General features: G+C 42.0%; 1 long non-coding RNA gene across 1 annotated transcript; it reads left to right on the top strand.

Annotated features, from left to right (window-relative positions):
• The first annotated feature begins 12684 nt into the window (after positions 1 to 12684).
• Positions 12685 to 29314, top strand: LOC148150137 (uncharacterized). Its single transcript, XR_015756835.1, has 3 exons — positions 12685 to 12729; positions 13028 to 13084; positions 28989 to 29314. It is a non-coding gene; the product is annotated as an uncharacterized LOC148150137 (long non-coding RNA).
• The last annotated feature ends 37884 nt before the right edge of the window (positions 29315 to 67198 follow it).

Genomic DNA, 67198 nt, shown 5'->3' with positions numbered 1-67198 from the left:
CTAGGGGGGACAGGACAGTGTCGAGGTAGGTAGAGATGAGTTCAGTGGGGCAGGAGCATGCTGAGACAATGGGTCGGCCAGGATAGTCAGACTTGTGGATCTTGGGCAGGAGGTAGGACTAGGCAGTGCGGGGTTCCCGGACTATGAGGTTGGAAGCTGTGGGTGGGAGATCTCCTGAGGTGATGAGGTTCTGTATGGTCTGGGAGATGATGGTTTGGTGATGGGGGGTGGGGTCATGGTCGAGGGGGCAGTTGGAAGAGATGTCCTCGAATTGGCGTTTGGCTTCAGCGGTGTAGAGGTCAGTGCGCCAGACTACCACTGCGCCCCCTTTATCCGCTGGCTTGATGGTGAGGTTGGGATTGGAGCAGAGGGATTGGAGGGCTGCGCGTTGTGAGGGTAAGAGGTTGGAGTGGGGGAGGGAGGTAGACAGGTTGAGGCGGTTAATGTCCCGGCGGCAGTTGGAAATGAAGAGGTCGAGGGCAGATAATAGGTCAGCGCGGGGTGTCCAGGTGGATACAGTGTGTTGGAGGTGGGCGAAGGGGTCCTTGGAAAGTGGGTGGGAGTCCTGATTGTGAAAGTAAGCTCAGAGGCGGAGGCGACGGAAGAATTGTTCGACGTCACAGCGTGTATTAAATTCATTGATGCGTGGACGGAGGGGGTTGAAGGTGAGTCCTTTGCTGAGGACTGATCGATCGTCCTCAGTGAGGGGGAGGTCTGGGGGGATGGTGAAAACTCGGCAGGGCTGGGAGCTGGGATCTGCTGTGGGTGTAGAGCTGGGAGTGGGGGCTGAACCTGTAACTGGAGTGGGTGTGATGGTGGGGGGAATGGGGGTGGAGTCATGAGCAGGGGTAGTGTTCTCCTCGGGGTTCTGGGGGGTGGGGATAGTGACAGTGGGGTCTGTGAGGGGCATGTCAGCAGAATGCAGTGAGTGGCGCTGGTGGGGGCGGAAGTGGTGGTGACCATGGCAGTAGGGGCGGCAGAAGTCACTGAGCATGTGGCATCAGCGATGATGTGAGGGGCGGAAGTGATGTCACGTGTGATGCATGAGGAATTGTGAGGGGTGGAAGTGGTTGTGGGAGTGGCCATGATGGGGGCGGAAGTGACATCATCAATCAGCGTGGGGGTGGCAGCTGTATCAGCCACATGGCTAAGGGGGAATAGGTTCCGAGGCCAGGGAAATCTTCTGGAATGTTTGAGGAGCGCTGGTTATGGAGGTGGGTGGATATCCTACCCATCCCTGTAACTCTGGATATACCATGACTAATCCACCTAACCTTCACTTCCATGGATACGATGGTCAATTTAGCATGGTTAATCCACCTAACCTGCAAATCTTTGGAATGTGGGAGGAAACCAGAGCTCCCGATGGAAACCCATGCAGGCTCACAGACAATGTATATTCAATGCTAACTACTGTGCCACCATGCCACCCAGATTTCTGATGAAGAGTTGTTTGCAAGAACCGTTAGCATTTAGAGCAAGGAAACGCAAATATTATGTCCCATCTCCTGATGTAGTTTACTGTCAAATTTTGCTTGATAACACTTCTGTGAAATGTCTTGATATGATGCATTTTGTTAATGATGCCCTATAAACTCAAATTGTTGTTGAAAAGGGTATGAGGTGACCGATTAATGCAAAGAAATCCTTGAGAGAGGAAGGCCCTGGTTATGCAAGTGTTAAACAACTATAGACAATAGCGAGACACAGCGTGATTATAATGCCATAAACAGACCAGAATAGTCTGTTTTCATTATGAGTCATTGGCTTTGCATCATCTGCAGCTCTTAAACACAACCAGTTCAGGGCAGATATGGAGAGGACTGGTTTGCAGAAAGGAAGTGGTAAACATATGGACATCTTCAGAATAACACATTGTACGGTCTCAATGAGCATTAACATGAACTGAACAAGCAGCCTGCATGCATTATAACTGCTTAGGTGTCAGTGCTTGCAAAATCTGCAACAATTCTGATAAGTTTACAAACCCTTCCTGATGACATATCAGCCCAGGGAGAGTTTCAGTGCATCACCCCCATGTAAACTTTTGTAGAAGTGCTCTGCTCAGGACCCAGGCAAAGTGAGGTACCTCCCCTCCCCTCACTTTTTAAACTACTAAAAATAGCTTTTTCCCAGCAGCTACAGTCATTCTGCATGAAACTACAGCAGTTTGGTACATTTTAAAATGACCAAAGGTAAAGTACCACGAAGTTTGCAACAAGCAGGGACACCCCCCCCCCCCCTCCCCCGCAGCAACAGATAAGTCTACCTCAGGGGACTTATCTGCAGAGGCGAGCCTGATCTCGGAGCTCGTTAAGCTCCAAGTGAAGATCGACACTTTGATTGAAGAGACCTGGTCCAGCTAGGAGTCGATTTTGGTCATGCTGCAGAAGCATGACCAAGAGATTGAGAAACTCGGGCAGAGTGTTGCAGGGGCAGAGCAATGGACCGCTGCCTCCGAGATTGCTGCTGAAACATCCATGGGTCAGGTCCGGGCTCTGGAACGTCGAGTCCGGGCCCTAGAAGAGCATGCCGACGACCTTGAAAATCGAGGTCGTTGGAAAAATATTCGGTTGCTGGGCCTTCCTGAATGGGAGGAGAAAGGCCAGCTTGTTGACTTTTTGGAGCAATGGCTCCCACAACTGCTGAAACTGGAGTCTGAGTTAGGCCGGGTAAACTCAGGTTGCCACAATCTTGAATCCTCCCAAAGTGATGCATTTTGGGAGGTCGAACTCGAATGCTGAATACAGGATTAGAGACAGGATTCTTGGCAGTGTGGAGGAACAGAGGGATCTTGGTTTCAAGTGCATATATCCCTCAAAGTTGCCACCCGAGTGGATCGGGTTGTTAAGAAAGCATATGGTGTTTTGGCTTTCATTAACAGGAGGATTGAGTTTAAGAGCCGCGAGGTTTTGCTGCAGCTTTACATAATCCTGGTGGGATCACACTTGGAATATTGTGTTCAGCTCTGGTCACCCTATTATAGGAAAGATATGGAGGCTTTGGAGAGGGTGCAAAGAAGGTTTACCAGGATGCTGCCTGGACTGGAAGGCTTGTCTTAAAACGAGATGTTGACTAAGCTCGGACTTTTCTCTCTGAAGAGAAGGAGGAAGAAAGGTGACCTGATCGAGGTACACAAAGCAATGGGAGGTATGGATAGAGTTAATAGCTAGAGACTTTTTCCCAGGGCAGGACTGACTGGCACGAGGGGTCATAGTTTTAAGATATTAGGAGGAAAGTATAGAGGAGACGCAGAGAGTTGTGAATGCATGGAACGCATTGCTAGCGGTGGTGGTGGAAGCAGAGTGATTAGGGACATTTAAGCGACTGCTGGACATGCACATGGACAGCAGTGAATTGAGGGGAGCATAGGTTAGGTTATTTTATTATAGATTAGGATTAATCCTCGGCCCAACATTGTGGGCTGAAGGGCCTGTTCTGTGCTATACTTTTCTATGTTCTATGTTCTATGCAACGAAAAGCACAGCATGAGACCACTTGGGCTATTGTGTCTATGCTGACACTTTAAAGAGCTAGCCAACGCATTCCATTTTGCTTTGCTCTTTCTGTGTAAAATGACAAAATTTTACTTCTCAAGTGTTTTATCTAATTCTCTTTTCAACATTAATGTTAAGTAAGACTATCTACAAATATAAGGACAGCATACCATTTTAAAATGAGAACTGATATAGGCCATTTGGCCCATTGAATCTGTTCTGCTCTTCAATGAGATAACAGCCGGCTCTAAAAATCCTCAAATCCAACTTGCTGCCTAATCCCTATAACTTTCCATTAGCTTACAATTAAGATCTGCGTACCCTAGCCTCGAATACACAAGCCTTAGCAGTTCCTTGCAGTAAAGAATTGCACAGATTCACTATTATTTGAGAACAAAAAATCTCTCCTCATTTTTTAGATGGATGGCCCTTTGCTCTGACATAATCTGGAGAAATGTGGCCATTGGAGTGCTTCCTATTCTCCCACCTAGTTGTTCATGTTGCACACTTGGACTCCTTTGCCCCACTGTTACTTATTGTTCTTTAATCCTTATTCTATTCTCCTCCATTCCCACTCATCTTTCCCAACTGTGGATGCTGAAAGGCCAAAGATCTTTTATCAATCAAAGTCTCTGCTCGCCTTACATTCCTACCCTCTCTTGCTAGCTGGCTGCAGGTTCAATTTGTTTAAATTTTGTTTTTATTTGATTTATTATTGTCACATGTACCTCGGTAAAGTGAAAAGCTTTGTTTCGTATGCAGTATAGGCAGACCATACCATATAAAGTGCATAAGGGAATAGAACAGAGTGAGGAATACAATGTTATGGCGATAGAGAAGATGCATGGAGAGCAAGGTCAACATTAAATTTGAAAGTTGAGAGGCTCATTCAGAAGTCTAATAACAGTGGGGAAGAAGCTGTTCCTGAATCTGTTGGTACGTGTGTTTAAGCTTTTGCAACTTCAGCCTTACAGAAGAGGGTGGAGCAGATTATAACTGGGGTGGGAGGGGTCTTCGATTATATTGGATGTCTTTCCAAGGCAGTGAGCAGTACAAATGGAGTCAATGGATGGAACGTTGGCTTGTGTGATGGACTGGGCTATGTTCACAACTCCCTGCAGATTGTTACGGTCCTGGACAGAGCAGTTGCCATATCAAGCTGTGATACTTCCAGATAGAATGCTTTCTATGGTGCATGTATAAAAATTGGTAAAAATCTTTAAGGACATAGCAAATTTCCTTAGCCTCCTGAGGAAGTAGAGGCATTGTTGTGGCATCTTGACCATCATATCAACATGGGTGGACTAGGACAGATTGTTGGTGATCACCGCTGCTAGGAATTTGCTGCTCTCGACAATCTCCACCTCAGCTCCATTGCTGTAGACAGGGGTATGCCTTCCACCTTGCTTCCTGAAGTCAATGAGAAGCTCCTTCTTTTTGCTGACATTGAGGGAACACTCTATCTCTTTCCTGTATTCTGTCTTGTAATTGTTTGAGATCCAGCCTGCAGCGGTGGTGTCGACAACCAACCTGCAGATGAATTTAGGGCAAAATTTGGACACATAGTCTTGAGTGTACAGAGAGTATAGGAAGGGGCTGAGTACATGGCCTTTTGTGGCACCCATGTTGAAGATTATTGTGCTGTGCCTATCTTCACTGTTTGCGGTCTGTGTGTCAGGAAGTCAAGGATCCAGTCACAGAGGCAGAGCAGAATCTCGGAGGTTTGGAAATTAGTTTGGTTGGAATTAAAATTATGAAGGTGGAAATGTAGCCAATAACGAGGAGCCTGATGTAGGTTTGCTTGTGATCCAGATGTTCCATGGATGAGTCTGGGGTCAGGGAGATGACGTTTGCCATGAACCTGTTGTGACGGTAGGTGAATTGCAAGGGATCAAGACATACTGGGAGATTAGAGTTGACATGAGCCATGACTAACCTCTCGAAGCACTTTATAATTATGGAGCTAATGGGCGGTAGTCACATTTATAAAATTGAAATGAGGAAGTAAGCCTACCTGTCTTTCAATCTGTTTGTGATTGTTTTCTCTCTACTATTGAAGTGGAAATTGAATCAAATAAAAGTAGAAATTTCTCTTTTTGGTTTTACCAACTTGAAGAATAGCTTTGAAGAATTCATAGGAAGTACAAGGAAATAATTCCCAGAAGTACATTAGACTGAACAAGACTGATGCATTGTAGGAAAATAGACAAGTATCATTTGCTCAGACACACCATTGAATATCAGCTGATAGAATCTGGGCACAGAGCCACCATCTTTGGAGAAACAAAGGGAGAGAAAGAAAGAATTAGATTACTTACAGTGTGGAAACAGGCCCTTCGGCCCAACAAATCCACACCGACCCGCCGAAGCGCAACCCACCCAGACCCATTCCCCTACATTTACCCCTTCACCTAACACTACGGGCAATTTAGCATGGCCAATTCACCTAACCTGCACATTTTTGGACTGTGGGAGGAAACCCACGCAGACACAGGGAGAACGTGCAAACTCCACACAGAGAGTCGCATAGAGGAAGTACATTCATATAGCATCTTTCGCCTTATCAACATATTCCATAGTGCTTTATAGCCACTTGAGTACGTTAAAATTGCAGGCACTTGTTGTCACTTAGGGAACAAAGTGACCAATTTGCCCACAGCCAAAGATTGCAATAGTGATTGCATTTCAGTGTGGTTCATTAGTGGAAAAACTTAGCTGGACCTGGAGATTGTGAAAGGCACTATATTGCATCCAGTTCCTTCCTTTCTCTAGTTTAGGGATGTTGTTCTTTATTTTATATCTGTCAGTACAGGATAGGGATGCTGGTTCATGGAAATGAAGAATCAAGCTGACTAATGGTGTGATGAGGGCAATGGGAATCACTATAGCACACTCAGCAAGTACGGTTTCAATTAATCTGGAACTCTAGAGTCAAATCATCTTCCACCTAATTCCCCACAAGCCCATAATCTTCAGCCTTAGTCATCTTCCCTTGTGCTTTATTATGGAATACAGCATTCACTTTCACCTCCTCTCTTGAGGTTGTTTTTGCTTGAGTGCTTGTTAAGGAACAATAAACAGCACCGGTGAAAAACATTAGTCAGGTTTCACTTCATGGTTCATTAACGCCTAAACAAAAAGACATGGACAGTGCAGTTAGAAGTCGATCAAGATATAAAGCTGAGGATGATTTTCTTTTGCCATTGAGATGTTCAATGTATTTAGAGCATGGATAATAGAAAAATCCTCATTTTTTTGAGCAATTTGGAAGAGACAACATTCAAGGAGGATCAGGGAAGGTCAGAGGTCATAGGAGAAAAGGCCATTGGGATTCCCCCCTGTCCTAATTAGCTTGACTTCCAAAGCTGAATAAACCATCTCAGACTCTGCAAGGAATACGGTATGAGAAGACCACACACATCAGCAAGAAAGCCATTCAGGAATTGTATCACCTCCTGGAGCCAGGCTTGGTGCCAAGTTGCAACATTAACAATTCTACTGCTGGTAAAAAACAGAGATCAGTAAGGCCTCTATCAGCTTTCTCAAACTGTCCATCTTGCTTGACTCAAGCATGTGGACTTGATCTTTATCATATCTTCAATTTTATAATTCAGCACATTGAAAGTATTGGGGAAAGAATTCCATACAAGTCTAGCTGCTGTGCTAATTTATTTTATCACTGCTTATACTAGTGACATTACATGGTTGTCAACTGTAACCTACAAATAACGCTATCATTGTCTCTCTGAAATGATGCAGCTATTTTTACACAATCTGTTCATGACAGGGCAGGTAGGTTGTGAACCTAAACATCCAGAATTAAGGGTGGGGACACTACCACTGCACCACAAGAGTCCTCGAGAAATGCTGTATTAGTTCTGAAAGAGTGAATGCTGAAGCTGCACCCAGTCTGATGATGTTAAATAATTTTTGGGTGAAGAGAAAACACAAGGTCCTGATTCCTAACAATGTTTAATGATTGCACTCAAATTGTCAAATCTGTTCCACAATTATTTCCTTCACATGACCTGCTCTTCACATAAACTGAAGCATTTCTTGGCTTTGATGGGAGTATTTATTCAATTCTTTCTTGCTGATCACATTACACCCAGGGTTAAAATTAATTACTCTTGCGCTGATTCATCAGAAGGCATAAAATATGTTACTTTCTCGTGTGCCAAATGCATCTGTAGGGACATAAGTGATGCCAATAATGGTCACCACAGATATATTCTTTCCAGCAGTGTTCCAGATCACTGTCTGTATGAGAAGTAATGTTGTGCAGTTGAAGATTTTGAGCTTCAAACAGCTCAAGAGCTTTTCTAACCATAAAAAAAATCCCATGTGATTGATTTAAACTTTTGAGCAGATGACATAAGCCCATCTGGTCAGAGGAGACCGGCCCATTTTTGATGTTCAGGCTCTGTTGAGAATTGGCAGCCGAGGTTACAGCTGGTATCCAGGTATGTCTGGGGCTAGTGGATTGTGCAGGATTGTGGCAAAGGCCTGGAGTTTTCTTTGGTAACCAATTTAATTTGCTGCTCTGTAAATATCCAAAGATTCAACCTTCATAAGGTAGGACAGGCTAGCCATGGATTTAGAAAGTGCCTTTGGGCACAATGGCATAATGGGTAGCATTGCTGCTTCTGAGGTATAGCTCTAGGTTTGAGCCCTATTCCAGGAATTGATGGTCAATGTTCATAACAGAGTCAAACAAGGTGGGTATCGACCTGGAAATCCTGCCAATGGCAGATGCTAAGTGCAGAAGAAATTTATGTTCAGCCACGTGGAAATTTATGTTGAAGGATCCAATTTTACTGCCTATCGATACAGATTAAAACATGTATGCATGTTATAGTAGCAAACTAGACACCCTGAATATGCTACCCTGTTATTAGTGAACCTCCCAAGTTGATTTGATTGATTTGATTTATTATTGACATATGTACCAAGGCACAGTAAAAAGTATTGTTTTGCATGCTATCCAAGTAAATCATACCTTACATAAGTACATCAGGATGTGAAGGTATCAGTGTTGGACTGGGGTGGACAAAATCAGAGGGCTTCACCTGACAAAGAAGCAATAATCCGAAAGCCTGTGATTTCAAATAGACCTGTTGGACTCTAACCTGGTGTCATGTGACTTCTGACTAAGTACAGTCAAGGTAATAAAAGAAAATGTAGAATTTGGAGTTACAGTTACAGACAAGGTGTAGAGAAAGATCTACTTTAATATATGAGAGGTCCATTTAAAAGGTAAAATCGTCTTCTTTCTTTGCATCAGTTATCTTCTTAGAGAATCGAGCTGATAGATTTAAGGTGGAGAGCTGCATGTATTGGAGTGTCTTTTGTTCTGGTCTATCTTCAGAGAATTTTGGAAAAAATATCTTGGTAGTATTACACCAAGACACAAATCTGAAGTGAGCAGGTACATTAAAATTTCTGGCAATAAATAGAAACTAAGTAGCATAAAAAGTACAAACTTTGCTTTGAGAGATTGCACAAGTTAATGCCAAAAAAGCACTTTTTTAAATTTATGACACAGTGGGTATAACTAAAATATTTAATAACAGTAAATATACTGTTAGCACTGAATACTGTTCATTTAATTTTTAAATTAACCAGTCTTGTAGCTTATCACATTGTGCAATAACTTTGGCTTTCATTAACAGGAGGATCGAGTTTAAGAGCCGCCGAGGTTTTGCTGGAGCTCTACAAGTCCCTGGTGAGACCACACTTGGAATATTGTGCATAGTTCTGGTCGCCCTACTATAGGAAAGATACAGAGGCTTTGGAGAGGATGCAAAGAAGGTTTACCAGGATGCTGCCTGGACTGGAGGGCTTGCCTTATGAAGAAAGATTGAATAAGCTCGGACTTTTCTCTCAAAAGAGAAAGAGGAAGAGAGGAGACCTGATCGAGGTGTACAAAATAATGAGAGGAATAGATAGAGGCAATAGCTAGAGATTTTTCCCCAGGGCAGGATGGACTGGTACGAGAAGTCATAGTTTGAAGGTATTAGGAGGAAGGTATAAAGGAGACGTCAGAGGTAGATTCTTTACGCAGAGAGTTGTGAATGCATGGAGTGCGTTGCCAGCTGTGGTGGTGGAAGCAGAGTCTTTGGGGACATTTAAGTGACTGCTGGACATGCACATGGATAGCAGTGAGTTGAGGGGTGCATAGGTTAAGTTACTATATTTTACATTAGGATTAAATCTTGGCACAACATCGTGGGCCAAAGGGCCTGTTCTGTGCTGTACTTTTCTATGTTCTAATAATGCCTAAACTTTAGTCTATCAAAGTTATTTGGTAAAGCGTACCATATCAAGTAACCAGAGCGCAACTCTGTCAGATCACTGGGTCACAACATCTATCTAGATATTGAAAAGCTAAAGATGCGCTCTGCTTTTAAAGTTCATTTATAGACTGGGTAGGCCTACATTTATTGCTCATCCCTATTTGCCCTAGAGAACTTGATAGGAAGCTGCCTTCTTGAACACTGTAGGCCCTGTAGTGTAAATTTTAATCACAGTGCTATAAGGGAGAGATGTTCCTGGATTTTGTCTGAGCAACAATAAAGAATGATGATATATTTCCATATCAGGTTGGTGTGTGGCTTAGAGGAGAACTTACAGATAATGGTGTTTCCACCTATTTCCTGTCAGTTGTATAGGTTACAGTAGAGGTGCTGGCAAAGGAACTGTACTGAGTTATTATAGTACATCTTGTAGATGGTACATATTGCTTCCACTGTGTATTATTGGTAAAATGAGAGAATATTGAAAGTGTTAGATGGGGTATGAATCAAATGGATTGTTTTGACCTGGTATCCAGCTTCATCATTGTTGTTGGAGTTACACTTAATTAGAAAAAATGCATTACATCACATTCCTAATTTGTGCCTTGTCGGTAGTAGGCAGGCTTTGAGGAGTCAGTTCATGAGCTACTTGCTACAGAGTTTCCAGCCTCTAACCTGCTGTTGTTGCCCTAGTTTTTAAATGGCATTTCAGGATCTCAAGAATGGTAACCCTCAGGATGTTGATAGTGGGGTTCCAATGACATTGGTGACATTGAGCATTAAGGGGCAATAGTTGGATTGTCCTTTGTGGTTCATAAAGAATATGATGGGATATTAAATACAAGAGGAAATTTTGAGTGTTGGATTTACTTGAGGCAATGGAGAATCTGCATTAGTTGGAGTGATGTATTGTGTCATTTGAGGAAAACCTGCTGTATTCACTGCTGAACAGGCATTTAAACAGCCATTGGCAGGCCATTTTCAGGAATAAGGAACTCACTGTAAAGGTTATACATTTCTGCTTCAGTCATACACATTTACCTTCATTTGCAAACTTCACGCTTCCATTATCCTTGACTACAGTCCCGATCTGCATTTAGATGAGCTTTTTTAGATTCCCTACAGTGTGGAAACAGGCCCTTCAGCCCAACAAATCCACAACTGACCCTTCGAAGGGCAATCCACTCAGACCCATTCCCTTACATTTACCCCAGCACCTAACACTACAGACAATTTAGCATGGCCAATTCACCTAACCTGCACATGATTGGATTGTGGGAGGAAACCAGAGCACCCGGACGAAACCCACACAGGCACAAGAAGAATGTGCAAACTCCACACAGACAGTTGTCCGAGGCGGGAATTGAACCCAGGTCCCTGGCGCTGTGAGGCAGCAATGCTAACCACTGAGCCACCGTGACGCCTGCACTTGAATGAAACAAAGAGTCCCAAAGTTTTTTAAAGGGGTATTATCAAATAAAATTTGGCACAAAACCACAATAGGAGATAATGTGGCCAAATTTGACCAAAGCGGTAGATTTTGAGAGGAGTTCTTCAAAGAAGAGTGAGAGAGATGGAGATATTGGAAACCCCACCCTTGTGGTTCACCGATGACTTGTGTTGGCATGTCGAGTGGAGCATCTTGCATGGCCCTCACTCCATTTATAAAAATCAGCAAGGTTTTGTGAGTAGGCAAGGCTTTGCCAGAAATCGGTTTGCTTTCCATGAATGGAGTGAATAATAAAACCCCCATTAAGCTGCCTATCTCTGTGCTATTGGATAATTAGGTTTTCTACTAATTTTTGAATGACTGAATCATTAACGTGGATGAATTCCAAATTGATTATTCAATGGTGAGTTCGTCACATTGCAACAAATCTTGTGGGGAGACCCCAAAATAAAACTGTTTGTTCTAACCAGAGTGTGTTCAAAGGCAATCAGTGTACGAAAAGCCATTTTCTGTCTAGCTGAGAAGTACTGCTTTCCTCCCTGCCACCTGGAAAGATACTTTACAAAAGTGCCATAGTAATGTAGCTTTCAAAATTCAGTCCCCATTGCCAATTGCAGAATTGCTGTGTGATTAACTTGTTAAAATTGTTGGTGAGTGAAAAGGCTGTACATTGATCTCTATTACTGACTATAGTTCTCATTATTAATGCTGTCTCAACATTACTCATGAAAGAGTCAGAGGGGTAGATTTACCAGGTTTGTTTGTGACACCATGGGAGAAATGTAATAGCTTCAATTAATAAATATGATGGGAAGGTGCTGAGTGCGAATCTGCCATTTTGCTGCCTCCACCTTGAGTAATTTCATGATGAGAAGGCCTGTGGACAATCTTCTCACCCATTGACAACTGAGACATTTAGGGCCTTATTGCACTGCTGCTGACATTAACCGAGCAGTGGGCAAACGACACAAAGTTGGGGGGGGGGGGGGGGGGGGGGGTGGTGTGTGCTGAGTATCTGATTGAGCAATTATGCATTGGGAAGTGGGGATGGTGAAGGGGGGGTTGGATGCTGGGGCTGCACTGCCATTCACTAGAGCTCTGATTGGCTAGCAGCTCTTGACAGGCAGGATTTTGCTACGTCCTTGAACATGGGGGAAGACCCAGTTAAGTAACCATAATATGGTGAGCCTGCTTTATAAGAGGTGAATCGGGACTCTTGCCAGCACTCCCTCCATCAGGTGGGACACCTATCACTGCTATTAAATAGTGATCCACAAGTCTACTCACCTGCTTGTGGCCCTCAGGTTAAATCACCACCAGTTGCTTCTCTCGAATAAGAGAGCAGCCCCTATGATCTGGTAAGACTATAGTAACACACATAAAAAAAACTAATTTGAGTCCTGATTCAAACAGTATATTGTCTTTTGGCAACATTGAGATTGTGAATGGAACTGACAACTGACTGGATTCAGATTCTGTTTCCATGGTAAGCCCTGATCAGCATACAAGCTTGAGCTGCATGCAGCAACATCTCTACTTCATGTGTGAGCCCAATTTTAACTCTGACCAAGAGGAAAGGCTTGAATGGGTTAAGGTCTCGCCTTATACAGTATGTTTTGATGAGTTGCAAATTGAACTGAGACTTGTCAATGTGCCTTTTTTAAAAGGACATATATATTACTGTTCATCGTGCTCCCCCATCCCATAAACTAAACATAATTAATTTGATGTAAGAGGTGCATTTATAATAGCTAATGGTTAGTGTTTCTTTTTGCCCAGTACAGGTGTTTTCCCAAGATAAGCAAGGACAGAGTCAATGATGGGTTCTCTGAAAATCAAATGTAAGCCACTCTCCAAACTTACTGTTGCTGCAGAGGGGAATTTCATATCCTGATTCTACTGGGACATGGTAAAATGATGCAGTGCTCTCTGGTTTGTGGGCCATCATTTGACAAGAGCAGACATTGTGATGTAAGGGCAAAGAGCAGATAATTATTTTCTTCGGGTCTTATCCTGACTCCTTCTTTACTTTCTTCTGCTGTGCTTTCATTTAATCTTTTACACAAAGCTTCTCAAACTGAACAATGAATCCCAGAAATACACAAAGTCTCCAATACCATTGACCTATATTGAAGTACAGGATCAATATCATCACTCCCACTCACCTGGCAACAACAGATGCTTACTGGAAAAAACCATGAATATCATAGTAGTTCTGATGAATGGTCATCGACCTGAAACATTGGCCTGTGTCTGTCTCCATAGATGTTGTCTAACCTACTGAATATTTGCAGTATAGCATTGAAGAACTATGCTGACATTGTTCTTGCTCTCAACAGAGTCAGCCTGTCAAGAATGTCAAAAACTAGAGAGCAGGTAAATTATAATCTTGCTTAGAAGAAACTGGTTATTAGCCAAGAATGATCTTCCCATTTCATACAGGGTCCTTCAACTAAGAACAACAAGGATTAAAAACCTATGATCCTCTAGCTGTATCTATGGGAAAGCTTTCTCTCTCATAATGACCTGAATGGTCATCCACCGATGCTTGCCAGCACCACGTATAATTGCATATTGAGCATCTATGTGTGTACAAGTAAAACGCACAATCCAGGTTGATACTTCAGTGCTGAAAGAACCATGTACTGTCAAAGGCACTGAAAATCTTGCTACACTAAGTGACTGAAGGATCTTTTCTATGAAAATGGATACATATTTGAATCTGAGGAGGCAATGGGGAGAGGGAAAGCAATGGGATTGGTTTTAGCAAAGAATTAGCATTGTTACAAGAGGCTGAATGGCCTCTTCATGTAATGCAACCTTGTAAGGTTCTGTGATTTTCAGACTTCAACAAGCCTAGGATATTTATTGTATTGAGACCCTGTCTTTCGATAGAAAATATTAAAGCGAGATGCTGGTTCAAAGGTTGCTGAAGATCCCACAGCACCTGTCCTAAAGAATATGAAGCAATACTAGAGCTGAAGTCAATAATATGTCAGAAAATCCTCCAAATTCTTATTGCAAATGGGATGTGGCAAATAAATAGCTTAAAATGAGATCATGTCCCTTAAAATATATTTCAATTGCTAAAGAAAATCAATTAATTTTGCTGCTATACCTTGCTGTAACTTATCTGGAATCTGTGTGTATTTGAATGTAATAGGATGAACCAAGACACGTATGTTCATTTAGATTAGCACACTTATTACAAAGTGTCATGATATCTTAATCTGGAATGATGTTATATTAGCAGTTTATCAAATTATAATAGCCTCCCTTTTGAGCTTGTCTCTGTGCTCCGTCATCCTTCATTATGCCTGACACCTTTCAAGTTCCCCAGAACCATGCCTTTAGTTTCTCAGTGATGTTAATGATGTAATCTGCGGGTGTCAACCACGAGATAATATCAGTGGACACAGCCGTAAAAGCATAGAAAATTAAAAATGTAGATTGTTCAAATTAGATGTGTAATCGATGTTAATGTATGATTAATCACATCATACTGTGCATGATGAACGCAAGTATTCAGGACTAATTAATTTTGACATTAAATTGTCTCTGGAGTAATTTAACACAAAAAAAATTCTTCGCTCCCTGCATCAAATTCTAGCTACTGCTAACCTGTTAAAGCTCAAAATGAAACATCAGGACACGTGAAACAGAGTGGGCATTAAGCAGGACAGGAATAAAACAATCATACTTTGATAGAGCAAAAAAAAATCTCAACTTGGAAACAAAGGTCAATTTTGCAGGAAATTGCCAAAAAGAACAAAAATGGCTTGCATCTGTAAAACACTTTACCTTAATTTACTTCCCAAACTTACATGAAATGTCAATGAATTACATTTGGGTAAATTGACTTAATTTAACAATGGCTCAGTTGGAAGCACTCTTGTCTCTGTCACGAGCTTCTAGTTTCAAACCAGATTTCAGAACTTGAGTATTAAAATGAAGGTTGACACTCCCAAGCAGTACTGAGGGAGTGCGGCACCACTGAAGGTGCTGTCTTTCAAATGAGATGTTAAAAGTGAGGTCCCATCTGCCTGCTCTTTGTAGATGCAAAAGATCACATGGCACTGTTTTCCCTGGTGATCTTGCCAATGTGTATTGGTTAATTAACATAACTATAACAAATTATGTGTTCATTGTCCCGTTATTGTTTGTGGGCGTATATTGTGTGCAAAATTGGCAGCTGCATTCCCTGCATTTTAACAGTGGTTACACTCATTAGCTTTAAAGTGCTTTGAGACGTCCAGTGGTTGTGAAAATGGAAGTCTTCCTTTTCCTATGACAATTGCTTTGTAGGTAGTTCCAACAAACAGTTTTCACAAAGTAAGATCCATAGGATAACAATAATTAGCTAATCTGGTTTTACTCAAGGGATGGAGGGAGGAGTGTTGGTCAGGTGTCCAGAAGATTACCTTACTCTCATTTAAATCAAGTTAATAATATTCACCTAAGTGGTTACCTGGATTTAAACAAAATTCAATTGAAAGCCATTAGCTTTGAGGATTTGTCAGTTTCTGAGTGATATATTGAGGTGTTAGTTTTGATTATGATGGATGTATAATATTCAGGGTTTGGATGAGCAGACATTCTAGTTTTGCTTGGAAATCCTGGTATTTCATTAAATATCCTGGTGTCCTGACAATTTCCTAGAAATATTTCAAATGTGCTGATTTTCATCTTTTTGCCTTTCTGGCAAAAATAAACTGGGACTGGGGGAAGAAAATCTGTATGAAATTTCATCCTTTTTCCATTAAATGCAGTGGAACTGAATGCTTCCCCCGACCATCTCCTTGATGTCTCCAAGAGACTGGTCGTGACATTTTCAGTGCCAACTGTACCATTACTGATAATGGTTTCTAAATTACCGATGGAATAGTTTTGCTGACATTGAGTGAACATTTTCGAGACTTTGAGGCCATAAAAGTGAGCAAACAATGAGATGGCGAAGAATTTGGAGGGTAATTTTCCGATGATGATGTACCCATGTGTCCTTTGTCCTTTTTGTGTAGTTGAGGGTGTACGTTTGAAAGGTGATGTCAAAGGACCTTCCTGAATTGCTGCAATGCATCTTGTAGATGGTACACACCGCTGCTACTCTGCATTTCTGATGCAGGGAGAGAATGTACATGTTTGATGGTGAACCAGTCATGTTGACTGTTCTTTCCTGTCAGCATTGACCTTCTTGTGTTTTATCACAGCGACACCCATGCAGGCAACCGAGGAGTATTCCATCATACTCCTCATTTGTGCCTTGTAGATGGTGGACAAGTTTTGGAGAATTCCTAGCCTTTGGAATGATCTTGCAGCCACAATATTTTATATCTCTTCCAGGTCAGTTTCTGGTTATTGGCAATCTCTAGTATGTTGATGTCGGGAGATTCAGTGATGGCAATGTTATTGAATGTCAAGGGGAGATGGTTAGATTCTGTCATGTACGGGATGGTTTTTGTTTGATACTTATGCAGCACGAACATTTTGTGGAAAGCAAGGAAATGGTGGAGACATTGACCAAGTATTTTGCATCTACTTTCAGGCTAGTAAATTTGCATTCATCTTTAGTAAAGAGAGCAATGCTACCCAGGTTGATTTGGTATACATGGACTTCAACAAGGTGTTTGATATTATTCAACATTAGAGGCTTGTGAGGAAAGAGACAGCCCATGGAACAAAAGAGAAAGACCAATATGGACACAAAATTAGCTGAGTGTTAAGAAACAGCGAGTAATGGTCAATAGATATTTTCTGGGCTGAAGGAAGGTTTGTAGAGGAGTTCCCATGGGTTCAGTATTGGGACCCTTGCTTTTCCTTATACATACTTATGATCTGGATCTTGGTGTACAGTGGACAGCTTGCAAATGACACAAAACTTGGCAGAATTGTCAACTATGATGAAGACAGCGTGGAAATCGAAAAAGATGTCGACAAGTCGAGTGGGCGGCTTTGTGGCAGTTGATGTTCGATGCAGGTAAACGTGATGAGATGCATTTTGGTCAGAAGAATATAGGAAGACAATATAAAATAGGAGGCACAAGCCTAAAGGAGGTGTAGGAGCAGAGGGTTCTAGGTGTAATTTTGTATAGATCATTGAAGGTAGTAAGACAGGTGGAGAAAGCAATTAATGAAGCATAGAGTACCTTAAACTTCATTAATGGGGCATATAGTATAAAAGCAAGGAGGGGACATTGAACTTGTATAAGGCACTTGTTAGATCTCAGCTAGAGTATTGTGTACCATTCTAGGCACCAGATTAAAGGAAAGATGTGAATGCATTCAAGAGAGTGCTAAAACACTCTCTTAGTAAGGATGGTTCCAGGGGTGAGCAGTTTCAGTTATGAGGATCGATGGAAGAAGTTAGGACTCTTCCCTTTGAAGAGAAGAAGACTAAGAAGAGATCTGATAGAGATTTTCAAAATCATGAAGGTGTTGGATAACATGCTCAGCTTTTATCTGTTCTTACTCATAAAAGGAACAAGAACTATAGACTGCAGATCTACAGTGTTTTGTAAAAGGAGCTAATGTGATTTGAGAAAATGTTTTTTCACACAGTGAGTAGTTAGATTATGGAATGCACTGTCTGTAAGTGTCATGAAGTCAAGTTCCACTGAGGCATTCAAGAGGGCATTTGATGATTATTTGGATAGAGGTAATGTGCAAAGATATGGGGACAAACCAAGATAGTGGCACTAGGCAATGATGCTCATTTGAAGAGCTGGTGCAGACACGAATGGCCTCCCACATGATAAAACATCTGTAATTCTGTGGTGCACGTCAACTTCTGAAAACAAAGTAAGCATACCATTCATTGGCCTATATTGTACAGTTATATACAGTGCTGCCAGCATGTTGTAAATAGTTTCTGCCATCTGGGACAACTTGGGTAGATTCACCATCAATAATCCTTCTTCCTGGTATTAGTAAAGCTATTGAAACAGTATAGGGAAGTAAGCCCACACAATACCCTGGGCCAAAGGAAGGCTCTGTATTGATTAAACAGTAAAGGTTTTTTATATCTATTTGGTATTTAGTTATATTTCATCCACAATATATTATTGTCTTGTGAGACTTTGGAATCAAGTTAAGAGTAACTACACATTAGTAATTTAGATCCATTATGTTATTATTATTAACACTAAACATGCACTGAAGCACGGTTGAGATTGGATTGACCCTCCTAGGAACAGAGCTTTACATTATAATTGGTGGAGCTTATTTTGAGATGACCTTTCAGGTCCTAACTGTCTTAAATAGCATTTCCTTCAAAGCTTTTATTTTGGTTATTAAACTCTTTACACGTTGTTTTTAATATGTAAAGCAGATTTATTACAACTCCGTCTCCCTTAGGTTTCTGACCTGATATATGATTTGGAGATGCTGCTGTTGGACTGGGGTGTACAAAGCTACAAATCACACAACACCAGGTTATAGTCCAACAAGTTTAATTGGAAGCACTAGCTTTCGGAGCGCTGCTCCTTCATCAGGTGTTGTGGAGTACACAATTGTAAGACACAGAATTTATAGTAAAAGTTTACAGTGTGATGTAACTGAAATTATACATTGAAAATATCTTGATTGTTTGTTAAGTCTCTCATCTGTTAGAATGACCATGATAGTTTCACTTCTTTCATATGTAAATCACAAAACCTTTTTTTAAAAGGTACATTCTCAGGTTAACTGTAACAATTGGTGTCAGCCATGCATTCAACTGTTCTATCCTCCTATTCTTACTCTCACTAGCACGTGGTACCGGGTGTAATCCAGATATTACTACCCTCAAGGACCTACTTTTTAACCTCCAGCCCAATTTCCTATATTTTCTCTCCAGAATCATTGGAATCTCTTCTAGGGTAAAAGTGACCTTTATAAAAAGGACACGTTGCACCTGAATTGAGAGAGGACCAAAATCCTGGTGGGGAGATTTGCAGGTGCTACCCAGGAGCTTTTAAACTAGCAAGGGAGGGAGGGGGTGGGTCCCAATTAGACAGTGAGAAAAGAGATAAGTCTGAGGCTGATACAGTTGAGAAGAGGAGGAAGTCTGATAGTCAAGGCAGGCAAGACCAAGGCAGACAACAAGGTAAGACTGATAAATGCAACTATATTTATTTCAATACAAAAGGTCTGTCTGGTAAGGCAGATGAACTCAGGGCATATTTGGGAACTCAGGGACTGGGATATCATAACTATTACAAAACATGGTTCAGGGATGGATGTGACTGGCAGCTTAAGTGTATAGGTGCCACAGGAAGTACGGAAAATGGGGCAAGAGGGGGAGTGGCGTTTTTGATAAGCGATAACTTTACAGCTGTACTTAGGGAGGATATTCCTGGGAGTACTCCCAGTGAGGTTATTTGGGTGGAACTGAGAAATTAGATAATCATCTTACTGGGATTGCACTACAGAATCCCCCCCGCCCAACCTGGCCAATAGTCAGCAGGAGATCGAGAAGCAAGTTTGTAAGGAGATCTCAGATATCTGTAAGAATGATAGGTAGGGGATGGTAGGGGTTTTTAATTTTCCAAAAATAGACTGGGAATGCCATAGTGTTAAGGGCTTAAATGGACAGGAAATTCTTAAGTGTGTACAAGAAAATTTTCTTATTCTGTATATAGATGTATCTACTAGAGAAGGAGCAAAACTTGACCTTCTCTTGGGAAATAAGGCAGGGCAGGTGACTGAGGTGTCAGTGAGCACTTTGGGACCAGTGATCATAACTCTAAAGTAGTGATGGAAAAGGATAGACCTGATCTAAAAGGCAAGAACTTTTAAAAATTGATTGGGAGAGCCTATTCACAGGAAAAGGGACTGCTGGAAAAGTGGGAGGCCTTCAAAAATGAGCTAATGAGAAATTAGAGGCAATATGTTCCTGTTTGGGTGAAGGGCAAGGTTGGTAAATATAGGGCATGCTGGATGACTAGAGAAATTGAGGTAAAAACAATGACTGCAGATGCTGGAAACCAGATTCTGGATTAGTGGTGCTGGAAGAGCACAGCAATTCAGGCAGCATCCGAAGACAGGCAAAATCGACGTTTCGGGCAAAAGCCCTTCATCAGGAATAAAGGCAGAGAGCCTGAAGCGTGGAGAGATAAGCTAGAGGAGGGTGGGGGTGGGGAGAGAGTGGCATAGAGTACAATAGGTCAGTGGGGAAGGAGATGAAGGTGATAGGTCAGGGAGGAGAGGGTGGAGTGGATAGGTGGAAAAGGAACTGGGCAGGTCGGACAAGTCCGGACAGGTCAGGGGATCGAGTTGCTGGAGGTTAGAAGCTAGGATGAGGTGGGGGAAGGGGAAATGAGGAAACTGTTGAAATCCACATTGATGCCCTGGGGTTGAAGTGTTCCGAGGCGGAAGATGAGGCGTTCTTCCTCCAGGCGTCTGGTGGTGAGGGAGCGGCGGTGGAGGAGGCCCAGCACCTCCATATCCTCGGCAGAGTGGGAGGGGGAGTTGAAATGTTGAGCCACTGGGCGATTTGGTTGATTGGTGTGGGTGTCTCGGAGATGTTCCCTAAAGCGCTCTGCTAGGAGGCGCCCAGTCTCCCCAATGTAGAGGAGACCGCATCGGGAGCAACGGATACAATAGATGATATTAGTGGATGTGCAGGTAAAACTTTGATGGATGTGGAAAGCTCCTTTGGGGCCTTGGATAGAGGTGAGGGAGGAGGTGTGGGCGCAGGTTTTACAGTTCCTGCGGTGGCAGGGGAAAGTGCCAGGATGGGAGGGTGGGTCGTAGGGGGGCGTGGACCTGACCAGGTAGTCACGGAGGGAACGGTCTTTGCGGAAGGCGGAGAGGGGTGGGGAGGGAAATATATGGAGAAATTGAGGCTCTGGTCAAGAAAAAGAAGGAGGCATATGTCAGATATAGATAGCTAGGATTGAGTGAATCCCTCGAGGAATATAAGAACAGTAGGAGCATATGCACGAGGGAAATCAGGAGGGCAAAAAGGGGACATGAGATAGCAAATAGGGTTAAGGAGAAGAGATTCTACAAATATATTAAGGGCAAAAGGATAACTAGGGAGAGATTAAGGCCCCTTAAAGATCAAGAAGGCCACCTGTGTGTGAGATGGGTGAGATACTAAACAAATATATTGCACCACTATTTACAGTGGAGAAGAATGGGGAAGCTAGAGAGCTTGATGAAATAGTAATATTTTGAAAAGTGTCCATATTACAGGGGAGGAGGTGCTGATTGTCTTAAAACATATAAATATGAAGAAGTGACAAGGAAGGTTAATGAAGGCAGAGCAGTGGATGTTGTCGGTGTGGAATTCAGCAAGTCTTTCAACATGGTTCTGCATGGTAGACTGGTCAGCAAGTTTTGACCAGATGGAATCCAGGGAGAGCTAGCCATTTGGATACAAAATTGGCTTGAAGGTAGGAGACGGAGGGTGGTGGTTGAGGGTTGCTTTTTGGACTGAAGGCTTGGAACCAGCAGTGCACAATAACGATCAGTGCTGTACAACTCTATACTCTTTCTGACTTTGATACACTTTTCCTTCTGATGTGTTAACGAGGTACAATTGTTGCTGATTTGATACATGGTGCATGACAGCTCCATTCCTACTGAGATCCATGATACATACAGTTTTGCCTTGTTCCAATCTTGGCAAGGTTTTTGTGTTAAACTGTCTGCTGTAGTTAGTCACTTGTTGCTAATGAAATTTCTGTTCTTCCTGACAAGTGATTTTTTTTAGGTCCGTGGATGTCTTTTGTGGAGTCAACTGCTTCAGAAGGATAAAGTGTTGAGTTTTCTTCACAATAATGGTTCTGATGGTGAGAAGCCACATTGGAGTGCATGGGGCTGCAGACTAGTGGATCTGAGAAGAAGTATTCTTTTTGAAGAGGTTTCTGACTGTTTTCCCTCCGTATTAAGCTTCTCTTTTCAACTGAGGATATCATGTTGAGGTAGTGATGTTTTAGACCCTGAATTGGTTGCAAGTTTCTCAATTATCTTTATGGAAATTATACGCTTTACTGTGTATAACCACATCTGGGATTTCTTAGCTTTAATCCACTGATGGAAATAATGGGCCACTATTCACTAAGACTGTTATTTAAACATAAACCAGTCAGTCCCTAGGCATTCCAATGGCTAGGTATGAAAGGCAGTAGGAATCCGTGGTCCCCTCCTTCTGTGACTATGTATGGCATGTAGGTATTCTGGTAATACCTAATGAAAACTTCGATCTGTTTAGAAACTCCTGTTTATAATAATGAGTCTGTTGTTGAAAACCAATAAGTTGTCAATGACTGTATGATGGTTTCTTAAATTACTGGGTTTCTTTTCTGGACACTCTTCTGCACATTGTTGATGACAAGGAGTTCAGAAACCTTTATCTCTTCCTCTCTGATGAGTTTAAGCTTTGTTATTGGCCACAACATTTTGACTGCTAGAGCATATGAATTGAGTTCACCAACAAATTCATTGGCCTGTGTAAGGTAGTCAACTGTCACTCTGTTAGCTGTGACAGGGGTTAACTGCTGATCCCTGTGCTTGCCTTGCAAGTATTTTCAGACTGATACTTTAAGAGTACTTTTGATTTTGAGCAATGTTCTGCTTATACCATGCAGTTCACTGTGAGATAGTTGCAGTCTCTTCCACCAAGGCATAGATAAGTTTTGTGTAAATATAAAGCCAGGAAGCTTATCATGGTTTTCAGCAGTCCTCAGTCAAGTCAAGGAAGGGACCCCAGCCCAGTAAGTCATGGCAGCCTCTGACACTAGTCTAGGTGTTTGGACATAGCCACTTAGTTGCTCAGAGTCAGGATACTGTTCACATTGGGATGAGGAGCCAACTGTAGGACAGCCTACCACCCGTCTTGACTCTTTTTGCCCTATTGTGGGATGTTTTCCTCCTGGAATGAGTGAAAAGCAAGTACTTAGTAAATAAAAGTGGTTGGCATAACAGTTACTTGTGGTCGCTATACTGAGTGATTAGGTGGACTGAGGGTATGTCCTGAGTGGTGTCAGGGGTTGTGGTTAGTGACAGATTGTGAGATTCTGAGAGTGGTAAACCATGGACTTTGGTGGTAAGTAGGTACAGCAGCAGAGATAGAATGGGAGTGAGGTATTGGAGAGAAGATTATGGCACTTACTCTGGCTGAATACGGAAGGTCATTGACCTATTTCTTTACAGTGCTGTCCAATCATCCATGGCTGAGACTGCTTTAACTGGGTGGGAACCTTGGATCAGATTGGCATGGCCTGGTGCAGTGGCCTCTTTTGCTAGTTCTGGGAGATGACCATGTCCCATCTGATCACTAGCCCATCCAGCAGGACCTTCTGGTCCCTGCCCACAATATAAAGTGCCAATTTCCCCTTGTTTGCCACTTCCAGGACAAATTTCAGGAACTGTGTAGGGCAGTGGTTGTTCAGATGGGCAATGGCCTTTTAAAGATGGTGCTGACGCCTGAGATCCAGTTAATTCCAGGATATCCCAGTACTGCTGAGTTAGTGTGGGAATGGTGCATGGTTAGATGCGGATAGAATTAGATAAGAGCATGCCACAGTGGTTTGGTAGGTAATTAATGAGATGAGTTAGGCAAGATATGCATAGAAAACCCATTAAGCCTTGCAACAAAAAAACCCTCCAAAAACATGGCTCTGCTGGGATTTAGCCAAATATTACACAAGATTCTGCCCGTTAAAACTGTGCCCTTTGGCTCTTGATATAAGTGGGAACATTTTATTCTTATCGAGTCTGGATAACTCTGTTTCCTATCCCTCAACTAATTTTATGCCGACATCACTACTTTCCCTTTTATTCCCTGACTACAGGCTTTGGTGTGCAGCACTATATTTCCCACGTTTTGGAAATCCATATATACCACATCAACGGCCTTCCCTTCCTCATCTCTCCCTTTTACCTCTTCAAAAACTCCAGCGAATTAGACAGATTTTCCCTTAATGAATCCATGCCAACTCTTCTGAATCAGTCCACATTTTTCCATGTGACTATTTACTCTATCTCAAATCAGTGATGTTTGAAGTTTCCCCATCACCACTATTAAACTGATTGGTCTGTAATTGCTGGGTCTATCTTTACAACCTTTTTTTGAACAAGGCATACTGTTTGCAGTTTTCCCACCGTCTGACACCACTCGAAATGCAGGAAGGGCTGAAAGTTAAATGTGAGTGCCTCTGGAATCCCCACTCTCATTTCCTTCAATATTCTTGATTTGGAGATGCTGGTGTTGGACTGGGGTGGACAAAGTTAAAAATCACACTACACCAGGTTATAGTCCAACAGGTTTATTTGGAAGCACCAGCTTTCAGAGCGTCGCTTCTACAACCTGATGAAAGAGCGACGCTCTGAAAGCTAGTGCGCTTCCAATTAAACCTGTTGGACTATAACCTGGTGTAGTGTGATTTTTAACTTCAATATTCTTGGAAGTATCTCTTCCAGTTCCAGTGCTTTATCAACTTTATGCACTAATGACTTATCCAATACTTCCTCTTTATCAATTTTAAATCTTTTTAGTGACCGGGTTTTCTTTTCTGTCACCATAGTTTGGGCAGCATCTACCTTGTAAGTAAAGACAAATGCCAAGTATTAATTTAACCTCAATAACGCATCTTACCACTAAGTGTAGCTCCTCTTTATGCTGTGTAATCAGCCTTACTCCTCCTTTTACCACCCTTTTCTATTGATGTGCTGAAAGAAGACTTTGGGATTTCCTTTTATGTTAGCCGCCATCTTTCTCTGAATCCTTATTCATTTCCCTTTGAGACTCTGTATTCAGCTTGATTGTCAATTGTGTTTACTACCTGTCATCAGCACACTTCATCTTTAATTTAATTTCTAACTCCCTAGTAATCCAGGGAGCTCATGTTTGACTTTCGCTTTAACAGAAGTATATGTTGATTGCCTGAGCCAATATCTCATTGAAGGTAGCCCATTGTTCAGCTGCTGTTTCTTCCACCAACTTCTAGTTTCAGTCTATTTGGCCCAGCTCTTATCTTTGCAAGAGCTTCCCTTCCACTGACACCCTCCCTCGACTGACTGAACTGGTCCTCACCCTGAAGAACTTCTCTTTCCAATCCTCCCACTTCCTCCAAACCAAAGGAGTAGCCATGGGCACCTGCATGGGCCCCAGCTATGCCTGCCTCTTCGTAGGATATGTGGAACAGTCCATCTTCCGCAGCTACACTGGCACCACCCCCCACCTTTTCCTCCGCTACATCGATGACTGTATCGGCGCTGCCTTATGCTCACACGAGGAGGTTGAACAGTTCATCCACTTTACCAATACCTTCCACCCCAACCTCAAATTTACCTGGACCGTCTCAGACTCCTCCCTCCCCTTCCTAGACCTTTCCATTTCTATCTCGGGCGACCGAATCAACACAGACATTTACTATAAACCGATCGACTCCCACAGCTACCTAGACTACACCTCCTCCCACCATGCCCCCTGTAAAAACGCCATCCCATATTCCCAATTCCTTCGTCTCCACCGCATCTGCTCCCAGGAGGACCAGTTCCAATACCGTACAACCCAGATGGCCTCCTTCTTCAAAGACCGCAATTTCCCCCAGACATGATCGACGATGCCCTCCACTACATCTTCTCCACTTCCCGCTCCTCCGTCCTTGAGCCCCGCCCCTCCAATTGCCACCAGGACAGAACCCCACTGGTTCTCACCTATTACCCCACCAACCTCCATATACATTGTATCATCCGTTGTCATTTCCGCCACCTCCAAATGGACCCCACCATCAGGGATATATTTCCCTCCCCTCCCCTATCAGCGTTCCAAAAAGACCACTCCCTCCGTGACTCCCTCGTCAGGTCCACATCCCTCACCAACCCAACCTCCACTCCCGGCACCTTCCCCTGCAACCGCAAGAAATACAAAACTTGCGCCAACACCTCCCCCTTTACTTCCCTCCAAGACCCTAAGGGATCCTTCCATATCCGCCACAAATTCACCTGCACCTCCACACACATCATTTATTGCATTCGCTGCACCCGATGTGGCCTCCTCTATACTGGGGAGACAGGCCGCCTACTTGCGGAACGTTTCAGAGAACACCTCTGGGACACCCGGACCAACCAACCTAACCACCCCGTGGCTCAACACTTCAATTCCCCCTCCCACTCCACCAAGGACATGCAGGTCCTTGGACTCCTCCATCACCAGACCATAGCAACACGACGGTTGGAGGAAGAGCGCCTCATCTTCCGCCTAGGAACCCTCCAAACACAAAGGATGAACTCAGATTTCTCCAGTTTCCTCATTTCCCCTCCCCCCACCTTGTCTCAGTCATATCCCTCAAACTTAGCACCGCCTTCCTAACCTGCAATCTTCTTCCTGACCTCTCCGCCCCCACCCCCTCTCCGGCCTATCATCCTTACCTTGACCTCCTTCCACCTATCGCATTTCCAACGCCCCTCCCCCAAGTCCCTCCTCCCTACCTTTTATCTTAGCCTGCTGGACACACCTTCCTCATTCCTGAAGAAGGGCTCATGCCCGAAACGTCGATTCTCCTGCTCCTTGGATGCTGCCTGACCTGCTGCGCTTTTCCAGCAACACATTTTCAGCCCAGCTCTTATCTTGCCGACTGAAATCCATTTGCTGTCAGTTGATTGTTCTTACTCTGGATTGACCATTGTCATTTCCTATAGTTATTCCAAACTTTATTCTACAATGATCTTTTCTTGTTGGACTGGACACACAATGCTGTAGGAAATTCTCCTGGACACAATCTAGAAGTGTTTGTTCCTAGCGGTCACTTACATTACCACTATTCCAGTCAATTTTTGGATAAATGAAATCCTTCATTATAACATTTCTTTGATGTACAGCTCTCTGTCATTTCCTTGCAGATTTAATCTTCTATGTCCTTCTCACTAGCCAGTGGTCTATTTATTACACAGAGCAATGTGACTGTATCCTTCTTGTTCCTTAGTTCTAACCAAATTGATTCTGTCCTTGAACCCTTGAAACATCCTTATTCTCTCATACTGTAATGCTCTCCACAACCAAAACTACTACCTCCCCTCCTTTTATTCTTTTCTGAAAATTCTGTAACCAGGAATATTTAACATCTAGATCTGCCCTTCCTTCAACTATGTCTCTGTTATCGCAACAACATCATAATCCAATGTGGCAATCTGTGCCTCTAATTCTCAGTCTTATTAGCTACACATTATACATGCACATACATTCCCCTGCACAAGAACCTTGATTTAGACTTAATTATTTTCTCCCATACTCCAATTCCACCTATTAACTTACTATTCACTATTTTGATGCTGTCTGCCAATCCCAGCATTTTTGCACCCTGGTATTACTTTCCAATTTTCGCTCCTGCTTCCCAAACTCCTGCCTGGTTAGTGTAAATCCTCCCCAACAGCAGTAGGAAAACTCTCAGCATAGTCCCAACTCTGTTCCAGCTTGTAGAGGTATCATCTGTCCCAGAGCAATACCAGTGTCCCAGAGGTCTAAAGCACTCCCTCTTGCAACAAATTTCCAGCCATGCATTCTTCTACCTTCTCTTCCTATTTCTGTACTCACTTACATGTGGCACCAGGAGCAGTTCAGAAATTACTAAGTGAGAGGTTCTACTTGCTAACTTTCTATGTGGATCCCTAAATTCTGATTCAGGAACACAATCCCCCTCCCTACCTATGATGGTACCAATGTAGACCACAACATCTGGCTCTTTGCCTTCTCTCAGATTTTGTTATTATAAAACATGATTTTGAAACAAACCTGCAGTGTGAAGAAATGTGTTCACTTGTTTTTGCCTGTACTTCTACTGAACTCTTGTAATCAATTTAAATCACAGGAACAGCTTTTACCATACAGCCCAGTTCAATTCCCTGTGATAGAATTGTAATTTTCAAATTTGCTTGGAAATGTTTTCTCCACAGTCATTATACTTAGCTGCTATTGTTTCTTCATTCAAGTTTTTCACTTGAAAGATTGTAAGATTTTTTTTTAAAAGTTGTAGATTTAAGCTGATTTTAACGTTCAGGCTTTACTTTTTTTTGCAATCTTATCAATTATATTAAAGGTCAGTCTTCACTAAATCACATTCGATGTTTCAAATATTGTAATTATTTCTATTAATGATAAAGGATAATGAAGATGAGTTACTCCTGAAGTTTATTCTTAAAAGTTTTGCTGCCTTTATGAAGATTCTTAAGTTTCCTCTTTTTGGTTTACTTTCCTGAAATTTTCAGATATTTTCCTTTCTTTTTCTTTCAATTTAACCACTCAATGTTTTTTAACTATTCATTCGCTTTAGCTGTAAAAATAATTTCACCCATTTAAATATCATTGAAATGCTGTAACTTCCAAAAAAACCATATGTTAGGTTTTCATACAAAATGGGATCCTCCATTTTGTACAGAAACCTGTTTTTCATAAACTCTTCTACTGCCACCAATGTAGGAAAGGCAGTGGCCAATGTTGTATAGGCAAGGACCCAAAACCAGCAGTGCATGGATGAGAATTTATTCTGCTTTATTGGTGGATACTGGGGGATGAGTGTTGACCAGAACCCCAGAAATAATCACCTTGGTCTTCTTCAAAGATAGAGAACAAGCAGGGCCTGGTTTAACATTTCATCGAAAACAAGGTATCTTTAGCAGTGTCAACCTGAACTCTGAAGTAAGTCACTTGAATGGGACTTGAAGCATTTGTCTTCTGATGAGTGCTACCAACCGAACGACATCTGACTAAATTGAAGTCAATTGTAGGCCACCAGAAATTTAATGATTTTCTCTATCTTTTAGAACCCTGTATCTGGACCATGAGGAGAAACATCACTTGATAGACTACCTGCGAAGACATAGCCCATCCAAGTCTGTCAGCCATCTTGATTCTGTCTGTCTCCAACTGATAATACCAACAACAATTGAAATTATTCAACAAACTGACAGAAGGAGCAACAAAAAAAATGAGAAGTGGGTGTCATTGTTTGCAAGTTTAGTTTTCGAAGCTTCCTGCTTTTGTGATTATTTCAACACATCTCTTCTCTAAAACCTGCTTTTCAATCACCTTGAAAAGCTACCTTAACAAGGAGGGTTTTTTTCTCTCCCCATGAAAGAAATGGAATCCTTTTTGTAATGGTGTTGATGGCTGTCTGATGTACGTAGTGGGCACAGCAAATTGAAATGACTTGTCTTTTTGCTGGCATCACAAGCCTTTCCTGTTTGGCAGTGCCACCTGTCTGAGAGGAGATTTTGTATGGACAAAGCTGATGCCAAATTGCGTGGGCCACACTGAGGGATTTTTTTAAAATTCTGAAAGCGTCATTAAACCAACTGATTTTTCACAGGAAAGCTGACAGACCACCACACAAAGAAAAACATACAGTAAGCAGTTTTCAAAAAAAGAGACAGAGAAAAGAAGCTGGGGAGAAATGGCCTGGACTTTTGTGCCATTTTTAATTTGAGTGGATGGGACCTGACTGGTCGCTCTGCATTTCAATCCCGAGGCAGACTGTAAAACGTGTGAGAAAGTATTGCACAAAAAATTCTCATATGCATATGAAAATAATTGTATAAAGGACCAAGGGATTAAGACAAGATAAATTCATACTAAGCTGTACACATTCCATTGACAAATTTGCTGTTTTTACATTGTTTCTTCAGAGATCCTGGTTACCGGGGGGATGACATTAAACTGAAAGAAAATGGCTTATTATGTGTGATAAATTCAAACAAAGATGACGCACTGTACCCACTGAGTATATCTAAGAAATTGTGAGGAAATGTCAAACATTTCAAAAGAAACCTGCTGTAAATTCTAGTTATGGAGACCATAACGGCTTGGTGCTGACTAAAAGATCCCTTTGTGTTCGGGCTCTGCTGACACACATACACAGAGCGTTTGATATTATGAGGGAAAGTTAAGGGGGGGGAGGTGGTGCGTGCGGGGAGGAGATTGTCACATAAAGGCCTGAAATAAAACCTGTGGATGTGACAAAATTCAGGCTCTGAGTGGACTGCGAGTTGGCAGCAAAAGACTTGGCCTTGGGCATGGCCTGTGGGCAAAATAAGCTTGATGCAACTTGCCGCATAAACATTGGCCAACTTGTCTTAATTTCAGAGTTCCATGCAGAAACTTTTTTTTGTCACGAAGGGGAGGCTATTGAACAAATGACTAACAAATGATTTCACAGTGTTTCTGCAGGCTTGAGTTGAGCAGAGAATTGGGGGAAGGGGGTTGGCGGCTGCATCTACAACAAGAAATTGCATGTCTAAACTTTTAGGCAGGAGAGGTAAAAGGACGTGCCTAGAGACCCCTGCCACTGTAGCAAATTATCTATTTCACAGTGAACACGATAGTCTATTGCTATTCAAATGTTGAACTGCAGGGCATGGTGTTGAAATCTGAAGTTGACACCAGACCAGAGGAAGTGCACCAGTTCATCTGAAAGTCAATCAGGCAAAGTGAATACCATTGAACAAAAATCAAGCTTTCAGCAAAAAAACCCAGTAGATTTTCTTTCAATGTGCATTTTTTTTGTATTTTTGAGCTATTTCTATTTTAAAGTGAGAATGCCATTTTGGCATAAAGTTTTGTAAACATGTTTACAAACGTGACAATATGTCAGATTTTGATGACCTTGTGATTTAGTGAACCCAATTACATACAACAATGTCACATCACATCAATTGACCCTGTGTGGTATCTCAGTTAGTGACTGCCCTGATCTGGTGATGGTAATGTAGAACATATTACCTGGCTGATCCAGGCTGAGTTTGTTTACCTTGGTTGGAGAAACAAAGTCTTCTCCTTCTCCCTTCTATGCCCCACTGCCCTGAAGCCAAACCACTTTTTCACTGCTTTAAATACAACATAAGTTTTCTCTATGCATCAAGGACTCTTTCTAATCTGGATGGTTCATGGCTCTAGGTCTCTGACTAAGATGCAACATGGCTTGGAAATATAGGAGAAAATATACCCTTGTAATTAAAGATTTTCATTTTTATTTGTCCACCACTTTTCACTGGGCATCCTAAAGTGCTTTATAACCAATGAGATATTTTCCACAGTGCAGATACTGTCATAATAAAGGAACACAGGAGTCAATTTGCATACAGCAAGCTCTCATGAACAGCAATATGATTATGGTCAGGTAATTGTGTTGTTATGAAGTCAATTGAGGAACAAACATTGGCCAAGATGCCATGGAATCCCACGCCACTGCTTCACAGTATATGATTATGGTAAACATGTACTCTTGGTATGGTAAGAGCCCATAGTTTTAGAGGTAGTATATGAGCACAGACAGAGGATTGGCTAATAGGAGACAGTGTGTTAGGATAAAGCCGGGCATTTTCAGGATGAAATCCTCTACATAGTGATGTGCCACAGGGACCATTGCTGGGGCCACGCTTCTGTATAAAACTTATTATTGACTTGGATGAGGAAAGTACTATTGCCAAGTTTGCAGATGGCATAAAAGTAAGTTTCCCTGGAGCGTGGGAGGCTGAGGAGTGAGTTTTTAGAGGTTTACAAAATCATGAGGGGCATGGGTAGAATAAATAGATAAAGTCTTTTCCCTGGGGTGGGGAGTCTAAAGCTAGAGGGCATAGGTTTAAGGTGAGAGGGGAAAGATTTAAAAGGGGCCTAAGGGGCAACTTTTTCACACAGATGGTGGTACATGTATGGAATGAGCTGCTAGAGGAAGTGGTGGAGGTTGGTACAATTACAACATTTAAAAGGCATCTAGATGAGTATATGAATAAGAAGGGTTTAGAGGGACATGGGCCAAATACTGGCAAATGAGACTAGATTAGGTTAGGATGTCTGGTTAGCATGGACAAGTTGGACCGAAGGGTCTGTTTCCATGCTGTACATCACTGAGACTCTCTGACTCTAAATGGGAAGGCAAGGTAAGGATAACACAAAGAGTTTGCAGAGGGATATCGACAGGTTAAATGAATGGGCAAAAACTTGGCAGATAGACTATAAAGTGGGCAAATGTGAGGTTGTGCACTTTGTCAAGCAGAATAGAGGAGCTGAATATTTTTTAAAAAGAAGATTGCAAAAAACTACAGAAGAGAGGGATTTGGGAGTACTCATCAACAAACCACTAAATATTCCAAGTTGAGCAGGTAATGGGAAGGCAAAGAGCATGGAGTCTAAAGTTAGAGGGGCTTTGCTAAAATTATACAAGTGTGAATGGGTTTGAGATCAATATCTAAATAAAGATGTACTGGAACTGGGGTCAGTCCAGAGAAGGTTCACCACACTGATACCAGATATAAAGGGATTGTCTTATGAGGAGAGGTTGAATTGGTTAAGCCTGTACTAACTGGAATTTAAAAGAATGAGAGGAAACCCTATTGAAACATAAAAGATTATTAGGGGACTTGACAGGATTAAATGCCGAAAGGTTGTTTCCCCTTGTAGAAGAGTAGGGCAAGAGGGCACAAGCTCAGAATAAGGGGTCACACAGTTAAAATAGTAACGATGAGGATTTTTTCTCTCAAAGGAAATGAATCTGTGGAATTATTTACTGCAGCGGGCTGCTGATGCTGATTCATTTAGTATATTCAGGGTTGAGATGGACAGATTTTTAATCAGTAACGGAATCAAGGATTATAAGGAAAAGGCAAGCAAGTGGATTAAGAATGATCGGATTGGCCGTGGTCTCATTGAATGGTGTAGCAGACTCAATGGGCTGAATGGCCTACTTCTGTTCCTCCATGATCTTAGATTAATACCTCACATGTTCATAGACTAAAAATGATTTTGACAAGAATAAAATGTTTCCAGAAAGAATTTCTAGATAAACTGAAAATTTGTACTTTGAAGAACTATTGAAAAATGGACTGAAACACGAAGTGATGCTCACAGGTCAATGAAGCTTACAGGTCCTGAGTACAAATACAGCAGTTGAGACAATCTATAGGACACCCAAACAAAGCAAAGTGGGAAGAAGATATAGCCTTCTGCATTTAAAAGGAAATTCCCAGCTTTTAGATTATTTTGCCAAGCATGTGGCAAAAAATAGGCCATTAATGATGGCAGTGGCAGTGGATTGGAGCAAAGGCTGATGTGAGACTATGAGGTGGAGTCCTGTAGGAGCCTGAGTGACATGGACTGTGACAAAATACATGGCAGAGTTGGATGGGATACCCCGACAAAACCCATCTCGACACTGAAATCAGCTCGTTGGTCTTTTTTGCTTTTCAAAAGTGGCATGTCGAATTTCTTGCTTGGAAGCAGTGAGTTGCAAGGTTGCTTGTTAAATACCTTGCTGACTGTCTAACTCACCTGATTAATTTTCAACTTATCAAATGCAATAAATGAGCTAGATATTGAGATAACTCAACATAGAAATCAGAGCAGATTCAGCTCATTGCTTGTATCTCAGGCCATGAGCCAGAGGCAACAGCCGCACACACACACCATTCCAAGATCATTGGCATCCAGTCTGTGCCAACTCGTCCTAACCATCAAGCCACCTCTGTGATTGGCCAGACATTTATAAACAGACTTGCATTGCAGGGAGCACCAATAACTAGCACTGAAAGGCTGCAGCAGGGACACTTAGCATGCACTGACAGGAACCTAGCTCAAACCAACATTGGACCAGGTTGCACCTCAAAGTTGGTCAATACCCTTGCAGAGCTTGCTCACTTCCACATTTGCAGCATTACTACCTCACATTGCCTTGTTTGTTAGCACTTTATTTGCTTCAGAAAGGGCTAAAGACTATCAGAACTGTTGTATTGAGATGCTCTTTTGCGCAGACATACAGACAGGTTGCTTGTCAGTAAGGAAGTATTTGGGGACCTTGGGTGGAAAGGTGACTATCTTGCGGTATGGTACACTGAGATACCAATCTAACACTTATAATGTACAATGTGTACCAGCTGCCTACATGTCTGGTCAGTCTTGCTAAGAGGCTGCTCGAGGGTTATTCGAGGTGTGGATTGATAACAGTTCTAGGCTCTGTGCATTGGTAGTTCAGCTGAGTGCAAGAGGGTGCTTATAAAGGCACTGTCAAAAAGGGTGGGTGAGCCAAGGCTCAAGGGACAGAAGCATTTGCAGAATTGGGGATGAGGGCAGTGATGAGAGGAAACTCAAGCTGAATGGGGTGGAGGTGGCATCCACAAGGGGAGACAGAGAGCAGTATGGATTATTGTTGTTGTATAAGCCAGGGTTCAGTCGGCAAAAAGACAATTGTAAATGATGTTCAATCTTGCAGTTGGGGGATCTGGTTTCTGGAGTTATGTGTCCAATATAGTTAAGCAAGCCATTAAGGTTTGCTTAGCAACTGGGAATGGAGGCCAACAGAGACAGAATACATCTGAATTAACAGCTAAAGAGCTAAAAGATCCTCAAAAAATATGGAACTCATTATAAAAGCAATTCAGAATCAGGCTCAAGTTCCATATTCATAATTAGAATTAATGTCAGAAACCTACAGATTCCATAGCCCACTTTGTGAGAATATACAGAAAGAAAGTGTTCGTACAATGATTTTCACATGGGCAGCTTGCCAGCAGTGTTTATCACATGACAAATTTCCAAAAAGATTTGCTGGACAAACTTAAGACTCATCAGCACCAAAGAGCTACAGAGAGACAAACATTAGTACCTCACTGTTGATGAAGCTTACAGTCCTACGTACAAAAAGGTTGACACAACCGCAAGAACATTCAAACATAGCAAGAAGTCAAAGGTGTGGCCTTCTGTATGCTCTTAGGAAACGCCTAGTTTTAAATTAATTTCACAAGGACAGGCCATTGATGGAGACAGTGAACTAGAAGCAAAGGTACAAAAAGCTATGCAATAACCCAAGCAGTTCATGCACAAGCTGTATCTTCAAGATAGAAAGAAGATCATCCAATACCCACTGGAAGTGTCAAGTGATTGACAAATCATAATCTGACAATGTACATAATGAGAGAAAGAATGTGGAGCAAATGTTTCACATTGGGGAGAAAGTGAGGTCTGCAGATGCTGGAGATCAGAGCTGGAAATGTGTTGCTGGAAAGGCGCAGCAGGTCAGGCAGCATCCAGGGAACAGGAGAATCGACGTGTCGGGCATAAGCCCTTCTTCAGGAATGTTTCACATTGTCAATCTTGCAGAAAACATCAACGGCATGGCACTGTTTAAATTATTTATAAAAATTCTAATCATGTATCTTGAGAAAACTGGTAGCTGTTTCTTATTGGCTAAAGACTGACATAAAGGTAAGTGCCAATGTGCCATACTAATAAATTCTGACATATATATACCTCCAGAAATGGAAAGCCATAACAAAACCCATGAATGTAAAACTTACAGCATACAACAGTTTGTCAAATCCAGGATTGTCAGATCAATGGCGTAGCAGTGCAAGCACAATTAATGTGCCTGGGCATCACAGATTGTCTTCATGATTCCCTTGCCTAAAATCTATCTAGCTCCACCTTAAAAAATATTCAATGAGTCCATCTCCACCATGTTCCGCGGCAAGGAGTTCCAAAATCACACAACCCTCTGAAAGAAAAGAGATGTCTCCTCTCATCTCTGTCCCAAAAGGATAATTGTTTATTTTAAAACAGTGTCCCCTAGCACTGGACTCACCCACAGGAGGAAACATCCTTTTCACATTCACATTGTCAAGGACCTTATAAATTTCAATCAAATCACTTTTCGAACTTCTAAACTCCAGTTAAAAACAAACTCAGCCTGTGCAATCTTTCCTCATAATGCAACTGACTTGTTCCAGGGGTGTCAATTTGGTAGATCTCCTCTGAAGCTTCTCATACATTTACATCCTTCCTTACGTAAGGAGACTGTCTAGCTGAGCAAATAATTCACCCAGCCAAAGATCTAATTTTCAAATGTAGACAGATCAAGCAAGATCTGCATATTTCAATGTTACATTGAAGCGAGCTACCTTTGAGTACGATCATTCCATTACCAGCATAGCTCCTGTTTGACAGACCAGTACCAATTGATGACTTTGTATTCCTTTAGCAATGTAAATATTTCCAGCTTGTAAAACCACAAGAGGAGACAAGTAAAAACGTACAAGTATGTTACCAGTAATGGAGAGTTTGAGCTTTAGGGAGAAGCTGAATAGACTAGAGCTGTTTTCCCTAGAGTGTTGGGGGCCAATGTGTGACCTTATAGAGATTATAAAATCATGAGGGGCATGGATAGGGTACATAGACCTAGGTCTTTTTCCCAGGGTGGGAGAGTCCAGAACTAGAGGCATAGGTTTAGGGTGGGAGGGGAAAGATTTAAAAGGAGCCTAAGGGGCAACTTTTACACACTGAGGGTGGTACATGTATGGTATGAGCTGCCAGAGGAATTGATGGACGCTGGTATAATTACACCATTTAAAAGGCATCTGGATGGGTATATGAATAGGAAGGATTTAGAGAAATATGGGCCAAGTGCTGGCAACTGGGACTAGATTAATTTAGGATATCTGGTTGGCATTGACAAGTTGGACCACAGAGTGTGTTTCTGTGCTATACATCTCTATGACTCTATGGTTCTAAGTGCCAAAATTACAAGTGGGGCAACAAATTCAGAATCCCACAGAAGTACTAAGCTAATGTGAAAACATCATGGTTTGGACTACGAGGTTCCTTCAAATGATGGGGCATCAGTGAGATGGAACTGAGGACAAATCAGGCCTACTCCAGGTTTGCCAACATTTTCAGTCCTTTTTTGCATTGTCGACATGATCCCATAGACAGGAATGAGAGTCTATATCATTAATGTCTATGGGCAGTCAACGACACCTCCAGACAAAGTCACCATCATGAGATCTGGACAGATCAGCAAATTAATTACTCATGATGGAGATTCATAGGCTCACTTGTTATTGTCAATAGTTAAACTTTATATAGAATGAAGGAGGGTGTATGTGTAGCTTACCTTTAAGGATTCAATATGCTAGGCATAACAATGATGCCAGTTCTTTAGCTGTGGGTTTGTAAGCCACATACGCAGCGATCAATTGGCTTGTTGTAATGTCTGCTTCATAACTTATAATTTGTTTTACTGTTTTAAATGACCTAACCTAATCAATACCTGATCAGTGACTGAACTTGAGACCATTATCATTGGGATGTTAGTAGATACTCTGCTCTCCCTTCTTTTTATACTTATTACCTGCATTGTGTGTACGCATTCAGTGTCATTTTTTTTAACAACCATTTTGGGAGTATTAGATAATAAAAATCCTCTTTCTTTGACGCAAGAAAAGAATTGCAATTTGGCACCTTCATTTTGATCTGATTAATGACATTTTAATTGATGTGTGATAGTCGCCTGTGAAAAATTAGATAAAAATATATGTTTCAAAGAATGAGACGGGCTTAAAAATAGAGAAGCCTTCCTCACCAGTTTGGAACATAATGTCTTGAGATATTTGTTCAAAAGTCCTCACGCAGGACTTGATCCCACAACGTGTTAACTTAGAGAGTAAGATTGCAAACCAACAGAGTCACAACTGACCCCTAAAATACATACCCACTACACAGTCAAGTAGACACTGGAACTCTGGTTACCTTGCATTGAGATTAGAAGCAACAGTAAATTGGGGCTATATTTAGCCTTAGTCATCTGGTTTAGAAAGAGAGTGAAAAAAAACTCTCCACATTCCAGCTAACCTGTAATACACAGAAAGAAATCTAGAACACACTGTCAAAGCTGAGGGTCAATTAAAAATTTAAAAACTGAGGTCAATAGATTTTTCTTAGGCCTTAAAGGATATGGAACCAAAGTGGGAGTTTGAGTTGAGACACATATCAACCATGACCGAAATGAATGTCGGAAGAAGTCTCTAAAGCAGTAAGACATTCTGCAGCTGATGATACAAAGCTGGTAGTAGATGATGTAATGATGGAAAAGATGTAGGTTTAGAATTTGAGATTAGAACACCAAGGTTGAAAAAACACAGGACTGGCCTCCAAAAGGGGACTGATGGGCAATAGCATCAGTATCTGTGGAATACAGGCGGTGGTGGGGAGTAAAGACAATGGTTTTGATCTCCCAAAGAATTTTTGCGAATCAAAGAATAGTTACAGCAGAGGCGGAGGCAATATGGTTGATTGTGGCCTTGCCAGTTTTCTGTAAGAAAAACGCAGCTACAGTCTCATTTTCCTGCCCTATCCCTGGATCCCTGTTTCTGTCCAAAAGATTATCCAATGCTGCTTTGAAAGCAATCATTGAATCTGCATCCTGTACACTGTCAAACAGTGTATTGTCGATCCTAATTACTTGCTCTACAAGTGCGTTTTTCCTCATTTTTTAAAAACAATCATTTTATATCAGTGTTTTCTGGTTCTCAACCCTCTGCCATGAGATAGATGAAAAGTCTGCTCCTCCATAGAGCTGGATAAGCACTGAGACAAATCAGAGAAATTAGAATATCCAAGAACTGTCCTGGTTGTGACTAGCTATTTAGGAAATACTGGGGATTTGGTCAGGAACTGAAACCAGCACTATACTGCCAACTGCATTTTCTGATTAATCTAGAGAGAAGTGCTATAAATCACATTTTAAAAATATGCTTGTCAAAGCTACACAAAAAATTATTTTAGAAAAACAATCAATCATTCAAATTTCTCTGGTTTTCTTTTTGTTTTAAACATGAACTAAAGGGCAGGCTGCAGACCTCTGCACTGAAACAGTGACATTCTAATGTATTTAGGTGAAATATGGACGGCATCAAATTGTGGCAACAAATCATATTTTGCTCTGACAAACTTTAGTATACAGAAAAAATGGGCCAGATATCTTTATAATCAATTTGTGGAAATCCCACTAGATCTATTGTTCTATCTACTAGGGAAACTGAGGACTAGAGATGCTGGAGATCAGAGTCAAGAGTGATGAAGGGTTTATGCCCAAAACATTGATTGTCCGGCTCCTCGGATACTGCCTGACCTGCTGTGCTTTTCCAGCACCATACTCGCAACTATGTTCTATTAGCGTGTGGTATGATCTATTTAGTGGTAAAATTACAAGTGCTTTACAGAATTAGATCTTTCATTCATTTGTCAAGTCCTTTTCAACTATTTTCAACATTGTTCTACAATGCTTTTGAATAATCTCTTTAGTGCATTGAGTATAGGAGCTGGTAAGTCATGTTGTGGCAGGTCAGGCCACTTTTGGAATATTGCTTTAATTCTGGTCTCCCTGTTTTGGAAGGATGTTGTGAAACTTGAAAGGGTTCAGAAAAGGCTGAGGGGTGGCCTGATAGAGGTTCAAAGAATTGTGAGGAGCATGGATAGGGTGAATAGTCAAGGTCTTTTCCCCAAGGTGGGTGAGTCCAAAACTCGAGGGCATAACTTTAAGGTGAGAGGGGAAAGATTTCAAAGGTTTGAAAGGGACCTCCAGGCAACTTTTTCACACACTGGGTGGTCGTGTGTGGATCAAGCAGCCAAGGATGTGGTGAAGCTGGTACAATAACAATATTTAAAAGACATCTGGATGGGTATATGAATAGAAAGAGTTTAGAGGGATATGGGCCAAGTGCTGGCAAATGGGACGAGATTAATTTAGGATATCTGGTCGGCATAGACATGTTGGTTTGATGGGTCTGGTTCCATGCTGTACAACTCAATGACTCTGTGACACTGACTCTAGCGGAAAATGTATGCAAGTTGTGTTGAGATTAGATACCTTTGTATCTTGTATATGTCTTGTGTTACGCCTGACCTTGGAATGTCTAATGTTGACACTGTGCAACCAAAGTGTGAAAAGTGTTGAATTCCCCATCACTAAAATTTTCACTGCTGACCACTCCCCACCACTACTCAGCTTTTTCCCCTCAACGTTCCACACAAATTCATCATAAATCTGATTTGGTTTCAACCAATTAGTCCAAACCTTTTGGAAAATGCAAGGAATCTGAGCTCTCATCAGCAATAAGATATAGATCTCTATGTTATGTTTGGAAGCTATGCAGCCTGAGATGCAAAATAAATAATTAATTGATAAAATCAGCTTCTACACTATTAGATTTAAAAATTTAAAATGTACCATTACTGTAATCCTGAAAAGATCACCAGCAACTTAAATTAGTTTCCTCCTGACATATTGAATTTTTATATTGACTTACTTCAAGTTGAGCAAACGGATATTCAGTCTGAGTTTGACTGTACAGGTACCATGTGCTTCGACTGCACATTACAAACCATGACATAATGCATACTGAATGAGGTAAAAAAAATCAATGAAACAGGATGCGCAGGCTGCTAGATTACCCTAGATAAGAGCAAATCCTGCCTTATGTCAATCTTCACTCTTGTATGGAAACAACACCAATGAAAGCAAACTATTATTAAAATGAAGGTGGCTAGTCTTCAACATATATTTTATGAAACGTTAATTTATTAGTATTGGATATGTCTTGCAGGTGTTGTAAATATGATGGTAAAACTTAAAGCCACACTAGGTGGATAAAACATTCTGTACATTGCTAGATTCAAAGTCTGGTTCCCCAAATTGTTGTGGTTCCAGACGGGATCCCTCAGAGCATTAGCTCTTGCTGGTGAGGAAGCATGAACTGGCAACTCTTGGTTATTGACCCAGCCCCTCAATTGGTCACAACAAGGTTAATTTTAAAAGGTCATTCCCTTGTGGATACCTACTCTCAGACCCAAATGAACTTATGTTTAAAATGGAACCAATTTAATCAAGCTTCCTTCAAATATGAAAGAAGAGTGAATTTATTCATTAAAAGATAAACATTAAAATAACAGACTTAATGATCAATTCCTAAATTGTTTGTTAAGAGTGTACTTTGAGAGCATTATCATGGCTGTCACCAATAGCATTGTCATCAGCAGATGAATGGTCAGTTTTGAGACTATTGGCTTTGTTGGTTGGTTGAAACATTTTTGTTCAAATTCCTTTTGGCAGTGACTAACTAGCAGTACTGAGACTGAGAGAGTCTTATCAATTTCTTTGACCTGGAAGGTAGGGGTCCACAGCACTCCAGTCTGCACACTAGCACATCATGTCACAAATGCACAGATGCTGCAGTTGGTTTTTGACACCTTTTTTTGTGTGTGTTCCTGGATGACCACATCCCAGAAACTTTGCAAGATGTAACTTTCTGCTGAGGGGTGGGTGGATGAGGGGGGGGGGGGGGGGGGGTTGATAGTCTGTCCCCCTCATATTCTCTCCCTGTTATGTTGCTCTCAGTTTCCAGCACGCTCTAGAATGTGTGAACCTCACACAGCACTGTCATTTATTTGGTTGTAATAGCTGCTGCTTTAAAACAAAACACATTTTTGAGTTAAAAGTTAACAATGTCAATGGTACTATAGGGTTCTGATCCAATATCATGACTTCAGTTTTTGCCTTCCATTACAAGTTGTAATGACTTGTTGTTGCTTAGTATAACTTTTCTGATTTTCTAATGGCCCTACAACCTGTGGAGCTTATGATAGAACAAAAAAAAACTGTATTTATATAGCATCTTTCATGACATTCCAAAGCTTCTAACAACCAATGAAACATTCCTTGAAGTGCTGCAACTGTAGTAATGCAAAAAATACACACTCTAAACATGCACACAGGTTCCCATAACAACAACGTGAAAATAAACTACTTTTTTTTGTTCCTTGAGGGCTAAGTATTGGCCAGGATATCAACTTTGAAATAATGCCATTGCATCTTCTCTGTTTGAGAAAAAGCAGACAAAATATTGTTTTATCTCCAACAGTATGGTCTTACCCAGTGCACTGTTGGAGTGTCATTTGCATTTTTTTGGTGCTCAGGCATGTTGAGTATGACTAGAAAGAACCACATGGTGACTGGCAGAATATCACTGAACCACATTTGGTTCAATGGAAAATGAGAAAGGGTGGGGTCTTGATGTAACTCAACTTTCACCCCAAATTTCTGTCCATCACCCAGATTGTGTAGTCCATTCATTTCCAAGAGAAGAACAAAGAAAGAACAAAGAAAATTTACAGCCCAGGATAGGCCCTTCGGCCCTCCAAGCCTGAGCCGATCCAAATCTACAGTCTAAACCTATCGCCCAATTCCTAAGCACCTATACCCCTCTGCTCCCCACCTACTCACGCATCTGTCCAGACTCATCTTAAATGAATCTACCGTGCCTGCATCCACTACCTCTGCTGGTAATGCGTTCCAGCCACCTACCACCCTTTGTGTAAAGTACTTGCCACGTGAATCCCTCTTAAACTTTTCACCTCTCACCTTGAAAGCGTGACCTCTCATTATTAAATCCTTCATCCTGGGAAAAAAACTCATCTCTATCTACCCTGTCTATTATCCTTCATGATTTTGTAGACCTCAATCAGGTCCCTCCCCCATCTCCTTTTTTCTAATGAAAACAAACCTAATTTATTGAACCTCTCTTTATAGCTAGCAGCTTCCATACCCAGCAACATCCTCATAAACCTTCTCTGCACCCTTTCCAAAGCATCCACATACTTTTGGTAATGTGGCGACCAGAACTGTACACAGTATTCCAAATGCGGCCGAACCAACGTCGTGTACAATTCTAACATGACCTGCCAGCTCTTATACTCAATACCCTGTCTGATGAAGGCAAGCATTCCATATGCCTTCTTGACTACTCTATCCACCTGTGCAGCAACCTTCAGGGTAAATGGACCTGCACTCCCAGATCTCTCTGCTCATCAACTTTCCCCAAGGCTATTCCGTTCACTGTATAATTCACTCTAGAATTAGACTTCCCAAAATGCATCACCTCACATTTGCCTGGATTGAACTCCATCTGGCACTTCTCCGCCCAACTCTCCAGTCTATCTATATTCTCATTCAAGAAGAAATCTTCAGCACTGATAGGTTTTTTAGTCTGCTCTCTGATAATGTCATCAAACCTGGATGACAATTTTCACTGAAGGTCCTGTGGAAAAGTGACCTTAAGAAATCTTGCTCTTAACATTAAATATGGATATGTATGTGATTGTTGAAGAACAAATCAAAATTCTTCACCTTGCTATATGCAAGTAAGTGACATTACATTATTGTAGCAATCCATTCTGTAGATAGTATGTATTGTGATCACATTGTTAGCATCGTTTAATCCTTTCAAATTAAAGTTAAAAAAAACAATAAGTTGTTTTACTTTCTAAAACAATTTGACCAGAAGAGGAAGAGGATAAAAACATAACACAATTTTCAAGTTCCTTGATATTTATTATATAAAAAGATCAAACCAGCTAATTGTCATGCACTTTAAAATGATTCAGTAACTTGCTGGTTAAACCTTTATGACCCAAAGGTACAACCTATTGAAATAGCTCTAGTGCTCGAAATTGAATTCAATCCACAACAGAGTCACCATCATTCACCGAGTGGGACAATCTCTTCAAACTGCTGATCACAATTGACCAGTCTTGGCTGTGGGGCACTTTTTCTTTTAGTTCCCCTGCCCTCATCATCCCCCAGTTCTTTTTAACTCTTTGAGCATCATGTGTTACATGCATGTTTTCCATAGGATTGTAGATTTGGAATATTTCTCAAATAAGCTCATTTTCAAAATTCTCTTTCCACGTGCCATTTACCGTTGCACAGAAACAGTGCAGCATCAGGAACTTCAACAAAAAATACAGCCAATAAATTATCTTTTAGCATCTCAGTTAACATAATAAAAGAACATATAAATTATCCTGTCCATTCAAATGAGATAGAACCACAATTACATTAAAGTTACTACCAAATCTGTGCTTCAAAGGGGATGAATGATGATAGCAGGTTTTCAGTGCTTTCTGTCTCAGGTCAGAAAGCTATGTTTTCACATTGTTAAGATCATTGATTTTCTGGTGAGGAAGCAAAAGATTTGTAAAAATGAAGTGTACTGCTTGAACATAACACTCACAAGTCAGGCAACACAGTTATTACATTAAATATTATCATACATACAATAACTAAAATTATGCATATACTTGTAGTGCCCTAGTTAGATTTGGAGTCAGAGCAATACAGTGCCAAAACATTTCCAGTAGGAGCTTTCAGGTAATGGCGTCTGCTTTCTGAGAGCAACAGGTCACAATTGTGAAAGAGCACTGTAACTTGCCAGAACTGACCATTACTATCATTTGCATTGTGTAGAATTGGATATGACAACAACTTCAATTCATTTCTCATGGGAAGAATTATTTGCATTATGACCCCACCATTGCTGTAACTAATTTTTTTCCCTTTCTGGCGGATATGTTGATATTGGGAAAAATCTTTAAATAGCATTGACTACCTAAAAAAAAAGTTTCTTTTGTTTAATAATGAACACTGCCTATTCCTCTTTTTTGTATTGTGTTAACTGCAGTCTCAGTTTACCTCAGTGTTTTTTGAATGGGAGAGGGAATTACAATGGTGGCTTCTTTCTTGATCAATGTCCTTAAGATTGCAAGGCCACTGGATTGGATGGAGTGCTCCTCAGTTGCAGAGTCTGACCCCTTCCAGTGACGAGAAAGCGAAAGTGTCAGGAATGGTCTCCTTCATACAGAATGGATCCATGAGCAGATTTGAACGTCCAGTTTTAGTGTTAAAGGGCTAGTTTGCACAATACAGTGATCATCACACCGTTTGCCTCACAGGACAGGGTGATATCAATGTTAAATTGCTCTGTTGCCACTTGTAAGTTGTAACCAATAACATTTGCCAGAATGATGCCAGGAATCTGAGATGTGTTATCACTGGAGAAGCTGGGATTGTTTTCCACAGAGCAGAAAAGATTAATGTAAATATCAATAGAAATTTTTGTATTTATGAGATGCTTTGATGCAATAAATTGGAAATATAGGAAAAAGCAGCAACTTCTCAAGTCTTCCATCATTTAACAGGTAAGCCTGAAGTTCCAGCTGATCTCCACTTTTCTAACCAATCCCCACATCCTTGCGTTACTTTTATGACCAAAAATAGTTTTCACTGGCAGGAGATTTGCTGACCAGAGAAAAGAGGTTTAAAGTAATTGGCAATGACTCAAGGGGGACAGAGCAGTTTTTTTTTTAAACCCAGTTAGTTATTTTAATCTGGAATGCTCTGCCTGGAAGGGTGTTGGAAGTGAAATCATGAGTAGATTTCAAAAGGGAATTGAATAACTACTTCAAATGGAACTGTTGCCTGTGTTATGAGTAAGAATAGGGGAGTGTAACTATTTGGATGACTTAAAGACCCACCATTATTGAGTTGTGGGAAATGGCCTCCTGTATGATTATAGGAATAAAAACCATAATTAAGAATTCTTCACAAAAAACCTTTCTGAATTTGCAAACTGGAACTAAAATCCACAGAAGGAACTTGAATGTTTATAAGAAAATAAACTGGAGAATAAACTCAGAGAAATGGCACAAACGTATATCCATATAGCCACATTATGAATGAATGCATTGTAGAAAAGAAAAATTACAGTTTATAGATTTTATTGTAGTTTTTTTTGTTATTTAAAGCAAACAGCAGAATGCCCAGATACAACATTAGTGGCCCCTCTGCAAAACTGCAATGTCATTTCTCATGTCAAGCCTATACATTTATGTCCCATGACAGGAAGTGGTGAAAATCAGCCTCTTGCTTCCTTGTACTGGGTGTCCTTGGGTGACTTCATTCATAAGTCTGCTCTCTATAACCTCGATATAGGCTTAGTCGTTTAAAGTGTTATGACTCAGTTGCCTCTACATAAAGTAATGTTTTGTACCTTGTATAAAATAATTCTAACACAGACTTTAGAGAATTCAGGAAATGAACTAAAAGAATTGCTTTGCGTCTGTGCCAGTTAAGATCACCTGAGCAGTAATAATTCAAGAACCACCATCTAAGTGACAAATTACAACTTTGCACTTTAATAATAAAGTTGTTCTCTAACAATTTTCTCCAAAGGAATATAAGAGTTGTATTCATGCAGCACCTTCCATGACTGTAGGACACTTCAAAGTGCTTTTTAGTTCATGGAGTCCTTTTGAAGTGTGTCTGAACTATAATAAATTCAACACACAATTAATGCACAGCAAGCTCCAACAAACAGCAATATGATGACCAGGTAATCTTGTGAATTGGATTGAGGGATGATATTAGAGTAGAACTCACCTGTTCTCCTTTAATATCGTGACATTGATCTATTAGGCTTTCCTTGGAGGGCAGATGGTTTCTCAATTCAATGCATCATGTAAAGCATAGCATTTCTGATGGTGCATAGCTCCTTCACTAATGCACTAGAAGATCAGCCTTGGATTTTATGTTCAAGTCCTGGAGCAAGTCTTGTACTCAGGAGGTTTTAACGCAGAGGCAAGTAGACTAACATAACTGAGTTATGGCTGGCATCTGAAGACAGGAGGATATTTGTCCGCTTTCGTTTCTTCCTAGGAAATTAAACTACTTCAAGGGCCAGTTCCAATCTAAACATACTCCACACTTGAAGGCAACAGAAACCGGGAATAACCAATGCATTCTTAACAGTCTTTCATTGGTTATTCTTATCCATGAACAGCCATCCATTCATGGAATTTAGGGATGCAGCTTATGGCTGTAATTTTTAAGAGTTTTAAAAGTTACTGCTACAGTTTCTCCCTTTCTTTGTGTTTGAGATGAGGTAACTTTGTACAAATTATGGATTGACCTCCCTATTATGTCGGAATTAACTACTCACTGAGAAGCTTATTATGTTAATTCAGGATTTCTTAGGGCTTGTATCACATGCAATTTTAGCTTTCCTTCCTGCTTTAAAAAATCCTCTTCAATGGGATGTATTAGATTCCCTACAGTATGGAAACAGGCCCTTCGGCCCAACACGTCCACACCAATCCTCCGAAGAGTAACCCACCCTACATTTATCCCTAACTAATGCACCTAACACTATGGGCAATTTAGCACCGCCAATTCACCTATCCTGCACATCTTTGTGGACTGTAGGAAGAAACCAGAGTACCCAGAGGAAACCCACGCAGACACAGGGAGAATGTGTAAACTCCACACAGACAGTCGCCCGAGGCTGGAATCGTACCCAGGTCCCTGGTGCTGTGAGGCAGCAGTGCTCACCACTGAGCCACCGTGCTGCCCAAAGAGTAACCCCCCCAGATTAGAGGTGCTCTTTTAGCATGAAAACTGATTTGATTATTTCGATGTCATATGGTTTTCCAGGTGATTTTCTTTTCCATAATTATACAGAATCCCTACAATGTGGAAGCAGGCCATTCAGCCCATCAAGTCCACACCCACCAAGCCTCCAAAGAGAATCCCACCCAATTCCTGTAACCCTGCATTTCCCATGGCTTATCCACCTAGCTTGCACACTATGGGCAATTTAGCATGGCCTATCCAACTAATCTGCACATCTTTGGACTGTAAGAGGAAACTAGAGCACCCAGAGGAAACCCATGGAGAATGTGCAAACTCCACACAGACAGTTGCCCATGGCTGGAATTGAACCCACATTCCTGGCACTGTGAGGCAACAGTGCTAGCCATTAAGCCTCTGTGTCTTTAGAGACATTCAACACAACATCAGGGCTAAAAGTGTTAAATCAGATTTGATGCCAGACCTGCCAGAAATTTTTCAAGGTGTGTAGATGAGGGTAATGCATTTTATGTCATGTACTTGGCCTACAGCAAGGCTTTTGACAATACCATTAGGCCATCGCCTCCCTTTTTTAAAGGCAGGAGATATGTGATGGTCTTTATCCACATCCTGCAGCTGGTTCAAGGACAGCATGTAGTGGCACAGTGAGTCCGGATGGATTAGAATAGTTAGGTGGCTGTTTTTGACAGGTGCAGACATAATGGGTCGAAAGACCTCTTTTCTTTGCTGTACATCTCAATGACTTTATTGCTGTGACTCTGATGGCTAAGAAAGAGTACTCCAGCTGCTGTCTAACTCGTGCTTTGCACAGCTAAAGTGAGCCCTTTGCCCCTTTGTATTCTAGTCCTCTAGATACTTCTTCATCCTATTTGATTATTTTCTGCATCCAAATTTTGGACCATACAGAGGAAAACTACCCAGTAGAAATGCTGCTCTCTCACTCTTTTCCTCTCTTTTCTGTCTTTTTGTTTGGCTTGTCTTTCACTCGCTCTTTTTCTCTTCAGTTTCTCTTTGCTCTTTCCTTTCTATGATGATTATCCCAGATGTATTACCTCTGCCAATAGATATTCAATGAACTTCACATCTAAATGATTTGGCAAATCTTACCAATGCTGACTTTTGGCATGAAGGTGTAAGGAAGTGGTGACTTTCCCTGTAATAGGTAGAGCTCTTTCTGCATTGGAGCAGGTCTACAGGTCAAGCTCCACTGATTTGAACTGATGAGAGCTTCCCCTTTCAATCACAGGCAATGAGAGACTGCATGTATCAGACAGGCTGCAGTCGTCTTCCTCTGGGTAAAACCCAGAGTCTGGACTGTAAGTGCACTGCATCAACCTTTCTTCCCTTCAACGACATGTCTCCTTGCCCTGTGAATCCAGGTCAAATGCTAACATTTTCCAATATAGTGTTGAACCAAAAGTTCAGCACGTGGGCTGAGAATTTGAGTTTGAGCACAGACAGCATTTCACAATCGTAGAATCTGTACAGTGTCATTTGGCTCATTGAGTCCACACTGACCCTCCAATGAGCATCCTACCCATCCCTGTAACCCTGCAATTCCCATGACTAATCCACCTAACCTGCACATCTTTGGACTGCGGGAGGAAACCCAGGTAGAATATGCAAATATGCATAACCACACAGACAGCTGCCCAACGCTGGAACTGAACCCCAGATTCTGGTGCTGTACGTCAGCAGTGCTAACTGCTGAGCCACCGTGCCACCCTATTAGATGAATTACTTGTTTATGGCAAGGATGAATTCTACCAGGTTTGCTCCTGTGCTAGTGAGGGGTCATCTGGTACGATACCACAGGAGCACTGTTTCTTTCACCTATTACCTTAAAGTGTGTTTTGGAGACAGTAGTTGGGATTTGGAGATTGCAGTTGGGGCTTGCAGTAGGCCATGGCCACCAGAGCAGAGGAAGAAAACCATCTTGTCTAAGTGTATCAATGGTCTTGGGAGCTGGAACTGACCCAACTGAGTCTCTGTTCCATAGTCACCATTGGTCCAGAAAGGAAAGGGGGTTCATAATTCCAGTTGTTCAATTTATGAACACATTGGGATTCATGAGCCTCAAGAGCAAATCTTCTGTGTCTAGCCAGGCATTTTAGAACGTTGGACAAGAATCTTAAAAGTGGGAATTGGGCAAAAATACAGTTTCTTGATGGCAGGTTAAAGTCTTGATATTATATTCTCAGAATCTTTCAAGTGGGTTGGCTTTCCTGAGCTTGATGGCCAGAAACCTCTGTTGCATTCATTCACATGCCATGAATAGACATTGACACATTACCTGTTGGGAAAAATGTTCACAGGTACAATCTTGTTTGGTAAAAACAGGAAATGTGTAGGCACAAACCCAATTATTTATATGATATATGTTATTGTACATGAGGCATCTACCTGGCAGGATATACTTTATCCTACAAGCTCTGGAGAGCACAGACGTTTCAATAATTTGGTTCTTTCATAACCAAGCCATTTTTCTGTGTAAACACTTGCAATCAAAATGGGTGAAGCTTGAATGGGTCAATAAGCCTCCAAAGTGCAAGACACCAACAGGTCTTACTGGGCTTCGCAAGCAACTTCTTGGTCTTCCCGAACAAGGATTTGTCCTTGTCCGAGTGTTGCAGGCTGGTACATTCCAACATCGATGACTATGTGCTGAGGTACACACTAGAGCTTGAAGCTACTGCCAAACCTCAGTGGGGAAAGACTACTGTGTAAGGTCTTTCAACCAAAGAACAATAGCTGTCTGTTTAGTTATCAGAACCAGCTAGGGTCCCAAATGCATGTAAATATTGTCTTGTATATGTAAGAGACGTTTGTTTGGATAGAGTCATCGCCAATGTTTGTTTGTTCCCTTGATATACAACTGTATAGAACCGAATTGCATTTGTAACTATGTATATATAAAGAACGTTTTTATGAATAAAGTATATCTTTGAAATTAAAGAAAGTAGGGCTTAACTGAAAATGGACTCAATTCAAAAGGCTCAGAGAAAGTCAGGCTTTGAAGAAAGGAAAGGGGTGAACATGGAACTAAAAGGATATGGAACTCGGGCAGTGAAATGATCCTGGAGAATAGAGAGAGGATACAGAGAGGAGAGTCATAATGATGGGGTAAAGAGGGACAGGAAGGGTGGGCGCTCCGTATATAGGATGGGGAACACAAAGGGATAGTTAGTTGCTCTGAGGATGGAGGAAGAGCAGGTGAATTGCATAAGGAGTGATATAAGTCTACGGCTGGGCTTGGGAACCTTGATGGGAATGGGATGGGTGGGGACCGGTTGGAACATGAAGGGAGATAGCGAAAGGGCCAATAGTCCCAGAGAAAGTTTTAAGCAGGAAGAAGGAGATGCCAAGCAAAAGGAGAGTGATCACAGGTAAGTACAGAAGAAGGGTAGTACATGCAAAATTAATAGTCATCATCTCACTTCTAAAGATGTAGAGGTCAGTGCGCCAGACTACCACTGCGCCCCCTTTATCCGCTGGCTTGATGATGAGTTTGGGATTGGAGCAGAGGGATTGGAGGGCTGCGCGTTGTGAGGGTGAGAGGTTGGAGTGGGGGAGGGGGATAGACAGTTTGAGGCGGTTAATGTCCCGGCGGCAGTTGGAAATGAAGAGGTCGAGGGCAGGTAATAGGCCAGTGCGGGGTGTCCAGGTGGATGCAGTGTGTTGGAGGTGGGCGAAGGGGTCCTCGGAAGGTGGGCGGGAATCTTGATTGTGAAAGTAAGCTCGGAGGCGGAGGCGACGGAAGAATTGTTCGACGTCACGGCGTGTATTAAATTCATTGATGCGTGGACGGAGGGGGATGAAGGTGAATCCTTTGCTGAGGACTGATCGTTCGTCCTCAGTGAGGGGGAGGTCTGGGGGGATGGTGAAAACTTGGCAGGGCTGGAAGCTGTGATCTGGTGTGGGTGTAGAGCTGGGAGTGGGGGTGGAACCTGTAACTGGAGTGGGTGTGATGGTGGGGTGAATGGGGGTGGAGTCATGAGCAGTGGTAGTGTTCCCCTCGGGGTTCTGGGGGGGTGGGGATAGTGACAGTGGGGTCTGTGAGGGGCATGTCAGCAGAATGCAGGTGAGTGGCGCTGGTGGGGGCGGAAGTGGTGGTGACCACGGCAGTAGAGGGGATGGAAGTCACTGAGCATGTGGCATCAGCGATGATGTGAAGGGCGGAAGTGATGTCACGTGTGATGCATGAGGAATTGTGAGGGGTGGAAATGGTTGTGGGAGTGGCCATGATGGGGGCGGAAGTGGCATCAGCCGCATGGCTAATGGCGTCTGAGTAAATTCTGAGGCCAGGGGAATCTTCTGGAATGTTTAAGGAGCGCTGGTTATGGAGGTGGGCAGATAAACGTTTGTTGTACTTACAGTTTTTGATGTTTGAGATGGAGTTGAAATACTGTTTGATGAGAGTATGAATTCTCCTGAGGATGTAGTACAGAGTGGGTCCTTTGCAATACTGAGAGAGTGTGGCCCTCAGCTGAGGCAGGGCTGACTGTAGAGAGGTTAGCTGCTGGCCCATTGCTGCAAGCATGGAGTGGAGGATCTTGAAGGAGAACTGTTGCTGGTGTTTTTGAATCTGTAATCTGTACTGTTTGTCCTGTTTGGGTCCGAACTCTGCTGGTTTAAAGGTGGTCCAGAGTCCGTGTGGGATGAGTTGGTTACGGAGGCAGGCACTGAGGAAACAAATGTGGCTGCGTGTATGTGTACGTGTGCATGTGGGTTTGTGTGTGTGTGTGTGTGTGTCAGGGGTGGGGGGTTGTGAGTGTCTGTGAGAGAGAGTGTATATATATGTGTGTGTAAAGGTGTATAAGTCTGTGAGAGGATGCATGTGTGACCGTGGGAGTGTGTGCGTCTGTAGGAGTGTGTGTGAGTGTCTGTGTCTATGTGTAGGTGTGTCTGTGTGTGCAAAGGAGTTTGTGTGTGTCTGGGGTGGGGGAGTTGTATACGTTTGTGGGGTAAATTTGTACTTGCAGAATTACATTTTACTTTGCTCAAAAACTGCATGAATCCATATAAGATTCTGTAAATCCATTTTTTAGATTCGAATCAGTCTGACCATTGGGGCACAGACAGCCTCACACAGGGAAGCTCACACCTTCAATACATTATCTGATGCCAATTGTTAACGTTCACTTGAGAATGTAACTGTTAAAAAAAAGTTTTGCAATTTACATATGAAAGAACTGAAACCAACATAGTCATTCTAAAGGATGAGAGACTTAACAAACAATCCAGGTCTTTTTCAATATATAATTTCAGTTACATCACACTGTAAACTTTTGCTATAAATTCTGTGTCTTACAATCTTATTCTCCACAACCACCTGATGAAGGAACTCTGAAAGTTAGTGCTTCCAAATAAACCTGTTGGACTATAACCTGGTGTCAGGTGATTTTTAACTGCAAGTGCATGTGACAATGAAGGCAATTCTATTCTGGAAGTCACTAATGCAGAAAGCAGATGAGGCCAAAACATTGTATGATTTTAAAGAAGGAGTTCAATATGGTACTTCGAGCTAAAGGGATCAAAGAACATTTGGGGTTGTGGGGGAGTGGGGGTGGACATGAGGAAAGCAGGAATAGACAATTGAGTTGGATGAATAGCCATGATCATAATGAATGGTGGAGCAGGCTCGAATGACCAAGTTGCCTACTCCTTGCTCCTGTTTTTTATGTTTTGATATCCCAATAACTGCTGAACCTCATCAAGCAGCATGTCCTATTGATTATACACAGCAGGCAGCAAGTGTCAGAAAAGTATATCCACCATTAGAAGTGATTCGGCCATTGGTAATTGTTTATTAAATAATTCACACTGCGCTGAGTTTTTAGAGACCAACTTCAGGCCATTGCTTGGAATTGCAGTGTGATGTATTTGCATATGCTAGAAACTACATGTAGAAATTCTTAGCATGCTAGTTTATGCAGGCAAAAGGAATTTGTCCAAACATACACCTTTATCATTAAATAAGGGTCATGGAGATAGCCAAACTCTGCTACATCCCCCTGATGATACACTGATCAATCAGAGTCTACCTGCCTTGTCTGGGAATGAAGATTGACAGGTAACAATTGGAATTGCATTTTGATGTCAATAATTGCCCAACTAATTAACAACCTCTTGTCAGACTGTATTGTCCGTTTTCTTAAGTCTGTTTCTTGTCTTATACTTTTGATGAGCTTGGGTTGCAAAGCTTTGCATTCTTGTCTCCTTGTAGCAATGCCAAAGGAACCCCTGACCTATACATTCTTGAGTATGGGATCAATGGATTTTGATCAGGAGTGGGAACCCCATCCTTTCCCATAGTGTTGCACAATTATCAATTTGGTGGCAGCCAGAGCACTTCTTGTAATGTTTTTTTAACTCCACCTTACAGCCATATTACAGAAGATTCAACAAATCCAATCTTGATTAGATTCTCTACGGTGTGGAAACAGGCCCTTCGGCCCAACAAGTCCACATCAACCCTCCGAAGAGAAACCCACCCAGACTCATTTCCCTACATTTACCCCTGACTAATGCACCTGACACTATGGGCAATTTAACTTAGCCAATTAACCTAACCTAATTCATCTTGATTCATTCTATTCCACATCTCAGTACTACCTTTGTCTAAAATCTCTGTAGTCCTTGAGGTATATTGGGGGGATGTTGGAGAAGTGTTGCAGCAATAAGTGAATTTCCACTTGTATGCTCTATGTCTCAGTGCCTGTTCAAGTTATGAGAGGTTCCTTAGATCAGCAAAAAGCACAGTGAGCAATGAGATTCCTCAACTTCAGGGGCCAAAGGAGAAGTTGCCAAATGAAAAGTGTTTCTGCCAGCTGCAGTGCTACTCTGGGCCAGCTGTCAGCTCTCTCCAGTTATCTTTCCACCTTCTGGCAAGACTTATCTTTGAGACACTGTTGGCAAGAAAGACAGCTGAAATTAGGCAGTTAGGTCCTTGCATTGGGCAAGTTGCCATTCCAGGTTTCACTCAAGTATATCGTTTTAAATGGACCAAAACCAATTTTACATCTCACAATTTGTTTAACTCGTCCTCTGGATCTTTTGGACATGAGTGTTTCAATGCACAACTGAGTGGCCTCCCACCTTTTACTTGTTTACACTTGAATTCATGTGAATCTCTGCTGTTCCAGTCTTGACTCTACCATCATGCTTGTGCTCACTTATCTTTTTTGATTCCAGGTCCAGCAACTACTTTGATTTGAATCTTTGTTTTCAACTCACTGCTCCCTATTGCCTTAACATCCTCTAGCCGTACAGCCCCCCATGGTCGCTGAGCTCTTCTGATGCTGGCTTCTTGCCATTGTTTCTCCATTCTTTGGGCTCACTTGGACCAAGGTTCTGGAAGAAACCTCTACAGTCCCACCTCCCTCCTCTTCCTCCAAGGTCTTCATAAAAACCTAATTCTTTGAATATGTTTCTGTCACCTGTCTCTTTTGTGGTAATTGTTCAAATTGGTTTAATTATGCTCTTAAAAAGTGTTTTGGGATATTTTAATGTACAGCAATGCTATCAAAATGAAAGTTGCTTTCCACAGTTTGTTATTACTTCATGGAGCTCCTCATTACTTTAATAATTCAAATACAATCTTCATTCCTCATGTTAACAATGAAAAACATTTTTGGGGCTTTCCATTGTTTAATATAGTTCCTACCACTGGCCACATTTCAAAATTAGCCATTGGCCCTAAAGAGCTTTGGGATGCCCAGAAGTGGCCCTGAAGGTGCTATATAAATGCAAGCTGTCTTATCTTTCTAAGACTTGGAGGTGCTGGTGTTGGACTGGGGTGGACAAAGTTAAAAATCACACAACACCAGGTTATAGTCCAACAGGTTTATTTGGAAGCACTAGCTTTCGGAGCTCCGCTCCTTCATCAGGTAGTGGATTATCAGTGTCTTTGTTTCACTCTGTTAAATCTACTTCATTGTTGCTACTTTGTTTGCAGTTGTCCTGTTTTGTATCTTGTGATGGACCTTGGTTCCACACTGTTTTAATTCTTTAGAAAATCAGTGTTGCCATTCTTTCCTTTTTTTTTGTATCTATCCTCAATATTGTAACAATTTGTAATGATTTCTGTCAGGAAGAGGTTTCTGTTGTTTCTGTGTGTGTGAGCCTCTGTGAGGTGGGGGGCAGAGTGGGGCAGCGGAGGTGAAAGGGTTGAGCAAATACGTCTCCACTAATCTTTGAGCTGTACCTTTGAAATTTTAAAAGTTTTATCTTTTGAATGGACAATGGTTTTCCTGGGTCCTTTTAATTATATTTGAGGAAAGGGGAATGACTTTGAACTACGTTGCAGGGATGTTTTCTCACTCTATTGTTCACAACATGATGTCGGACACTGAGTCGGAAGAGTAGGCCAGGTACTTTGATCTGCAAGTCAGCCAGCTGCTTCCAGTTCTAATCCAATTATGCCTCTACAAGACATTAATATGGTATGCAAGCATTGAATGAAGTGTGAACTGGTATCCAATTAAGTTGAATCCTCAGCCAAGATATTCCAGTGAACTTTTGGCATATGGTAGCTGTTGAATCAGCTGCCTTGGCCTTAAACTCTGGAATTCCTTCCTGTGGTGTATCCAGATCTCTACGTCTCTCTCTCTCTTTGAAGTTGGCACTCCGTGAAACATACCTTTTATATGAAACTTTATCCTTTCTTTTATTCATTCGTGGGATGTGGGCATCACTGGCTGGGCTAGCATGTATTGTCCATTCCTAGTTGCCCTTGAGGAGGTGGTTCAGCTGCCATCTTGTACAACTGCAGACTCTTTACGTGGCTGGGGGTCGAATTACATTAAAAGCTTTGGACGTTTTATTATATATGTTTTAACTCACTCAAAACTCAGTTGGCCATTTCTGAACTGGAACATTATCCAGAGCCTTCCATTGTCACGAGTATCCATTATCATCCCTTCCGTCTGTTTTCTTTTCTTTTTTTCTCTTTTTTTTTCTTTTTATTTCCTGTCCTCGGGCAGCATGGATGATGCCTGGGATGAAAGCCAGTTCAGATTCCTGGCCTCAGTGTGGACTCAAACGTCTGGTCTCAGTGAGGTTTCACTCTCCCGGCCTTAGCATGGACTTGGACTCTTGCCCTCAGTGTGGACTTGAACCCCCAGCCTCAGCATGGACTCGAACTCTTGCCCTCAGGTTAGAAGCAAACCTCTGGCCTCAGTGAGGTCTCTGATTCCCAGCATCAGTGTGGACTCGAAATCTCACTCTCGGTGTGGACTCAGAATCTCACCCTCAGTGTGGACTGAACTCCCAGCCTCAACGAGGTCTCGGACTCCCGGCCTCAGCGAGGGTCTCAGATTCCTGGCCTCAGGGAGGTCTTGGATTCTGGGCCACAGAGGCTGGGAGTCCAAGACCTCGCTGTGGCTGTCTTGGACCCCGGCCAAAGCGAGGTCTTCGACTCCCAGCCTCAGTGAGGTCTCAGACCCCAGTCCTCAGCCTGGACTCGAACTCCTGGCAATCCCGGCCTTGAGCTGAAGACCGGTGCAGTCTGGTTTGGAATAACCGTTATTCTAAACTCCGATATCTCTATTTTTCTAACCTATTGCTGTACTTTATATTTCTCTCTTTTTCTGCATTTTTCCCCCGAAGAATATGTACTTCAGCATCTGCATCTAGGTATCTAAGATGGTGCTATAAGTGGCAATTTGTAGACTATTCACTGTACTCATGTGAGTTAATGTGGCAATAAAGCTAATTCTAATTCTAATTCCTCACTGACCTATTTTGTCTTCTGATCCTGCAACGTATCAATTTGAAGAAAACTATCACTTTTATTTTCAAATGCTTCCATGGCTTCAACCTTCCTCATAACTGTAAACTGCTTCATTCTTAAAATACATGTGTTCTTTCAATTCTGGCCTTTTGAGCATTCTGGTTTATAGAACTTTTTTAATGTACTTTGGGACATGAATGTTGTTGGCATCACCAGTGCCCTTATTGCCCATCCCTAATTGCTCTCTGACTTTGCCAAGCCACTTCAGAGTGCTCTCCCTCCCACTATTCCAAGGACATGCAAACCTTGGGCCTCCTCCACCACCAAATCCAAGCGACCTGATGACTGGAGGAAGAATGCCTCACCTTCTGCCTTTGGTACTCTTCGACCACATGGCATCAACATTGACATCACTAGTTTCCTAATCTCCCCTCCCCACACCTCATCCTAGATCCAACCCTCCAATTCGGCACTGTTCTCTTGAGCTATCCCACCTGTCCATCTTTCTTCCCACCTATCTACTCCACCCTCCCTTTTGACTTATCACCATCACCCCCCACCTTCATCTACCTACCACCTTCCCAGTACCTCAGCCCCACCTCCACTCTCCTCTCCTATTTACCTCACAGCCCCTTTTCCACCTGCTCCCCTCCCCCCAGATTCCTGATGAAGGGCTCATACCCAAAACGTTGACTGTTCTGCTCCTCGAATGCTGCCTGACCTGCTGTGCTTTTCCAGTGCCAAACATTTCGACTCTAGAGAGCAGTCATTGCTGTCGGTTGGGAGTAATGTCGGCCAGACCAGGTAAGAAAAAAGTGAGGACTGCAGATGCTGGAGATCAGAGATTCCTGAAGAAGGGCTTATGCTCAAAACATTGATTCTCCCGTTCCTTTGATGCTGCCTGACCTGCTGCGCTTTTCCAGACCAGGTAAGAACATTTAGATTTCTTTTCCTACAGGCGAAGGTAAACCAGATGGGCTTTGAGAATAATCTGGTTGTTTCAGCATTATCAATTTCTGGTCACCCAGTTACAGGAAGTATATTAGTAAACTGGAGAGGGCTCAAGAGATTTACTAGGATGCTGCCGGGTATGGAAGGTTGGAGATTTAAAGAAAGGATGCAACTTTTTTCACTGGAGGTAGAAGGTTGAGCGGTGACCTTATAGAAGTTAATAAAATAATGAGGGGTATAAATAGAATTAATGGTAATCAACTTTTCCATAGGATGGGGCATTTCAAGACTTAGGGTTGCATTTTTAATGTGAGGGGAGAGATATTTAAAAAGGACAAGTGAAAAAATGTTTAGAGGATGGTTTGTGTGTGGAATGAATTTTGAGGGTTTGAAAGATGGTTTAATAATACATTAATAGGAAAGGTTTTGAGGGATATGGGCCAGGAGCAGGCAGGAGGAACTAATTTAGTTTGGGATCATGTGCAGCATGGACTGGTTGGACTAAAGGTGCCATAAAGGAGACTAGCATTTTATTTCAGATTTATTAAATAATTCAGTTTACTTGGTGGCCGATGAAGGAATTTGAACACATATTTGCTAACCGTTATCTTGGAATAATTAGCTCAGCAACCTTCCCACAACACCACCTACCCTTTCAGTCATTGGGGAGAATGTCTCAAATCTAGCCCTGAGGATTCACTGCCCAAACATCTCAACCACTAGATGTTTCCTAGGAGAAAGTGAGGACTGCAGATGCTGGAGATCAGAGCTGAAAAAGCGCAGCAGGTCAGGCAGCATCCAAGAAGCAGGAGAATTGACGTTTCGGGCATAAGCCCTTCTTCAGGATCAGATGTTTCCCTCTTTTATATAGGCACTTAGAGTCATACAGCACGAAAACAGACCCTTCAGTCCAACTCGTTCGCACTGACTAGACATCCCAATCTGACTTAGTCCCATTTGCCAGCATTTGACCCATATCCCTCTAAACCTTTTTAAATGTTGGAGTTGTACCAGCCTCCAACACTTCTTCTGGCAGCTCATTCCATTCACATACTACACTCTGCATGAAAAAGTTAACCCTCACGTCCTTTTTAAATTTTACCCCTCTCATCTTAAACCTATGCTCTCTAGTTTTGGACGTGCTCCCCCAACCGTAGATAAAAGACTTTGGTTATTTAATCTATCCATACCCTGCCATGGGGTAAAGACTCACACGATCCACTCTGTCTATGCCTCTCATAACATCTCATACCTCAATCAGATCTCTCCTCTCGCTGAAGAAAAACAAACTCAGCCTATCCAGAGTCGATAGATATGAAGCTGGAAAAGCACAGCAGGTCAGACAGCATCCAAGAAGCAGGAGAATTGACGTTTCGGGCATAAGCCCTTCTTCAGGATCAGATGTTTCCCTCTTTTATATAGGCATTTAGAGTCATACAGCACGAAGAGCAGGAAAGTCACGGTTTGGGCCAGCATCTGCAGTCCTTACTGTCTCCAAGTCAGCCTACCCAGTCTCTCTTCTAAAATGGCTTAGCCCTAGCAAGCCGTTCAGTTCCAAATAATTAGGAACGGACAATAAGTTTACCAACAATACGCATGACCCATGAATTAATAAGTAAGAAAATAGTTCGAAAAAGTATCTACAGGAAGAGCATCAAGCTGAAATGTTAACTCTATCTTGCCCTCTCCACAGATGTTAATGTAACCTGTTGCTGGTCTTTATTTCAGATTTTCAGCAACTCCCTGTTACATACTGCAGTTGTTGCCTGAGTTAGATTTAGATTTAGATTTAGATTTTCACTGTCACTTGTACTCGGGTACAGGAATACAGGAGAACAGTGTCACAAAGCTAGTCCCTTTTTTTGCTGTGGTTCTGTTCGCCGAGCTGGAAGTTTTTGTTGCAAACGTTTCGTCCCCTGTCTAGGTGACATCCTCAGTGCTTGGGAGCCTCCTGTGAAGCGCTTCTGTGCTGTTTCCTCCGGCATTTATAGTGGCCTGTCCCTGCCGCTTCTGGTTGTCAGTTTCAGCTGTCCGCTGTGGTGGCTGGTATTGGGTCCAGGTTGATGTGTTTGTTGATGGAGTTTGTGGATGAGTGCCATGCTTCTAGGAATTCCCTGGCTGTTCTTTGTTTGGCTTGCCCTATAATGGTAGTGTTGTCCCAGTCGAATTCATGTTGCTTGTCACGACATAACATCAGGTTATAGTCCAACAGGTTTAATTGGAAGCATACTGGCTTTTGGAGCGACGCTCCTTCATCAGGTGGTAGTGGAGGACACAATCCTAACACACAGAATTTATAGCAAAAGTTTACAGTGTGATATAACTGAAATTATACATTGAAAAATTGATTGTCTGTTAAGTCTTTCATCTGTTAGAATACTGTGATAGTTTCACTTCTTTCATGTGTAAATCACAAAACCTATTTTTAATAAGTTGCATTCTCGGGTTAGCTGTTAACAATGGTGATAGCTAGAAAATATGTTGAAGGTGTTGGCCCCCTGTGTTCTCTGTCTATGCCATGATGTTTAGATTGATTCTAATCTAAAAAGTGAGATAACATGAATTCATGCAGTTTTTGAGCTTAGAGTTCTACATGAATGTATGCAGTTTTTGAGCAAAGTATAATGTAGCCCTGCAAGTACAAATTCACCCCACAAAATATATGTGTGCATGTGGGTCTTTGTCTGTGTGTGTGTGTGTCTGTCTGGGTTGGGGGTCGTGAGTGTGAGAAAGTGTATGTGTGTGTGTGTAGTGAGTGCAGAGTGTCTTAAGTTTGTGAGGGGGTGCATGTGAGAGTGTAGGAGTGTGCGTGTTTGTAAGGGTGTGTGTGGGTGTCTGTGTGCGCGTCTGTGTGTACGTGTGTCCGTGTGTATGTGTATAGGAGTGCCTGTGTGTGTGTATAGTGCAATGGTGGTCACCTGTAATGTGACATGAACCCAAGGTCCCGGTTGAGGCCCTCCCTATGGGTACTGAACTTAGCTATCAGCCTCTGCTCAGCCATTTTTCTCTGCTGCCTATCCCGAAGTCCACCTTGGAGGATGGTCACCCGAAGGTCCGAGGCTGAATGTCCTGGACCACTGAAGTGTTCCCCAACTGGGAGGGAACCCTCCTGTCTGTTGATTGTTGTGCAGTGCCCATTCATCCATTGTCGTAGCCTTTGCTTGGTTTCCCCAATGTACCATGCCTCTGGGCATCCTTGCCTGCAACGTATAAGATAGACAACGTTGGCTGAGTCACATGAGTACCTGCCATGTACAAGGTGGGAGGTGTCCCCACACATAATGGTGGTATCTATGTCCACACACGTGTGGTCCAAGACATTCAGCCTCGGACCTTCAGGTGACCATCCTCCAAGGTGGACTTCAGGACAGACAGCAGAGAAAAGTGGCCGAGCAGAGACTGATAGCTAAGATCGGTACCCATAGGGAGGGCCTCAACCGGGACCTTGGGTTCATGTCACATTACAGGTGACCACCATTGCACTACACTACACACACACACACACACACACACACACACACACACACACACACACACACACACACACACACACACACACACACACACACACACACACACACACACACACACACACACACACACACACACACACACACACACACACACACACACACACACACACACACACACCCTTACAAACACGTACACTCCTACACTCACACATGCACCCCCTCACAGACTTAAGACACTCTGCACTCACTACACACACACACATACACTTTCTCACACTCACGACCCCCAACCCAGACAGACAGACACACAGACAGACAAAGACCCACATGCACACATATATTTTGTGGGGTGAATTTGTACTTGCAGGGCTACATTGTACTTTGCTCAAAAACTGCATGAATTTATGTAAAACTCCGTTATCTCACTTTTTAGATTAGAATCAATCTAAACATCAGGTCATAGACAGAGAACACAGGGGGCCAACACCTTCAACATATTTTCTAGCTATCACCATTGTTAACAGCTAACCTGAGAATGCAACTTTTTAAAAAATAGGTTTTGTGATTTACACATGAAAGAAGTGAAACTATCACAGTATTCTAACAGATGAAAGACTTAAAAGACAATCAATTTTTCAATGTACAATTTCAGTTATATCACACTGTAAACTTTTGCTATAAATTCTGTGTGTTAGGATTGAGCCCTCCACTACCACCTGATGAAGGAGCGTCGCTCCAAAAGCCAGTATGCTTCCAATTAAACCTGTTGGACTATAACCTGATGTTGTGTGATTTTTAACTTTGTACACCCCAGTCCAACACCGGCATCTCCAAATCATAGTTTGTCTGGTGTGTATAAGCAGGTTGGATTGGGGCGACCATTGTTTTAAACAGATAGGTTGAAAAATGGATAGCAAAGTTGTTCATGTTTTGGCGGCACCCTGTCTGTATACAGGGCATACTCTCCACTCACCTAACTCACAAGATGTAACCCTTTTTTGTCACTTCCCACCTGAACACCAGTCATTAGACTCGCACATCCTATTCCAACCCAGTCTGGGTCTGGATGTCATCGTAGTCTTCACCTGGGGTCCAGTTGGAGTCCCAGTAGCATCCACTTCTTAGGTCTGATGCCAATGAGACTGCAAGAGCAGTTGGCAAAAGTGTTTAGATAACAGCTTTCAAAGTAGCGCTTCTTCGCAATGAAGAACAGAAATCCAACTCTTGCCTTCTTAAGGCTCTTCATGGTATCCCGTGGATGTTTTTAGATTAGATTCCCTACAGTGTGGAAACAGGCCCTTCAGCCCAAAAGGTCCACACTCACCCTCTGAAGAGTAACCCACCCAGACCCTTTTTCTTACACTTAGTTTTGAATAATGCACCTAACACTATGGACAATTTAGCATGGACAATCCACCTGACCTGCACATCTTTTGGACTGTGGGAGGAAACCAGAGTGCCTGGAGGAAATCCACACAGACATGGAGAGAATGTGCAAACTCCACACAGCCAGTCACCCGAGGCTGGAATTGAACCCAGATCCCCGGCACTGTGAGGTAGCAGTGCTAACCACTGAGCCACCGTGGACAACCTTTCCCCACCTCTTTAAAAATGGTTACGGAAATCCTAGTTGAGGATCGAAGTGATGTAATTTACATTCTGAGCTTGATGTATCCCAGTTTCAAGAAGATTGGATTGCTATCATTAGTTGACTAATAGCTGTAGCAAGTTAGAGACAAATCTAGAATTAGTTCCGTGTGGCATTCATTTTTTTATAAAGTGTTGAGAAAACAATGTAACACAATGCAATAACAGTTATGAGCTTCTGTAGATTGCTTTGCTGTGACTAGGAATGTTTTAAGATGAGGAATAATAATTCACTGCTACTAAAGATATTCGTAGATTGTGATACAGAATTTAAAGTTTGCTAAAATCACAGGCACAATAACAGCGATTGCATTTACATGGCATCTAATGCTGTAAAGTGCCTGAGTATGTACTATAGGAGCATGTTCAAACAGAATTAGACTTGGCCACGGGAATAATGGAAGGCATTTGGTCAAATGGATAGGTTTAAGGAGTTAGAGATTGGAACAGAGAAGGCTATATAGAGTAAGTTTCAAAAAGGAAATTCTTTAAAAAAAAGATGAAAGACTTCTATTTATATAGTCCCTTTCATGAACACCAAATGTTTCAAAATATATTCCAGCCAATGAAATACTTCAAGAGTGTAATCACTGTTGTAATGGAGGAATTGTCATAGGCAATTTGTAAACAGCAAATTTCTAAAAACAGCAATGTGATCAGACAAGCTGTTTTTGTGATGTCAATTGAGGTGCAAATGTGGATGACGACACTGGAGATAACTCTGCAACTCCTCCTCAAAATAGTGCAACAGGATCTTCTACATGCAGGAGAGTGAGCAGGTGGTACCTAGGTGCAGTGCAGCAGTCCCTCCCTCCTGGATTGGAATGTCAGTCTTCATTTTTGTAATCAAACCCTTGAGCAGGATTTGAACCCAGAAATAATGTTTCAGGCATGAGAATTCTACCCAGTGAGCCAAAATGATGCAAAATCACAACCTCAATCAGCAACTAAAATATAACCAAATATAGTGGCTGAGCAAAAGGAAAGTGAAGATGCACAAGAGGTCAGACTTGGAGGAGTGCAGAGATCTTTGGGGGCTATATGGCTGGAGGAGGTTACAGTTGAAGATAGGGAATGTGTAGCATTGGCAGAATTTGAAAATTCTGATAAATTTTATTAGCCAATTAGGTTTTGTGCACAACCAAGACCAAATATTAAGATAACACAAAATCATTCCACCCTGTGCTTACTTTGCCTTTTAACTCATTGTGCTACTCTTTCAATATTCTGCGTCGCTGTAAAAATATAGGAATTAGGGGCTAGAGTGGACCATATGGCACATTAAGTCTGCCCTACCATTCAGTAAGATCATGTCTGACCTTCAACCTCAACTCTCAACCTGGCCCCATATTCTTGAATTACAAACATCTCTGGTTTGAATTTGCTTAATGATTGAATATATTCAGCTCGGTGAGGAACAGAATTTCAAAGAGTTGCACACCTAGAGTGAATAAATCCTGAAAACACAATCACGAGTTCTAGGCTCTCTAACCCGGGGAACCAGCTTCTCAGCATCTTTCTTGTTTTTCTTAAAATTGACTCTCCATGCCTCCACCCAGGTTCGTAAGTAGCTCAATGACATTTGCTCCACTCCCATGGATTTCTCTAAAGTCATGCAAGCTTTACGTTTGGCAACTTGCCAACTCAGTGACCTGGAACCATTTGCTAAAGCATTCAGGCATATTCCAAGGTCATTTTCTTGGAGGCGCCTTAAGTCTTTTTCAGAATATATATGAGTTACAAGCGAAGTTCCCCGATAGTCAGACTAGAGAGAACAAAACAGGTGACTGTGAACCAGATGTGCTTTTTTCAAGACCCGTGTCCATCCCATCCCATCTTAAGCGAAGAACATGGAAAAGGCAAGCTTTTATTGTTGTCATGAAAAATGAGTTTTAAGTCAGAATATTTCTGACAGGATTTCAAAAGACATCAAGCTTTGAAGGAGAATGATCACTCACGATAGCATATATTTTTTTCCTATTATTTCTGTTAACTTTATTCCAATTAAATTTCAAGATAGAACTTATTTTTGTAATGCCTTTTGTAGTGACCTCTGGAGAATCAGTGACGTACATTTGAAACATATTCATGTTGTACTATGGGCATGCAGCAATCCAATTTGCATGCTGTAAATACCATAAACAACAAGGTGATGATGACCTAATAACCTTTTTCTTTAGTGGTGCCAGTGGAGGGATAAATGTTGACCAGGATGTTGAGGATATGTGACTTTTTCTGTTCAAAGATAGAGCTAAGAGGACCAAACTTTTCTAGACTTCGAGCAATGCAAGTAACTTTGAGAATTTGGCAGAATATGGCAAAAATGGAAAAAAATCTGACACTTCAGGAAAAAGAAAGTCTGGTGTGCTCCTTACGGTTCCAGTGGCTAGATGAGAGTCTTAACATTAATCCATGAGGACCTGTTTTACTATTGCATCTTATTATTCGCCGATCTCACCTAATTTCCCTTCAGCAAGTATTTTTCCCATATACTGGTGAGAACCTGTATGGTACCAATTCTTGATTTGAAAGCCAGATGGATGCAGCTCACAAGTTGCTTCTCAACAATTCCATGTTAACCTCCATTCACCAACATCTTCCAGCTCCCTGGGCAGTGATCGACCTCCACTCTTTACCACTGAAGTTGGCATTGGCAAAACACCAGCCTGTTATATCAACTTGGCCATTCTCAGGATAACTTAGAAGACAATTTAGCACTGTACTCATGAACTACTAACTTGCAATGCTCCTACCAGGTAGACACGTGCATTTACCTCATGCATCTGCACTGGATGCACCCCAAAGCTCTTAGCTTGCTTTCTTAGAGCTCACTCACTTTACTCTTATTGGTCTCTCACTGCATCTCTGCTTTGCCCTGCCTTTTAGGCTTAGAATGTAGGGATTCACTGCATCTGTGGCTTGCCTTGCCTTGCTATTTCGCAAAAACAGAACACTAGGCTATTTGTAATGCTTCCTAACACTGACCAGTTAAGGGAGTATATATGTGGCACTATGCTACTTCAATCTCTCACCAACAGTGCATGCCAGCAGCTTGTGTGGCAAACACATTGCATATGTTTCAATCAAATAGTCATGTCTCAAAGTATAAACAGACCAGGCCTTGGTTGAGTGAAGAACTATGGTCAGTTAGAGGGTGCAGTCACACTCTGTCAAGAGCATTATCCAAATTCATTTCGAAGGTTCGTCATGTATATTCGAGTGCTTGAGGTGAACAGGGTCCAGGGAACCGTGTCCTTCTAGTTCTAGGTTTGGGACATGGCAATGGGAGATCAGCACAGCACAGTACAATGAAGTTTAACTGGTTACTTAAAATTGGAGGGCCTGGCCTCCGCACATGAGCTGTCTTGTTCCTATCCAGCAGATTTGAGTGTCTCCTCATATAGTGAGGACATGAATGTTGGCCGCCTCTCCACCTGTCTTGGCCCTCTCTGCCTTGTTGTGTGACATTTTCTTCCTGGACTGAGACAAAATGAGGAGTTATGTGAAATGTAAGGGTTGTTAGTGGTTATGCAGAAGGTATAGTAGGAGAAAGTGAGGAGTGCAGATGCTGGAGATGAGAGTCGAAGAGTTCAGTGCTGGAAAGGCACAGCCAATCAGGCAGCATCCAAGGGGCTGGTGTACTATCCCAAGTGATTGATTGGGAAGTGCAGAGGGCAGAAAAAGTTAGCAATTTGGGAGGAAGAGGTGAGTCAGAACAATTGAGGGAAGATGCTGCCTGAAACAATGCAATAATTGACCAATCATCATTTTGGGAGGTATAGCCATTGGCAGATTTCAAATTAGTGTGAAGTAGCAAAGATGAAGTGGTGACACGTGCTGAGTGCAGAGTATCTTGTTTCTAAATTGCTGGGTGTTTCTTCTCATCCAGGACATTGCACTGACCTGAGTGGCTACATCCAGTTAAATTGGCACTGTCTGGAGTTGTGGTCTCCTTTAGCATTCCTCAGGCTAAAAAACTATCCTCCTATTCACCATCCCATCCTACCAAGACCTCCACTATGCTTCTAAATATTTTCAGGAAAGTGACAAGAAGGATATTTAAAGGGAACTGATAGATGAAATATATTTGGATTTCGATAAGGCACTGCACTTAACCAATGTTGTGGATAGTATATTGATATACTAAGA

Source organism: Chiloscyllium plagiosum, unplaced genomic scaffold (genome assembly GCF_037043375.1).
Source record: "Chiloscyllium plagiosum isolate Xiang-an unplaced genomic scaffold, Cpla_swu_hap1 HiC_scaffold_4, whole genome shotgun sequence".
NCBI classification, from domain to species: Eukaryota; Metazoa; Chordata; class Chondrichthyes; order Orectolobiformes; family Hemiscylliidae; genus Chiloscyllium; species Chiloscyllium plagiosum.
This window is presented reverse-complemented; position numbering and strand designations above follow the sequence as displayed.